General features: G+C 38.7%; 6 protein-coding genes and 1 pseudogene across 15 annotated transcripts; 4 read left to right on the top strand and 3 right to left on the bottom strand.

The window, feature by feature from the left end:
* Positions 1–11,190: 11,190 nt before the first annotated feature.
* LOC112171544 lies at positions 11,191–16,043 on the top strand (annotated as a pseudogene).
* LOC112172648 (E3 ubiquitin protein ligase DRIP2) lies at positions 13,321–34,519 on the top strand. Of its 3 annotated transcripts, none has more exons than XM_040509711.1 (8): positions 13,321–13,334; positions 30,410–30,617; positions 31,284–31,383; positions 32,412–32,745; positions 32,879–33,315; positions 33,420–33,470; positions 33,753–33,825; positions 33,997–34,519. In XM_040509711.1, the coding sequence occupies exons 2-8, from the start codon at positions 30,503–30,505 to the stop codon at positions 34,168–34,170; spliced, it is 1,284 nt and encodes a 427-aa protein (XP_040365645.1). In that variant the 5' UTR covers positions 13,321–13,334; positions 30,410–30,502; the 3' UTR covers positions 34,171–34,519. The 3 variants fall into 3 exon arrangements, with proteins under 3 accessions (XP_040365645.1, XP_024165842.1, XP_024165840.1); XM_024310074.2 differs by lacking the exon at positions 13,321–13,334 and adding an exon at positions 30,055–30,309 and having other exon boundaries at positions 30,410–30,489; XM_024310072.2 differs by lacking the exon at positions 13,321–13,334 and adding an exon at positions 30,055–30,309.
* Positions 20,728–23,265, bottom strand: LOC112172651. Of its 4 annotated transcripts, none has more exons than XM_024310080.2 (2): positions 22,033–23,265; positions 20,728–20,745 (listed from the first exon to the last, which is right to left on the bottom strand). In XM_024310080.2, exon 1 carries the CDS (start codon positions 23,173–23,175, stop codon positions 22,048–22,050), a length of 1,128 nt encoding a protein of 375 aa, XP_024165848.1. In that variant the 5' UTR covers positions 23,176–23,265; the 3' UTR covers positions 20,728–20,745; positions 22,033–22,047. The 4 variants fall into 4 exon arrangements, with proteins under 4 accessions (XP_024165848.1, XP_024165845.1, XP_024165847.1 ...); XM_024310077.2 differs by lacking the exon at positions 20,728–20,745 and adding an exon at positions 21,002–21,877; XM_024310079.2 differs by lacking the exon at positions 20,728–20,745 and adding an exon at positions 21,002–21,456.
* Positions 25,936–29,089, top strand: LOC112172650 (magnesium transporter MRS2-I). Its single transcript, XM_024310076.2, has 11 exons — positions 25,936–26,505; positions 26,588–26,617; positions 26,746–26,896; positions 27,118–27,239; positions 27,447–27,521; positions 27,861–28,088; positions 28,171–28,215; positions 28,298–28,342; positions 28,461–28,490; positions 28,591–28,710; positions 28,845–29,089. Exons 1-11 carry the CDS (start codon positions 26,248–26,250, stop codon positions 28,929–28,931), a joined length of 1,191 nt encoding a protein of 396 aa, XP_024165844.1. The 5' UTR covers positions 25,936–26,247; the 3' UTR covers positions 28,932–29,089.
* Positions 34,520–34,950: 431 nt separating the features above from the next.
* Positions 34,951–36,719, bottom strand: LOC112172652 (PRA1 family protein F2). 3 transcript variants are annotated; one of them, XR_005802394.1, is made up of 2 exons: positions 35,769–36,719; positions 34,951–35,332 (listed from the first exon to the last, which is right to left on the bottom strand). XR_005802394.1 is itself a non-coding variant. In XM_040509713.1 (1 exon), the coding sequence occupies exon 1, from the start codon at positions 36,456–36,458 to the stop codon at positions 35,847–35,849; it is 612 nt and encodes a 203-aa protein (XP_040365647.1). In that variant the 5' UTR covers positions 36,459–36,716; the 3' UTR covers positions 35,512–35,846. The 3 variants fall into 3 exon arrangements, 1 of the variants encoding a protein (XP_040365647.1); XR_005802393.1 differs by having other exon boundaries at positions 34,951–35,341; positions 35,769–36,718; XM_040509713.1 differs by lacking the exon at positions 34,951–35,332 and having other exon boundaries at positions 35,512–36,716.
* A 5,757-nt stretch (positions 36,720–42,476) lies between these two features.
* Positions 42,477–45,070, bottom strand: LOC112172494 (GABA transporter 1). 3 transcript variants are annotated; one of them, XM_024309860.2, is made up of 7 exons: positions 44,830–45,070; positions 44,617–44,739; positions 44,282–44,376; positions 43,915–44,101; positions 43,679–43,809; positions 43,352–43,567; positions 42,477–43,216 (listed from the first exon to the last, which is right to left on the bottom strand). In XM_024309860.2, the coding sequence occupies exons 1-7, from the start codon at positions 45,053–45,055 to the stop codon at positions 42,815–42,817; spliced, it is 1,380 nt and encodes a 459-aa protein (XP_024165628.2). In that variant the 5' UTR covers positions 45,056–45,070; the 3' UTR covers positions 42,477–42,814. The 3 variants fall into 3 exon arrangements, with proteins under 3 accessions (XP_024165628.2, XP_024165629.2, XP_024165627.2); XM_024309859.2 differs by having other exon boundaries at positions 42,481–43,216; positions 44,818–45,070; XM_024309861.2 differs by lacking the exon at positions 44,617–44,739 and having other exon boundaries at positions 44,818–45,070.
* An 11,821-nt stretch (positions 45,071–56,891) lies between these two features.
* LOC112173276 (signal recognition particle 9 kDa protein) lies at positions 56,892–59,069 on the top strand. Its single transcript, XM_024310880.2, has 4 exons — positions 56,892–57,052; positions 57,322–57,390; positions 58,280–58,373; positions 58,787–59,069. Exons 1-4 carry the CDS (start codon positions 56,981–56,983, stop codon positions 58,861–58,863), a joined length of 312 nt encoding a protein of 103 aa, XP_024166648.1. The 5' UTR covers positions 56,892–56,980; the 3' UTR covers positions 58,864–59,069.
* The last annotated feature ends 2,118 nt before the right edge of the window (positions 59,070–61,187 follow it).

The following is a 61,187-nucleotide window of genomic DNA, read 5'->3' as shown; positions in this document are numbered from 1 at the left end:
AAGAAAATAGAAAATCTTACATCAAATCCATAATGCAAAATCACAAATGTTATATCAGATCTACCACATAAACTTGATAAACCGAACCTTTCCTATTTCTCTTCAACCCAACCCGTTGTAACTGATTTCAATCCGATTCGTGGACTCAGATATCAATACCGTCTACTGGTCATGGAAGCTAGTGTGGCCAATGCATCAGCAAACTGATTCTTCGTCCTCGACAGATAATTGAAGGTAATCCGTCTTGAAGACCATGTCTGATTTTAAGAGATTGCTGCTCTCTTCAACACTTGAGAGATGGAGAAATAATAGGGCAGAGAGAGGGAGGGAGAGAGTTTACGGTTAACACCGCAAAGGAAAGAAAAAGAAAGATAATCTTTAAATGGGGCGATAGAACTTTCTAACATTGGTGACATTTCAACAGTATATTGACCCCACGGTGAGCAGGATTTTCTTTTCGGTACACACATTTGGGAGGATTAGTGAGATAAAACTTGGTTGCTGTCACCATTAACCAAAACGTGGGGGTAAAATGGTATCCAAAGCCCACTTTTGTGGTAGTGACAACAGTGATTACATGAAGTCATTGACAAGTCCATAGCATACAACAGAGGAAAATTTGGTTACGTTTTTGTAGACTAAAACATCACAATAGCAGCAGCTAATTCTTATGCACATTACTTCCTGCAGAGGAAGCAGTGGTGGTTGATGCGCTCTCTTTAGTCTTTACTATAGTGAGCTTCAGCAGATTCTACCAAGTATACAAACTACAACAAACAACTTCAGGTTAAGTATCACACAATCACAACAACTTTTGACAGAAGCAAAATAGCTAATCATGAACTGAACAGAAGAGCATTAACCTTTTCAAGAACATCAGATGTATGCCTGGTACATTTCAAGCTCTTCCTCAGTTAACTTGTACAACCCGTATTGTTGCATACCAAAACCCCTGAACCATTTGAGGTGTCAAGGATCGACCACCCTTGAACCCAAGCTAAATCTATTCTCAAACGCAACAATTGATCATGAGATTGCCAATACATCTTTTGCAAGCTTAGACTATCGGGTAACTTGTTGCATTAACTTTCAACCATTATGCAACATCATGAAATCCCTTAATCAAGGGACTGACATATATGTTGAGATATTTTTGATAGCTTCTACTTTGTATTTGAACAAAATATAATTGAAACCACAACTTTGTTGATTTGATTAATTTGCAGTAGCAAATGATGTTGGAAAATTTGGTCGATGGATGCTATTTTGGTCACCGGATTTCATCTCCTACAAAATCACATAAATACAATATATTAATAACAAATAACAATTATCATTTCATTGTGATAATAGACTAAAATACCAAGAATCATAACACTTATATATTGGATTTGTAGGCTTCAGGAGGACAGATCATTCAAAAAGAATTTGTGGTTGAGGCATGTAAACAATGCCCTTAAGAGTAGATTTCGCCCCTCGGAGACAATGTCTCGGTGTAGCAGCTTTGTGGCGCCCTACCCTCCAGGGTACAACAACAGTTAATCCTTATAAGCGTACACTCGCAAACTTGGATCCTAGAAATGCTTGATTTTTTTCCTTTGGCATTATGGAAGAGTAGGAACAAGGAACACTCTAGAATATGTATGAACTCACTAGAGAAATGGTTACGGAGAGGACTATAGAAGATAATGAATTTCATTGTGTGTGTAAGACCAAGAAGTGATAGGTATATATAGTAGATGAAAAGGCTTAGAGATATTTTGTAAATTTAATAAGATAATTATTGGAATATTGTAACTCCCGTAACCTTAATATGCCCTAATATTATGAACATAATGAAGTAGTAACGTTTAAGCATAAATGTATAGTAAATAGTTTTTCAAAGCATTGTGAGTTACACAAAGTATTTTGAAATACACAATCAAAAATTCCAACAATCCCCCACATATTTCAAAATACGGAAGCTGCTAACTGAACAAGGAAATTATTGAGTGCCAAAGGAAAATGAGAATTCAATGCTTCTGAACTGGTGTCTTTTGGACTATGAACCAGCCATAGGATAAATAATTGTGATCCACAAAAATTTGGTGAAAATTAAATTTTCTATGAACCAAAGTTTTTTAATATGAATCAGAGAACTACCATCCACATTCAACTCTCGAAATCAAGCATTTTCCGCGGGTGGGTACGAATAGGCCATGCACCCCTACCTGGATATTCATGAGTGCTCTAGAAGACTTGCCCAAGTTTCATAGGAAGCGGCCCCACTTCCACACTCATATAGGTAAGTCCATCAAGTGTGTACTGGAATTAAACACACCACCCATGTTTAAGGGCTATAGTACTTATTAAGAACAAAGTTCATCCTTATACGTTCCAGTTAAAGTACTATCTATGCATCATAGGGATGGACTCAAAGTTTAATTTGATAGTGTGTCACTGATCAGCAAGTGACTTGTTATTACCCATATGAACCTACTTCCTGGGATCGCCATTCACATAGGTTGGGTTACCATCACTCTTGACCTTTGTTATAGGCATAATCTCATCCCCCTCGATGTATTAACCACCAGCTTCGGCCTTTAGCCTAGTGGTTTTGTCAGAGTATTGGCCAAAATTAACTCTGACCTACACCGCTTGTTGAATAATCTCAACAATAAGTAATCTTCATTGGATTTTTAGTTATCCAATCTCACTTAGATATAAGAGCCCATTTTTTCTTGTCTTTCCTCGGCCCCCCCATTTTACCGATTTCGTGACTTCGGATATCTTAGTCACACCGACATTTGGAGCCATCAAATGTCTCTTTATTCTTGATCAAAATTAAATTTGATCATAGAGGTACATCGAATGTCCATTTTCTCAAAGCAAACCGAACGCAGCAATTAATGTGATAGTTTTTTCAGGCATCAGCATAAGGGACAATATCGAGGCGTTAGTGAATAAAATTTTTTGAGGCAACATTGACCGAAGGCAACGAAAATTCGAAAGGTAGCATATGCTCTATCTGAGCAAATATGGCTAGGGAACCATGTTTAGAGACTTGTTGTCTCTGCATTATATCTGGAAGCACCGATAATATAGAATCAGACAACTATTTTCTTGGTAACCAAATTCTCAAGGCAACGTACCATGTTCATTACTATTAAAGTATCGAGGCAACCGTTATATCTAATCCATAGGATAGGATCCGATTCATCATTCAAGATGTAAATGAGGCAACCTTTATTACTTGTGACCAAACTTTAAGGCAACATTATTATTATTATTATTTTCTTTTCGAGGACATCAACCGTAGGGACATTAATCTTCTGAGGCATCAAATTGCCATAGGCAACCGTCAAAGTAAAATTGGCAAAATAATTTCTGAAGAAACAATAATCCAAAGGCAACAACAAAGGAACAACTTTTCGAGTTATAACGGTAAAAATATTTTAATGCATAGAGAATAATTATGGTTTAAATCATATAACAAAGAGAATTAAAAACTCTTGCTAAACCATAAGGTTAATAGCAATGATGCAAAATAAATAGTACGAAAATGGTAAAACGATATTAATACAGCTATTAATATAGAAAAGTAGAAATGCAAAACTGTTTGTTTTAAGTTACAAACACAATGCATTGAACAATGAAGTGAATGCAAATTAAACTAAAATTAATAGTATCACACACTTAAATCATCATTACACCATGCATTACTAACTCAAAAATATACATTCTAGGATCAACATTCAAATGCAAACTGAAAACCCATTAACAATTAAACTATATATACTTTACCATTATAACATATATTAAAAGATGTTAAATTATAACAAGATCAAGTATGTAACTATAACCATACAAAATAAGTAGTATTAAAAGAGAAAATCATCTTGAGCAAAGCAATAATTGTACAACTGTAAAACTGTTTTGTATTTCAACGGACAACTAAGACCTCAAGAAAAGGAATGAATGCAATAGATTAATAACAATCTGGGCATATTGAGATCTTAATTGAAAGGCTAAGTAGACACTTTATAATCATAAGCCAAAATAAAATAAAATTGAAACTTAATGCATGATTAAAATGCAACGAACATTTTGTAATCTGCAAGAAGCTAACTGCCATACTAATAATTCTAAACCAAGGATAACAAACTCATTCATAGATATATCTAAAGATAAATAATATTAACTCCATTATAAATCAACTCACAGTATATTCTTTTCAAATTTCAGAGCGAAAAGGCAATCTGTTGAATGAGAAAGAGTTATACTCACAACAACTAAATGAATACCAGACTTATCTTTATGTCCAAGCTTTCCACAAGGAAACATCCACCAACGATATCTACTCTTAAGATTGTTGGAAAATTTGGTCGATGGATGCTATTTTGGTCACCGGATTTCATCTCCTACAAAATCACATAAATACAATATATTAATAACAAATAACAATTATCATTTCATTGTGATAATAGACTAAAATACCAAGAATCATAACACTTATCTATTGGATTTGTAGGCTTCAGGAGGACAGATCATTCAAAAAGAGTTTGTGGTTGAGGCATGTAAACACTGCCCTTAAGAGTAGATTTCGCCCCTCGGAGATAATGTCTCGGTGTAGCAGGTTTGTGGCGCCCTACCCTCCAAGGTACAACAACCGTTAATCCTTGTAAGCGTACACTCGCAAACTTGGATCATAGAAATGCTTGATTTTTTCCCTTTGGCATTATGGAAGAGTAAGAACAAGGAACACTCTAGAATATGTATGAACTCACTAGAGAAATGGCTACGGAGACTATAGAAGATAATGAATTTCATTGTGTGTGTAAGACTAAGAAGTGATAGGTATATATAGTAGATGAAAAAGCTTAGAGATATTATGCAAATTTAATAAGATAATTATTGGAATATCGTAACTCTCGTAACCTTAATATGCCCTAATATTATGAACATAATGAAGTAGTACCGTTTAAGCATAAATGTATAGTAAATATTTTTTCAAAGCATTGGGAGTTACACAAAGTATTTTGAAATACACAATCAAAATTTCCAACAAATGAAGCATGAACAGATCAACTTAACTCAGCAAACTTGTGTACTTGAGTTTCTGAACTTGTTCACACTTTTTCATCAACCATCTCTTCCCTTATATAGAGTACAAGATTAACCTACAAAATATCTAGAATGAAAGCATATTAAACTATTTTAAAGTACTTTAGATACAAAATATCTAACTTAATCTTAGTGGAGCAAACTATTGGAGAGGAAAGATCCCACATTGGAAGAGTGACAAATAAAATATAACTTATAAGTGGGTGGATCACACCCAATTGTACCGAGGCCTTTTGTGATTAAAACCCAACACCTATCGGGTGGTTAAGTTGGGACAATATCGATACAATGGTGGGCTACGTGCCACGCTTGTCGCTGTTTAACATGGTATCAGAGCGGGTCTCTCTCCAATTGTGTCTCCAATCGTCATGGGCTCGAATTTGGGTTCCTTATATTGCCATCGGAAATTCCGATTGGATTGTTACCAAGTGTCCGGTGTGGGCCTTGGATTGTTATATTGGCCAAGTCTCATTGGAGACTTGTGTCCCAATTTCCAATGTGGGAATTGGATTGTTAATTAATTTCACGTGCAGACCTAGAGCTAGGTTGCACGTGAGGGGGCGTGTTGGAGAGGAAAGATCCCACATTGGAAGAGTGACAAATAAAATATAACTTATAAGTGGGTGGATCACACCCAATTGTACCGAGGCCTTTTGTGATTAAAACCCAACACCTATCGGGTGGTTAAGTTGGGACAATATCGGTACAATGGTGGGCTACGTGCCACGCTTGTCGCTGTTTAACACAAACAGTAATGGTTGTAAAATATCTAACACCCCGCACCCCAGAATCTTAATTTATTATTTAGTTACCGTTACTAAGGGCATTATTATTTCACAAGTTACGTTTTACAGTTAATGGACAAAGAGTTGACTTTTTCTTTGGTCCCTTAATTTAGAAATTTTCCTTGTGAATGTCGTAGCACACAAAAAATCGAGTTCGTGGACACGTAGTTTGTTTAAATCAGAAATCAGACGGAAAAGTTATGATCGAGTTCCTTGTGATCATGTTCCTAACCTTTGTACAGTTTGATTTGGCCAATGGAGGAAGAATTTGAAGGTGAACAGTAGGGTGAATAGTGACATCGGGTTCTCTTACTTTTGGGTTAAAATTCCGGCCAAATTCCTTGGTTTTAGTTGTTGTTACAGGTATATTTGAGGTAGGGCTTGTTGTGGATGTTGTATATGTGTAGATAGCTTGACCCGTTGTGGTGGTTGGTGTGGTGGCACGTGAAATCATGTGCCGCCACTGTTGGTGGCGCCAATAACCCCTGTAAAAGCATGTTTTTAACTTGTAAATTGTGTCCTAGTGATTTAGAACCTTTAGCCATCCTTGGTGTGCGGAATATTTGATTTTCGATCTTTATTGAAGGTTGTTGTGTTGAAATTTTATGATTATGTATACTAGTATCGAGAATTGGTTAAGGTTGGTTATGGTAATCGTTGTTGTGATTTTGTGTTAAGTTGTATTTGTTGGGAAGTCGGAGAAGTGAAAGTGGATCAAAGAAAATTAAGAGAGAATTTGGAGAATTGGAAAGGGAATTTATTTATAATTTAATGGTTATAATTATGGTTGAGAAATCAAAATTAAATTAATTGAGATGTTGAAAGAGTACTTGTGAAAGGTAAAGAGAATTCAATGACGTTGAAATCATTAAGAATTCCAAATTGAAGAGTTGAATTTTTTAGAGAAATTGTTGGATGAGTATTAATTTTCGAAAAATGAATTGTTGATTTTAAAATTATTCCCTTTTTATAGTTATTTATATGCTGCCAATTATACAGGACGTATTGAGTCCTCGAGCGAGGAGGACACTGGCAGGCAGCAGGATTAGCAGCGAGGCTCACCTGTGCGTGGACCTTTGTTTTATTTAAATGATGCATGCAGCATGACATTTAAATTGTGACTTGAAAATATTAATCTTTCAATGTGATTTCTCGTTGAAAGAAAAGAGTTTTAAAAGGATTGAGTTAACAAGGAGGCTATTATTGCCGCATGTGTACATTACCTAGTTGGCAGTCCCCTCTAGATAATAGTCTAGTCGGCAGTCCCCTCCAAACAATATTTTGGTAGACAGTCCCCTCTGGTGCGTCATCTGGTCGGCAGTCCCCTCTAATCACCGCCTCCTAAATTCCTTTTGATAGTCCCCTCCGATGCGTCATCTGGGCGACAGTCTTCTTCAGATGACATGAGATGACTAGTCAGCACCACTCTCTGGTCATCAAACGTTTTTGAAGGAAACTGATCAAGGAGTGGCCGGTAAAACCATATTAGCTAACACATCACAACCACTTCATGGAAGCCAACTGTACTCCACACACTGGTCAAGACCAAGACCAGCACACGCTACGTTGACTTGCATATGGGTTAACAATAATATCTTGCAGAGTGTTGGTGATTTTAATACTGTCCATAATCTGTGGTTAACAAGGCTAAGTCTGACTACAGAAATTTAGATTTGAAAGAAATCTCAAGGATGTCGCAAATTTTTATGATTGTTGACAACCTTATTAACAAGAGTCACTCGCCAACACTAGTTGTAAAAAAAAAATTCTTCTGTTGATATCAAAAAAAAAAATTAAAAAAAAACTATCGCCAAAATGTTCTTGTTTTTGTGATGTCTAACTCTTCTACTCATAATTTCAGCAAATTTGTTCTTTATTCAGATCTGGATATCAGTTGGAGTGTTTCTGCTCCCCTTTGTAGTAGAGGCTGTTTTGCTCTTCTTCCTGTACTCACTAGTTTATCAATAAAATGCTTGTCAATTCCAGTTAAAAAAAAAGAAAAAAAACTAATAGTTTCTCTTAGCAGCTGATTCTATTGCCTTGTAATTTTTTTCAATTATAAATAAAGGGATGACCAATTTCATCAATACTCTCTCTAAACTAATTATGCATCAATTAAAAATAAAGCATTTAAAATATCTGCTAGTATTGAATGCGCCTACACACGTGCTTGAGTATATCCAATATTTCCCATCATCCGTCCGGCGGCACATCCATTGGATGTTGTCGTCGGACGAGCTGCAGCCTGTTCACCGCATTATTTGTCTTTTGTGGGATTCGGGTTCTGTTTTCTAGGTTCACAAATCGACTCATGGTGTGGAGGGTTTCACTGGTGGCTCGGAGAGATTGCTTTGGGGTGGGCGATGGAGGTTGGTGGGTTTAGATTGCTCCTCCATGGCTGCCGGATGGGAGTCTGGTTGCTGATTTGATTTGTCTTGGAGATGGAAAGGCATTGGTGGTTCCGGTTGGAGAAGGCAGCTGTTCTAGCCATCTTTCAAAAAAAAATAAAGGGATGACCTCATTTGAAATTTTGAAAAGTTGTAAATTGGCTTAAATTGCGGAAGATGAAGTGTTGGAGATGGAAACGATAACATTTACAGCAATTAAATCCTTAAATGTTATCATAGATTTGCACATTTGGAATTCGTTTCCAGGTCCAACACTATTCAACACCCTGCCTTATCTTCATTCTTTTGGTCTTCTAAGTCTATTTTTCTCTCTTCATTTTCTATTTTTAATTTTTCTTCTCTCTTCATCTTGGTTCGTTTATGTCTATCATTCTAATTATTAAATCTCCTCAGTTTATACTTTTTAAGGGTTTTTTAGGGTATACTAACATTGGTTTCAAATTTGCAATATTGTAGCCATTTTATGTGGATTTTGTTAGAGGTCCATAGACGCACTATACAAGTCTCAACAATCTGCATCTTGGGAGTTTGGATTATGAAAGTAGAGCAACAGTAGATGCAATGCTTCATCTCTTTGAAAGGAAAGATGCTCATTTGGCAATCTACTGGCATGACACAGTGGTGAATGATTCAAGCCGCTATTTTCTGAAAGTGTTAGGAATCAAATGTGATCCGACATATGAACAGCTGATTGTGTTCACTGAATTTTCTATATCTACTTTAGAGGACTGGGCACAAATCAACAACTTATCTGTTCACAATAGAGCAGTTGTTCTAACTGACTCTTGTTCGTCCAAGCTTGGGTATGAATATAAGTTGTGCCTTTATTTCATGTGTTATGAATATATGTTGTGCCTTTATCCTTATCTTATATATATATATATATATATATATATATATATATTTGGATCAGTGATGTTTATGAGAGCATAGTATATGCACGATTCAAGCTTTACCGACAACATGGCAATATCTCTGCCAAGATTAAGTGTTGGAGATGAAGTGTTGTAAATTGGCTTAAAATAAAGGGAAGATGAAGTGTTGGAGATGGAAACGATAACATTTACAACAATTAAAAAATCATAAAAAAAAATCATTAAGTTGTTGATTCAAGCTTTTCAAAAAAAAATCATTAAGTTGTTGATTCAAGCTTTTCAAAAAAAAAAATCATACAAACTCCTTAAATGTTATCATAGATTTGCGCATTTGGAAATCGTTTCCATGTCCAACACTATTCAACGCCCTGCCTTATCTTCATTCTTTTGGTCTTCTAAGTCTATTTTTCTCTCGTCATCTTCTATTTTTATTTTTCTTCTCTCTTCATCTTGGTTAGTTTCTGTCTTTCATTCTAATTATTAAATCTGCTCAGTTTATACTTTTTAAGGGTTTTTTAAGGGTATACTAACATTGGTTGCAAATTTGCAATATTGTAGCCATTTTATGTGGATTTTGTTAGAGGTCCATGGGCGCACTATACTGGTCTCAACAATCTGCATCTTGGGAGTTTGGATTATGAATGTAGAGCAACAATAGATGCAATGCTTCATTTCTTTGAAAGGAAAGATGTTGATTTGGCAATCTACTAGCATGACACAGTGGTGAATGATTCAAGCCACTATTTTCTGAAAGTGTTAGGAATCAGATGTGATCCCACATATGAACAGCTGATTGTGTTCACTGAATTTACTACATCTACTTTAGAGGACTGGGCATAAATCAACAACTTATCTGTTCAGAATAGAGCAGCTATTCTAACTGACTCTTGTTCATCCAAGCTTGGGTATGAATATATGTTGTGCCTTTATCCTTATATATATATATATATATATATATATATATATATTTGGATCAGTGATGTTTATGAGAGCATAGTATATGCACGATTCAAGCTTTACCGACAACATGGCAATATCTTTGCCAAGAATGTTTTTCTAATTGGAGAGAAAGCAAAGTTTGGTTTCCTTGCAAGAAATCCAGCCTAAGATGACATACATTTGTTCATTGAATGTTTGTTTAATATGAGGTTAATTTCTTTGGTATATATGTGTTAAGTTGCTTTGTGTCTTCGATCTTGTATTCAGTATTTTGGCATACTTATATCCTTTTGGAAGAGATTTTCTTCAATGACAGTTTTTTAGTTTTTATGAGCATTTTATCATTTTGTTGCTATTTTTGAGTATTTGTTGGTTTTTGAAGGATGATGAGGTCGGGATGATAATAATGAAGAGGAGGGTGGACTCAGTGAATCCAGAAAAGAGTTGAAGAAGCTACTTGATCACCTCACTGAGTCAGATACACATGATGGCAACAAAACTGAGGATGTAGGTTATTTTCTTATTCTTGGGGGTGTCAAATTTTAGTTTATTCCTGATTTATGTGAATATAATTGTAAAATTTTGATTGGCTTCTATTTTGTATTTGAACAAAATATAATTGAAACCACAACTTGTTGATTTAATTAATTTGCAGTAGCAAATGAAGCATGAACAGATCAACTTAACCCAGCAAACTTGTGTACTTGAGTTTTTGAACTTGTTCACACTTTTACATCAACCATCTCTTCCCTTATATATAGGGTACAAGATTAACCTACAAAATATCTAAAATAAAAGCATATTAAACTAGATTAAAAGTACTTTAGATACAAAATATCTTTCACCGTAGCATGTTTTGCGACAACGAACAGACTCAACCTTCGCGAATAGACTTAGTTATTCAGCGAACTGTTATTCGCGAACATTACTTCTCAGCGAACTCGTTTCTTACTATTCCCCACTGTGACGTCATTCTCGCGAACGCAATTTTAGCAATCATTCGCAATGAACTTACTTCGCGAACTTAATTTTCTCTGTGGTGACCTCATCTCGCGAACGCACTTTAGCGAACGTTCGCGAATGAAGCAGGAAAGCATTAATTCTATCAGGATGGAGAACAACATCAGGAATGGGCTTGGTCATTCAATTTGGTTGAAAGGAGTGAGTGAAAAATTGATGCAAAGGGTATTAACATTTGAGAAGTCAAGGGAACTCAGGACAAGCAAGTCAAGACATGAAATAAGGCTTTATCACAGGATACGGCGTATGTTGCCACAAGTATTCTAGAATTCAAATTTTGATTAGGTCAGCCGTGTTCGAGTGATGGAAGCAGGTGATCCATTTTTTGTTGTATGGAACTACAGCCCAGCAGCCTATAACATAAATGATGCTTATTCATATGCTTTGTTTGGGAGGAATTTTAAAATACACAAACCTTATGGAATAGATGATGATAGTGCTGAAGAGGGCATAAGCAATATCAATCCTGACTATGACATTGCCCTTTATGAAGTGATGACTGGTTTAGGAGTTTTCTTGCAAGAGCCGCCATTTTGAGTGATCTTGAAACAACTAGACGGTTGTACTTTGTTAATCTACTTTGTACTTGCTTACTTCCATGAATTATGTATTTCTTCAATCAGCACTAAGTATACTAATGCTGCTTATTTTTGGTGTTTGCAAAATCTGGGTTAGGTTCCAATTACTTTGATCTTTTTTTTGGTCTTGGGTGTTTTTTTTTTTTTAATCCTGTTTTGCAGTGCTGAATCTTTCTTTACGTATTTTTATAAGTTTACTGCACCAACTTATAACGGATTCAATTCTTTCAAGTAAAAGTAGTGGTTCAGAATCTTACTGCATTCAAAAGTTTTTCCATGATCAGTTGCTTCGTATGGGTTCACTAGCTTTATTAAGCACATGAGTTTGATGGTCGACCTCTGAAGTGTTTGAAAATGCTTAAGGAAACTATTGAGACCAGTCCTGTTCCCCTGGTCAGCTGCTGACCAAGGATTGTGTGGTCAATCGGACGGTTGACAGCTAAGTGATGAGATTTGTGGTGAGAGCTGTCAACCGTCCGATTGAAATCGGACGGTGAGTGACCACACAATCCCTGATCAGCAGTTGACCAGGGGAACATTTTCGCTATTGAGACTAGTTGGTAAAGAATGTTATCTTTGGAATTGTGGGATCAGTAAATGAAGAATTTGCTTTACCAAGTTGTGGGCTGTTAGGGATAAACAGGAAAAGAAGAAAGGGAATTGATTCTAACATAGCCCCCACTTGGAGTATCTGGGTGGTTTTGATTTTTATTTTTTGGAATGGCTGCTTATGGTTTATCACCTTATCTTATAGCTGCCAATAGTTTGTTTAATTTTTTTAAATTTTTTAATGGAATTATGCGAGGATATTTTCTAGATTGCCCACCAAATAAGAGATTGTTGGTAGCGGGATCGAACTTGTGTGGGTTTACACCTCAAGTCTGCCCTTGCCAACTGAACCAACTCTCATTAGTTATATATTATTATTATTGTTTTATTTTTTTTGGTCTAAGAAATATATTATTAATTGGTAATAATTAGCTTAAAACATATATCCAGTTGGTACTCTAAATATGAAATTTTGTGACGTTTTGCTGTTCTTGATATGACTGCAGTTCTTGATGATCTCAATAAATTTGATTTGGCTTAAGATTTAAATCCTTATCAGATACAGAGCTAGAAACTAACAAATCCCTGGTTGTTTGCTTTGGGAAAATGCTGATTGACTTTGCCAACTTTTGCTGGAGTTTTACTTACTGAAGCCGTCTGCTTTCAAAAAAGCTCCCAGTGGTGCTCCTGCTAATGTGGGTCTTGGCATCTCAAGACTTCGTGGTTCAGCAGGTTCTATAGGCAAGGTTCATTTCAGTATATTTCAGCCCTCTTCAGTATGAGACTTCTACTCTTTGTCCTTTGGTTTTGATTTTCTTTCTGGAGTCTATAATCGAGAAGGATATTTTCTTGCATGTATGATGCATCTGAGAATTACGACAAATTGAACTTTTCAGTGTTAGATGGTCCAAAAATGCATCTTTCTCCCACCTTTTCTTGTGTGCCCGATTTCACAATAACCAGAAAGGTGAGTCAAACAATGTTTCCTTACACTTCTCAGTTACTGGAACCGCTGTAAGATCCTATCGCTTTGGACTGTGACACCCTTTTCTTTATTTGCAGAATTTGTGTGTGTGTGTGTGTGTGTTTTCCAACTGATGCTTTCTCCAATCTAATATGGAACCTAGAGGCTTTTAGTGGCTCCGGCCTTTGCATGATCTTAAAACTAAGTGATTTCTCTATATGAAACTCATATTTTGATGTTAGTGGCTCCTTGTCTCGAGATAAAAAGTACCTGCAATACAGGTAGGTAACGATGAATTTGGCAAGATGTTGCCTCTTATTTTAAAAGAAAACAATGTCAACACCTCTGCTTTGCGATTTGACCACAAAGCAAGAACTTCATTGGCATTTGTTACATTCAGGGCTGATGGTGAGCGCAAATTCTTATTTTTCCGTAATCCAAGTGCTGATCTGATTTTACATGAGTCTGAACTTGAGATAAGTCTTCTTCAACAAGTGTGCTATCTTTTTCATCTTTATTTGAGTAACCTTCCATCAAGATAAAAAACCTACTCATTTGACTGAAACTGATCCAGAGAATATTGTTTGCAGGCAAAAACTTTCAATTATGGTTCAGTTCGTTTGATTGATGAATCATGCAGGTTAACTCATTTAGCTGCGATGAACACGGCCAAGAAGTCCGGTTGCATCCTTTCTTATGATCCGAATTTGCGACTGCCATTGTGGCCATCAGCAGAGGCTGCAAGCAAAGAAATAGTGATCGAGCATATGGGATCTAGCAGATATTATCAAGGTAAGACGTCTGAAAATACAAAATTCATGTGCGGAAGTTATCACTCAATAGCTCTTGGATAGGTGCAGAAATACTATCTTTATATTTGTCTTTAGTTTTCATCAATTTTTTATTTTTTATTTTTTATTTTTTTTTATTACAAACTTGCAGATAAGTGAGGATGAAATAACTGTCCTGGCTGGTGGTGATGATCCTTATGATGATAATATGGTGTTAACAAAGCTTTTTCATCCTAATCTTAAACTTCTGATAGTAACTGAAGGATCAGAGGGTTGCAGATATTACAACTCAAGTACGTCTGTCATGTTTCTTTTCTATTCTATTTTCAGTATCTGATGTCTCTCTTGGAAAAAGAACTCACTAATTTTGGAACGGTGCATACTAGATTGCCTGTCTTCCACCTACTTTACATCTAGTTAGTTTTTTACAATCATGTTGACATAAACCAAAATTCTCTCAGAATTTCAGGGGTCGTTTTGCTGGTATTAAAGTTAAACCGGTTAATACAACTGGTGCTGGCGATGCATTTGTGAGTGGGATGCTCAAGAGCATAGCTTCTTACTTGAGTCTTTTTCAGGTACCTACTTCTCATGCATATGTGCTGAAGAGTAAATTATGCCTTATATGGCATTTCATAGAAACTAATTGCCTCTGCATCAAGTATGTTGCTATGAGTCTAGCAAAGTGTTGTTTTCTTTTTTCCCCTTTTTTTTATCTGGCTAATTGCATTTTGGGGAGAAAAAATTTTGGTCGGAACTTGCAACTGATATAGAGAGCACATGTTTCAATATATATGGAATATATTCATTTTATGCAGTATATACAGAAAGTGAAAAATATGAAGTCAAAAACTGATGAAATAGAAAAGCAATTATGCTGAAAGCTGACAGTTATGAGAATGAGAGGGAATCCAAGTTGTCTCACTTGGTCAAGACTCGTAAGGAGCTGTTTCAGGGTGTCCATGGTCATTTGACTGATCTCTGTAGGCCAACACAAAAGAATATGTCCTATCTGTTACTACTGCCATGGGCAAATTTATGGATGCAGTTGTACTGGTGTATGAACAAACAGGATAGGAATGTGTCAAGGTGGTCTATGGTCTTACAATATTTTTGCTCTCGTTTGGTCTACCTAAGGTACAAATACATTGCTTTCCTACTTTTATAATTAAGATTTTTGTGCTAAAAGTTACTTAGATTCTTCACAACACAGTGAAATCAGAGTTAAGAACTATAGGAAAAGTAGAAAGTAGATGTTTGTTTGTTTTTATTTTCCTTTCTTTCTTTTTCCTTCTCATGATACTGTGGTTTTTATTGGTTCCTTGGTACAACTTTATGAATCATTTTGACAAAATTGTAATTCTATATTACATGTGAAGACGTTCTATTGCTGGTCCTTGCATTTCTATGGTATTTGAAAGAACATGGGCTTCCTCATCAGACATTCTCCAATCTGTTCATGTATTACTGTAATGCATGTAATGGACAGATTGTGTAACTTGGGTGGTACTGGAAAGGTGATTTTTGATGTTTTCCAGTATCGTTCTCTTAAATGAATTCTTGTCAGCAAAACTTCCATAGTTCTGTGTTGCTGTTATTCTTACGGTACTAGTGACATTAAACAACATCTAGATACGTTATTGTCTTTATAACTGATTTTGCTGGTGTATAAATCTTGCAGGTGTTTGTCTGCGTGTATATTCCGGAGCTTTGGATTTGTATCCATGGGATTAGGTCATACATATCCTTGACATATGTTCACATATTATCATTTGCAGTGGAAATCAGTATAATGCTACGTAGTTATATTTTTGTTAATGTAAACAAATAAATCATGTCATGTTTCTAGAGTGTATGCAGCGTTGAGACTATCTTTACTCTGAGATGGACCAGCGATTCTGGTGCATGATTGTGTGGGTAATGTAAATCTGGTTATTCTAAACTTGTTAAACCAAGGATAAAAGTTCTAGCCTAGAAGTAATTATTGAGCTATTGAACAGAATATTTTTCTTGAACAATTAAGTGGTTGTTGTAAATTTGTTCTCCTAACTTCCATTTTGGATCTCATAATGCATTTTTCATTTATTTTATTTTACATTCTTTTGCTTCTTTTAATTCCGCATAAATGGTTGATTGCCTTTCCTTTTTCAACTCAGAATTCCTTTTTTGTCTTGAAAAAAACTTAAACTTCCTCTCTTTTTTCCCCATCCATTGGCGAGGTCTTTTTTCATGGGACTCCTCCTTACTCCTCTCGCCCTCTCCAATAAAGAATTTGAGTTCTCAGCTCTCATTGGTCATTAAAATCCGGAAATGGTGCTATTTGTGAACTTAACATCAAACATTTTTGAAAGCTATTCTCCAAGGCGCTATTCATGCCTTGGGGAAGGCTATTCCTTTTGCAGTTCGGAATATCAGTGAACTTGATGAGGTTACACGCCGATCTGTCAACAGATGATGTCTTTATCACGCTTGGTGTTATTATTAATTTTTTTTTTTTTTTTTTTTGTGTTTTGGTAAAAAGATTTTCTGCATCAAATTAGTTGTAATCTTGAAACCTGGCAGTGTTACTGGCACCAGTGGTGGAATGGAAGCAAGGTCACTACAATGGGATGATTAAAAAGTTAAAGGTTGGTTTTGACTGTTCTTTTTTGGTAGATTTTCATTTGAAATTTGTTGGGTCATTTTGGTTGCGGCTTCAACCGTCTGTTGTTGAGGATTGAAGAATAATAACACCAAAAGAGTCTGAGAAATGAGACCACCGGCAAAATTCATCATGCCGAGATTGAGAATGTCATTTCTGTCAATTTATTTTTCTCTTGCATTGTACAAACTACAAAAACAAAGAAATCCATTATGCAGAGATTGAGAACGTCATTTCTGTTTTTCGTTACACTCGCATTCTACAAATTTACAATATACTAAAGCTCAGTTGCCCGGTTTGCTGTTCATCACTGTTCATTACTGTGCACAAAGTGGAGTGACGGTTTTGCCCTTCTGTTTTCCCTTCATTTTTACTCTTTTGTTGACTTTTCTCTCTGCTCTCCCCTTGAACTCTTCGGAAAACTCTCGAGGTTGCTCCATTTTCGCTCACCTCTCCAGGTTCCTCTCGCTCTCTCTCCCTCCAACTATATCCATACAGCCCCTTAACCAATCTCACACACAAATTAACTTTGATCTCGAACTGATTGTAGAGCTTTCACTCATACTGAGCTTGAAGATCTCAGGTCCCTGCTCGCGTCGTTAGCTGCTCAGTCACACAGCGACGCCCAATTCATCTCTCCCTCAGTTTTCAGGTCAATTGCTTCACTCCCTTCCTTTTTCCAGTTCACATAAATTTCTTATCTTTTTTATTTTCAGCAGAAGCAAACTTTCCAATTCTTGGGCTTTTCTGAAAAATCTGATCACTCTGAACTTTTGTTCTGGGTATGTTTAATTTGATCGGCTTCTTTGATTTCTAAGCTGAATTGACAGAGAGTGGGGGGTTGATTGGTTCGATTAGGTTTTGGGTGTCCACTATTTGATTCGAAAGTTTGGTTCTTCTGAGGCATTTGATTGCAGATAGAGGTTTGCTATGAACATTTAAATGCCATATCCTCCTCCTTCTTCTTCTTTGCTATGAACATTTAAATGCCATATCATTCTTCGTATGAGTCATGTTTGTTAATAATTAATATGGAAGACCAGGAGCTGGGAATTAGTTATGTTACAAAAAACTTAGAGATAAAAGAACTTCTGGTCTTGCATCAATTTGTGTAAAAACTTGGTTGTATGACATTAATCGAATGGCTTCATCAATAAAGGCAATAGACTAAAGTAATGTCTTATTGCCCATAAGAGCTCTAGATTCATTTGCTAAGGCTCATATACCAGAATATTCAAAGTCGGAATCAGGCGTACAACTTTACTTATCCAAAGAACTATAAACAAAAACCCAAAGAAGTTTCTGACTGACAGTCGTAAATTGGACGGCTTAAAGGACTTGGCATTTGGACTGCGTCATACTGTTTTATTACTTCAAACAACAATAAAAAAAATACTAAACACCCATTTTTCAGTGTCATTATTCAAATCAAATAACACCAAAGTTACACTCTGCTCCTCTGTATCAACCTATCTTCCCACAAGATTTATATGACAATCCATAGCAGAAGTTCTAGCAGCTAGATTACTCTTCCCCGTTGTGTTTATATTGGTTATTTAGCAATTAGCACTTTTTGTTTTGAACATGAAATTGATGGTTTACTCTGAAGTTAGTTTAGATTAGAAGTAAACCATATTGTTCACAGTGGGAAGAGTATTGATAAAAGATTAAATATAGGCATTTGATTGTTGTATTTTTAACATTGTATTTCTAAATTAATGTGAATTGATATGAGATGATCTACTATTATTGTTAATGTTAACTGTTAATTGAGTTTCTAAATTTTTTGTTAATGAGATGAGATAGTCTGTTATTGGTAATTGTTGAAATGAGATGAGATGATATACTGCTTTCTTGAAAGTGGTCTACTTAGGATCTACCGTTCTGCTTGAAATGAGATGAGATGATCTACTTTTCTGCATGTAGTGGTCTCAGAATAAATTTAATGCATTATTGACAGAAATCTAGCAGTTTTTTCTGCGTTATATGAGTTTTTTTTTTTTTCCTTTTTTTTTTTTTTTGGTCAATGCGGTTTCCCCCATCTTTCCCTTGAAGTAGAAGATCAAGGTTTTTATGACTTAAGAATTCCTTGCAGTTTACTTCAGCATAGGGTTGCAGGAAGGGGTGCAACTTTTACTAGCTTGACTCTTTTTGTGTGATAAGGCTGAAATTGATACTAACTTTTGGCCTAGATAAGATTAATGTCCTTTTCTTTGATAACCATATTTGTCCAGAGTGCATCAGCCTTTGTCCTGAGTTATGGAATGCAGATTTCTTTGACTCAATTATGACACTAGGCAAATAGATTCACAAATTATTTACTCAAGTTTCCTTTCACCCAATTATGCTTTTCCATACCCATTGCATCTTATTGAATTTACTATAAATGTGGTTGTACGACTTCTTCAAAGGTGGTTGATTACATTTTTGAATCTGTATTCTTTTGCTGTTTATAGTGATTACTTTACTTCAGAGAAGCTATTGGATTTGATTATGTTGGTTTTTGGATTAAATGGCTCTTGTATGATCATCCAGCCCTTGCAGTCTCTCTAACTTTAGCTATCCCTAAATTTAATGCCTCTTGATTATATTTTTAAAGCATACTCATATCACCTGATGCATTAGTATATGCATAAACTGGATATAGTCAATTACAAAAGAATATATGCATTTAGTATTCTTGCAGCTTATGCATTATTATATACAAAAGGTACCACTATTTTCTGCGTATGATTAGCTGCCTTTTTTTTGTTTTTTCTTTTTTTCTTTTTCATTGTTGTTGTCGCAAGTAGCTGAAGTTCTAACTTAACAAAAACTTATTAAGGGGGGGATTTGGGGAGGAAGTTCTCAGATGTTTCTATTCTTTGTGTGAATATTTGTTTGTTTTTCTTTTCTATCATACATGTTTTGAAAAAACGGCTGCATGATGTTTTTCAATGGATGGCTTCTTGGGTGTAGTTTGATTAAGTGTGCCTTCTTTAAAAACAACAGAAGAATGTGTTGAGTAAAAGAGTTCTGATTTTTGTATATTTGGTTTATTTTGTTTAGAATTGTTGTTGCTGTTTCTTTTTTCTTTATGTCTTTGTTATTGAAAATTTGATTTGCTGTTCTTTGTGTAGTTGGAGCTCAAAAGTTGCATATATTCAAGAAGCCGTGAAGACCAGGTTTTTAAAACTCCTAGAGGCAGAGGTTTGGAAGTTTAAGGATTGTGTTCCAAGGTTGGTATTCTGTGTGTATATTGGAGAGAAGATTGATTGAGGGCTTTGGTCTATAAATGGAAGTATAAAGTTTAATATTTAATGTATGTATATATTAATTGACATATCTCAGTTTCTATACGTTCTCTGTCAAAAAAGAAGTTCAAATTTTCTCCTCAAGAGTTTCAAACTAGGCTCAATTTATTTTTTTCGGTTATCATTGGTAGATCTGGAATTTTTCTTAAAAATTGGTACGGAAAGGTGCAGACTTGAAGATTATAGTCTCGGAAATTTGTTTACTTGGCTCTTGGGGCAGTTGCTACAACATTTCTATTCATTTACTGTAGCATTCCCTGCTCCCTGCAATACTTGATATTGTGATAGAATGCTTTGATCGAATGTTACGGTAAATTGCAATAATGCAAACTCAAACAATTTTAGAGAGATGAAACTTTATCTTTTATTTTTTCACTTTGATCAAGAGTGAAGTCCTTTTCATTAGTATATGTCATTATTATAAATTATTAGTAACAACAAATCCCGCAGCAAAGCGCGGGTACAATCGCTAGTTTAGGTTAATTTGACTGGTTTGGAATGCATGGTTTATTATCCTCTGGCGCTTTAAGTATGGTGGAATTAGACATTTGCCGAGTGTTTCCATACCCAATTTGAAATTCTGAAATGGGTGGGATTGTGGCATAACTTGAAGTGATTCCCTAAACATTTTGTTTATCTGGAGTTCTGGTATTTCTTGATCGTTCGTGCCTTGCATAAGGATCCATTCTAGCGGATTAGAAGGTTTTGCGGCGCCAAAGCATAGAAGACAAACTTGCAAATTTGACGCGGGAGAGGTCAAATATAAAATAATAGATGATCTTTCTGAGATGACCACCACCTTGCAGTTCCAAGCAGTTCTAAAAATTTCAGTTAAGACTTAAAACACAGATTTAGATAAGCAAAACATGGGAATCAACAGGCGGAGAAGAGGCAGTAATGAAGAAGACATTACTGCTTCCCATAGACTATAGTAAATCTGTTGAGAAACATTCCGAGTATGAAGAAAAGCATTTCAAGGCTTCCGAAGATATGGCTGAAGAGAGGCTCAGTGAGTAAAACATTACCATATAATCAAAATAACCAGAACTATAGAAATCAATCCCAAGTCTGTCTTTCAGCATAATCATTCATATTTTTGAGCCTGAATTACAAGATTGAATGATATAATAAAACTGGACAATACTTCCACAACAGAAACCAGAAAGCTAAACAAAATGCAATAGTTCGTTACAAATAAAAACACTCTAATGAGTAACCTAGTATGACAACATCCCTTCTAGCACAAAAGGATGTGGCCTATGAAATCTACCGATACAGGACAAGCTAAATCTATCCAAAGCTCCATGTAGCTCTCATAATATCAAAGAATCCTCCCAACTTTTTCCAACCAAGTACCCACATGACAGCTAACAAAGTACAACCCCACAAGACTATAACCTTATTTCCTTTACAAAATAATGATGCCTTCCACTCAATAGAGCAAGACTCCATGCTAGGATCTCCCACCTCTTAAAAAGGCAACTTCAACAGCACAAAAATATGACCTCTCCTCGCATTGTGCAGATGAAAAACCAAATGAGAAAACATGAGCTCAATAAAAGACCTCAGATAAATGTCAACAGCATCTCTATCCAAACTAAGGTACCATCCATCTTCCAGAAACAAAACAAAAGGTTATCACAAAGATCTAACAGGTAGATGGAAAAGCCCCATAAATTCTGATTACAATGTCGCATAAAACTTTTATCTTATCCCAAGTCTAATTCTGTAAAAAAAATAAAACTCGCCAGAGAAAGCCAAGACGTCACGGGCCAATGCTGGTAAATCTTGTACTCCTTCAGATTACAAACTCTTAACTAATGTAATTCTGCAATCATATTATAGACTCTTACTTTTTCTATTTGAATCAATTCTTGTCTGAATATTACAAATCCAAGCGTTATAAGAACAGCAACCGACTAGCAATATCCCTGAATTTTTTATGCACACGTGAGATAGAAAGCACACACATTAAAATGTAGTAAATCTTGGTGTGATTAACCAACTACATGTATACTTGCCAAATATGTAAAAAAGTCCATATGCTTGGTGGTTAAATATTGAAGTTGAGAAGATTTGGATGTACCTCTTCCCTTTGAACTTAGTCGAGTCGTCTGCTTCTTTTCCTAGTGGTTGGCTGGTCTTGATCAGTAGTGTTCCATACAAAAGCAGTACATAACCATACATCCTCCAAGTCAAGGTATTCAGCGGCCTCATGAACTAAAGACAGAGTTGGGACACCAAACCGATCATCTTGAATGAGCATTCTAAACAGTACGAAACGAACATGGCAATTTATTGGAGCTTCGCTGCCAACAACTGAATAAGCTAACCAAAGAAGGTCGTCATCTCCATCCCTACATAACCCCATATAAATGTCATCCACATGCACCCCCGTCCATCGACCAAATATGTCTTCCAGCTTGTACAGGTCATTAAGTCGAAATTGGGGCATTTCACGTGAATCCATATAAGAGGCAACTATACTCTGAGGAGATCTAAAGCCAATAAAAAAATTCTTATACACAACCGCAGCTCCAAAATTTCCTGGCAATCCATCCCTCCACACACCTCTACGGAAATCAAACATGTGTGATCGTCCACAAGTGCTGATGTGCAACTTATGGCCCCATCTAGCCCACCCCGATAGCAGACCACATTGAGGGGGTTCAGGTAAATTCTCCCAACAATTATCTAAAATAGAATAACGCTGGAAACAAAAGCCCTCATCTCTGGTAGCGGAGATAGGAGGTGCGATATCTAATTTCCCTCCTGATAACGAGGGATCAAGCTTTTGCGTTGTGTCGAGAAGATAAAAGTTACCATCATCATCATCATCAAGTTGGAGCACCGCAACAGTCCCACCGGTGTTGGCAGAGAAGGCTCCAGAGGCCAAGAATCCTGTAGATTCTATTATGCGCCTGGCGCATGGATAGTCTGAGTCCGGTTGAAGAAGGTAAACCATTCTATTGGGGGTACCATCGGAATGAAAACCCCCCACCAAAAATAGGCGGTTGCTGCGGTGGTCGGCATGATGTTGCATTGAATCAGGAACCTCACTAACGACTTGACCGTCTTCACCCAAAAACTCGACCTTCTCGAACTCAATCGGTGCCGGACGACGCCAGTCTGGGAACTTATTTGCAACTTGACGGAACTTGCCAATTTCCAGACGATATAATCTTTCGTTCGACATCAGGTACAAATACGGGACACCCTTCACCTCCATCCTAATCGCAGATTTGTGCTTCACTCCACTGTTTCAGAAAACCCTAAAAAGATTTTATTTTGGGGACAAGAAACCCTACATACAGAGGGAGGGGCGGTTGGGCCGTTCCCTTTATATTTGACGAGTTGAGACTTCAGAGGAGTCGTTGAAAAGACCAAAAAGTCCCCAACGACGCCGTTTCCCTCCTCTCCTGCCTTCAACTTTTCTGTTTTGTAAATTTTAATCAAAACTACTACTTCTTCAAGTCAATTTGGGAGCATATACATGTCAGCTGGCTAAAATTCTTCTATTCCCAATTTTGAAAACATTAATATTAGGGAAAAAGATGCAAACAGTACCTGACCTTTGGCCCATTAGTAACTTTAGTACCTGACAAAAAAAAAAAATATCACTTTAGTACCTGAAGTTCAAACCCCGACCCAACTTTAGTACCTAAAACACTGTTGGCCGTTACGGCGTTAGTCAACTGTCAAACTTTGAGGGTATTTTCGTCCTTTTACTAAATTTCTTCTTCTTCCTCAAGCTCTTCATCTTCTTCTTCTTCCTGGGCCGGGTCACCCTTTTTTTTTCTCTCTCTCTCTCTTCTTCCTTTTTTCTTTTCTCTCTTCTTCTTCCTTCACCTGCTGGTAGATCGAGGGTGGGCAGGCTGCATGTTAGATCGAGGGTGGGCGTTGGTGGGCAGGCTGCAGCCTACAGGCTTGCTACGTGGGGCTGGTTGGCAAGCGCGAGACGCGGGGCTACTGATGCGGGGGCAATAGCGCGGAGGGCGATTGGGTGAGGCTGGGCAGTGACTGGGCATGGCGGGCAACTGGGTGAGGTTAGGCAGCGCTCGGCCTGATGTGCTGGTCTGGCCGGTTGTGGGGCTTCGCGACAGGGGCTGCTGCAAGGAGGGTGGGGCTGGAGAGGAGGAGGCACGGGGCTGCCTGGATTGAAGCAAGCATGAGCGACGGCGGCGGCAGAGCCCCACCGACGACTAGCGCGAGCGTGACCACCACGATCACCCTTGAGAATCCAGACGCGTCATCTTCGTCGGGATCCACATCTTCGCCGTTGGTTTTGCGGCTGAATCGGAAGAAGTCAACTGGAAGGAGGGAATCGTCGACAACGAGTTTATGCAGAAGAAGAGCTCCAAAAAGTGCTGCATATTCCACAAGGATAAGCCCTTTGACGAAGACGATACCGATGACGACGATGATCACCACGACCACGACCACGACCACGATCCCCCCTCATCTTCTCAAAATCAAAATCACAGCAGCGTCTGATCTCATCTCATCAAGCTTTCTATTCAATTGATCATTTTGGATGTGCTTGATTTTGTGATTGTTTTTAGTGCTACGCTTGATGTAATATTGTTGATGTTTTTCTTTTTATGCTCTGTTCTGGGTTCGGATGTTGTTGATGTTTAATATGGATTGAACATTGTAGTTTCACCCGAAATGGGAATACATTTGGTTAGATTAAAAAAAAAAAATATATATATATATATATATATATAATGAATTAAATATGAAAGGACAAAATTACCCTTCAATATATACCACCTGTCTCCAGGTACTAGAGTTGGGTCGGGGTCCGAACTTCAGGTACTAAAGTGATATTTTTTTTTTGTCAGATACTAAAGTTACTAATGGGCCAAATGTCAGGTACTGTTTGCATTTTTTTCCCATTTTGGATGGTGTATCCAAGTGAGAGGTGACAATACTTTTACATTAATTACTTAAATTAGGAGTAATAAAATTTTGAATTACTTAAAGGTAATTAGTGACCTTTTGAACAATTCACTTGTTGTTTCTAATCTAATCTATACAAGTACCAATATTGAGTGGTCGAAAGTTTGGAAAGTGCCACGAACTTCCATCTGATTTGGGATTCACGGTGGGGTTGTACATGATTGTCTGGAAAGTTGACCAACTTAATTGAGTAAAACCTCTGATCGATCAAATTTTATCTCTAATGGCTCCTATAATCGATCTCAGTTTATGAAAAATTGCTCTATTTCCCTTCCTAATAAAACTAATTAAGAATGAATTTATTGTCTGGGGTCCTTAAGGGCACGTTAAGCTTTCTATAAAAAAAATTAGCCTCTTGGATGCAAACTGAAACATTCCCAGACTCATCCTAGGTAGGATCATATGTGGAAATTGAATACCTCCCAGGACAATAAATCTCGATCAGTCCGAATCTGTGGCAAAATTGTCGTGCTTATTGCATTCCTGTACATGCCTACTTTTCTTAAGGTAAATAGTTCATCTCTTCAACTCCATTTCTTTGCAACTTTTAAAAATTGGGACTCTATCAACTCATTGTTTCGCTGCACGGTAGGCAAGGCCTCCTTTAGGCTCTAACTTCACCCTGGGAACAAATAATTCAAACAAGTTGCACTCTATTTTCTTGAATATGAAATTGAGCATCACCAAATCTAATAAGTAGAGTATAACTAAAGGATGCACATGTGTATTGTGTCTAACTGAGCACATTGCGCTTCGCATGCTCGTTTAGATTGAAAATAGTTCTACAGCGCCAACATAAAATGTTAGAACTTTACATAAATCTAAACTTTCTTTGCCAGCGTAAATTGTTAGAACTGATGAAGAGGGTAGAAAATAGCATGAACTGACCATATACTGTAACATTTTCGGAAAGTTAAATATTTGTTGCATTTAACCCGAAAGGAAAACGTAGCTGGCCGGTGAAAAAATTTAAAGATTAAATGGAAGAAGAGGTACCTGGCAAAACCTCCGAAAAGATCGACAACATCCTTTTCAAACATTTGTCCGCCTATAATCTAGTTGCACTCTTTTGACACCACCACTAGCAGCCAGTGCTACCCAGCCATGCAAAATTTTCTATCTTTCTATAATAATTGAACAACTAGAACTGAGATTTTTTCACCATTGTTACCGCTCCTTCCATAACCTGTGTCTCCACCAATTCCAGTTTCCCAAACCCATGAATTCTTCTCCATTAGCTTCTCCAATTCAATAATCAAACACCCGCACGCAACCCAGGTAGTTGCTTAGTTTAGAGAAACTTCACCTGAAGTTGAACTGGCTCTGTTTCCATTCAAAGATGATTGCTTTGGAAATGGCTCGAGATGGGTCCCTAGTTAATTTGGAGACTCAAGCTCAAGCTAACAAGAAGACTGCAGCTTTAAGGAGCTGGATTTCATTGGACCAAGATGGCCAAGGAACCGTTTTGGATTTGGACAAGTATGCTATTATGCGCCGAGTTAACATTCACGCTCGAGATCTTCGGCTTCTTGATCCATTGCTATCCTATCCTTCCACAATTTTGGGCAGAGAGAAAGTCATTGTTCTCAATTTGGAGGTCAGTTTCTAATTCAATCTCACAAGTTTGATCCATTTTCATTGTTTTTTTCACTAAAAGCTGCGTTTCTTTTGGTTTTCAGCACATCAAAGCAATAATCACAGCGGAGGAGGTGAGTGTTTAAACTTTAGTACTGTTTTGATTAGTTTTGTCCTTGGTTGTTCTAGAAGGTTGAATGTGAAAGAGGGTGTTATTCCACTAAAGATAGCACAAGGCTAAAAGTTTAGTCATAACTTGTAGGTATTGCTTAGGGACCCATTTGATGATAATGTGCTGCCTATTGTTGAGGAACTTCAAAGACGTTTGCCTCCGACAAGTGCCAATTTCAATGGCCCAGGAGAAGAAGAAGACTCCGGGTTACAAAAAGATGTTGAAACCAGTGAAGATGATGGTGTGAATCTGACTATATGCTTCTCCTTTGTTGGATTATGTTACTTAGAAAGTAGGAATTAAAAATGACAATATTGCTGAGGACGAAGTTTAAGTTCAATTTTCATGATTCTAGTTTGAGCATTATTCAAGTTTGGTATCTGCGTTTCACGTTTGTAGTCTATGATTGTTCTCTTGATTGTTCTCTTACTAAATATGTATATGGTGCTTCGTGGTCATTAGATTTTCCATTTGAATTCCGGGCATTAGAAGTTGCACTAGAAGCTATTTGTACTTCTCTTGATGCTTGCACAAGAGAACTAGAGAGTGATGCTTATCCTGCTTTAGATGAGCTTACCTCCAAGGTAAAAGCCTTGCTTAGCAAAAATTTTCATGTTTCTGTTTTATCCATTTACCCTGACTCTGTTTATTTACAGAATGAAATGTCTTGATTATATAACCGTGTTCCATAAACCTCATAACTACATCGAACAATATATTGTCATACATTGATGGAGGGAAAAGTTTTGTAGATTCCTCTCTTTTGTTCAAAAAGTTAAAGTTGATTGCAGATCAGCAGTCGTAATTTGGATCGGGTGCGTAAGCTGAAGAGTGCAATGACCAGGTTGACAAATCGGGTTCAAAAGGTAAGTTTGAGTCATTCATCTTATGTCCCAGCTGGGATTGTGTGCTCTTGCTCGAATGGCTTCATGTCAACTTGATTTGATATATGCTTATTGACTCTCCCTATATGAACTAGTGATTAATGTTGTTCGATGTACTTTGACTATAGTTGAAATTGCTCCTTACTGTGGTTAATCTGTATGGAGTTATGCACGGATTTGTTGATGATTTAATTCTCTAATCAATTCCCTTAATGTTATGTTGTTGTAGTCCTTACCAACAGTGTAAAATCACTGGTATAGCATATAAGTTTAAATTTACATATATATACGCTTGATTCCTAAGCGGAGTACTGGATGTAGGTAAGGGATGAACTCGAACAGCTACTTGACGATGACGATGACATGGCCGACCTTTACTTATCAAGAAAGTTGGTTGGGACTTCACCTGTGAGTGACTCTGGGGCTCCAAATTGGTCTCTCGCCTCTCCTACTATAACCATAGGCTCTAAAGTTTCCAGAGCCAGCAGGGCAAGTGTAACAACAGTTCAGGAGGAGAATGACGTGGAGGAGCTTGAGATGTTGCTCGAGGTTATAATTTTCTTAGGTCTTGTACTCTTGTTAGTTAAGCCAAAGATGAGGTCTAAGTTGAATCTTGTTATCTACTTTGCAGGCCTACTTTATGCAAATTGAAGGCACGTTGAATAAATTGACCACGGTATACACTAGAACTGCTGTTTCAGCATGCTAATATCTGATTTATACAAGATAAAAATTGTGATTCCATTTCTTCTTACCAGCTGCGTGAATACATTGATGACACAGAGGATTACATTAACATCCAGGTATTGATTTGGAAACATGATATTAAGATTTCAATACACTAATTCCACACTAGCTTCTTCTGAGCTATGTAGAACCTTTTAAGACTGACATGACTGATCTAATGCGTTTTTGTTGCAGCTTGACAATCATCGGAATCAGCTAATTCAGGTAATGTCTTTTAGGATGGATTTAGAAACTCTGCCTGTATTTTATGATCAGTACATATCCCTTTTGATAATTAACATAATAAGTTCTCTGTCACATGCAGCTAGAGCTGTTTCTGAGTTCTGGAACTGTTTGTGTGTCTATATATTCTTTGGTGGCTGCAATATTTGGCATGAACATCAAATACACATGGAACGAAAATCATGAGCACGTATTCAAATGGGTATGTACAGTGTACAACCACATCATCATCATTATTTATTTACCATTTCGGTGGAAAAATAGCCCAGAATGGGATACAGAGAATCAACATATTTGCTAAACTAACTCTGTGTTTTGCCCTTCAACATAAATTAGGTGGTGATTACAACAGGATTAGTTGGCGCATCGATTTTCTTGTTTATAGTTTCGTATGCTCGGCACAAAGGTCTTGTTGGATCCTGATACTCATACCGTATAATCAGCTGGGGAGGCAAAACGTAGTGGAGCTTGCTGTATCATCATCATCATTTAATATCTTGTATCCAAATATAGGCATGAACATGATTATATGGTTCACTGATTTACTTGTACTTAACACTTAAAAAGACTCATTCTCCAACAAAAAAAAAACCACTTAAACAGACTAAACATAGTTTCATGTGTCATCACTGTCACTGGGTTTCTCTATGAATTAAAATCATGTTACTGGTGGAATTACAGTACATATCTTTCCAATGTTGTGAGTAATCAGTCATTGAATACAAATTAAGATTTGTCTGCTGGTGGGGGCTAAACTAATTGCATTTGCACCTTAAAAACGATTTAGGCATGACCATAATTTTTAAAAACGATTTGGGCATGACCATAATTTTTTATGGGATTGCAAAGAAACCGGCCGGTCTTTCTTGTTGACTTGGTCATTCAAGTACGGATTGATAGATTCATTTTCACCTTCTCAAGTTAGGTGTACTAAGTTATGGAGGATTCTTTTTCTTAATTAAATTGTGGAGTTTTGTTTGTCTGAAAATTCCTAAATAGGTACTTTCTTTTTAATTGTTTAATTTCAAGTGCATTTGATGAAATTTTAGAGAGAGGCCATGTGGCAGGGAACTGCTTAATCCTAATCCTTGATTGGAGAGCTGGACATGTTACCGTGATACAACCGTCTTATCAAATACTCTTACCAATAACATTGAAGATGTTATTTACTACTCCATCTGAGATCAAACTTCGAACTCCATTCCCTACTCTCTTCCCTTAAAGCTTTCCAGTAAGAAAGACAAAAAGAAATCTGAGAGGGTGGCAGAGTAAAAACGAAAGGTCTATGTTGAAAAGAAAAAGTAAAAACAAAAGGTAAAAAAGAGGTGGTCGGAAGCACAAGTTTCTTTTTTCGTTGGGTCTGAACTGGACTGAGTTTGATGTAGCAAGATGTGACCGCATGCTCCACGTTTAAAGCTTTATTTAAACCCCCCCCCATTGTCCACTTCCGCATGACTCGCCGTCGGATTCACGAAACCCGGTGCGCACCCCCGGCGCACGTTAGCCTGACTCCCCTCATTTCCTCGAAAATAAAATTCGTATAAAGAAAAAGAAGGAAGAAACAAAAAAAAACAAAAAAAAAAACAAGGAAGAAAACTCATTTGGTTCATGCTCTTTTATGAGGGTGAGACTTGAGAGCCTCTCTCGATTCAGATCACCAATCCCCCTCGAGACCCTTTTGTTCAATTCCATCGAAACCCACGTCAAATCCCTATAAATCCCACAAACCCATCTCGCAATCTCACCTCCCAACAACGCTCTTTCTCTCTGTCTTCACCGACGACTGAGGAGAGATATGTGTGTATGTAATCCATTGTTTTGATGACTTGATATGCGGTTCTGTTTGTTTACCTGTGCTGTGTTTAATCTCGGCGTTTGTGTTTTGTTGGGGTCTAATGCAGGTGGAAACATACAAGTGGACGTAAGGTTTCATGTGTGCGTCAACATGCAGTGTGTGAATTGATTGATAATTTCAAGAGAGGTGAGTTTTGGAGATGTCGAATCAGGTGGTGAAAGTCAAGAGGGAGACGATTACAGCATGCATGACCTGCCCGCTCTGCGATAAGCTGTTCAGAGAGGCCACCACCATATCTGAATGTCTTCATACGTGTCAGTGGTCTCTTTTAGCTCTTGTCAATGGATGGTTATGTCTCTCTTGGTCTCTTTCTGCTGGTTTGCCTTTTGATTCTTTGGAATTTGGAGTCTTTTGCTGTGATTGCTTTGGTTTCTTGACGTTTTCAGAAATCTGGGTTGATTCTTTCTCATCTGGGTTTTGGCTTGGTTTGACTGGTCTTGCTGGTTTTGGGATGTGGGTATTTTTTTTTTTTGAATTTTCATGCTTTGTGGCTTTGAACTCTGAACATCTCTGTTGGGTGGATTTTGCTTCATTTCTTGTCACATTGTTATACATGGTGGCGTTAAATTTAATTGTCTTAAAAGTGATATAATTTGAAAGTTCTAGAGGCCTCTGCTTGCAGTGGCCTATGTAAGTAGCATTGCTTTTATATAGGTTCATATGATGAATAATAAACACATAGCTGCTGTATTCTTGCCAGTTCTTGTCTGTTGGTGTTTGCAGGTGTATAACGATGTTCATAATTTGTATGACTGCCCAAGTTCCCTGTTACTTTAGCTGGCCTCTTTGGCATGATTAAGGAATTTTGCTTCTTTGATTGCATGGATATTCTCATGCATATTGCAAAACAATTTTGCTGAAAAGTATTATACCCCTTGAATTCTCATGACCAATGGATTTATCACTCAAAACTTCTTCAGTTTGCAGGAAGTGCATATATGACAAGATCACGGAAGAGGAAATAGAGTACTGCCCAATATGCAAGACCGATCTGGGTTGTGTTCCCTTGGAGAAATTAAGGTTGTTATTCTTTCTTTACTGTTGAACTGAGAAAGATATGCAATGTTGATGCATCATTTGGAAAAATTGGTGTTCTTTGATATATTTGATATATTTTCGAGTTGAATATTCCTTTTTAGTCAGCACGACATGCTTTATGCCATTACCATATGACCCCGGCTTGTCGATGAACTGATCAACTTTCTACATTAAGCAAAATAAGTTGTCGTGTGGATTGTAACGTTGATGCACGTTTGGAAAACTAGTTTCCTTGCTTCTCTTTTTTTTTTTTAGATCCTTTTTTGCAAGTTTAATGTCAAATTTTCCGTTTCTGTCAGCATGTCATGTTTAAGACATTAGCATTAGCCTTCGCAAATTATTAAAAAGGCATCATTAGGATATGAGGTTATTGTGGGAGAAGGTTCCATTAGGTGAAATTGGGGTTGATGAATATAGTAAATTCATTGATGATATATGTAGAAGATGGTATTAAATATGTAAAGTTTCCTAATTCTCTATGAGCTTCTGTTCGTGTTACACGTGGCTGCATATGCAATCATACAAATGTGCTTGAATTAGCTGTTGATGGTTTCTGGAGATCTTGTAATTCTCTAACTGTAATTGTTCAGTTTCTTTCTTAGTTGTGTATGCCGTTACTAGTATAACCTTCTCATATCACTGAGAAAGGACTATCATCTGGATATTGGGTTTATTCTGGGAGATGATGACAAAGCTATTCAATATGTTTAGGTGAAATCGGGGTTTATGGAAATAGTAAAACCCGAACAAAAGAAGAATATGGTACTAAAGGTGACATTTTTCCTAATTCTTTATGAGCTTCTGTTCGGTTACACGTGGCTGCATATGCAATCATTTGATGATTTAGTTGTTGATGGTCTCTGGACATCTTGTAATTCTTCAATCCTTGTACACATGTAATTCAACAATAATTTGTAATCAGCAATAAACCAAATTTTAGAGTAATCTTGAGATTTTTGTTCGTATATATATAAATCATGAATTCATGATATATTGACTTTGCATATCAGGCCAGACCACAATATGCAAGATGTAAGGGCCAAGATTTTCCCTTTCAAAAGAAGAAAGGTGAATGCACCTGAAACTATGCCTTCAGCACTGCCGGCTAGAAGAAAGGAGAGATCACTCTCGTCATTGGTGGTCAGTACTCCCAGAGTGTCATCAACCCAGGCGACCATGACTGGAAGGAGAACTAAAGCTGTTGCAAGAAAGGCTTCTACTTTACAAGGATCCAGTTTTGTGGTTGAGAGGTCCGTTAATAAAGAGGACGGATCTGGGGAAGATCATGCAGAGAGCCAAAGCTCCCTGGAGGCCTCAGATAAGTCTGGTCAAAATGCCAGGCCGGTAAGTATGCTTTTCCCCATATGCATTTTCTAGAATGCCGATAAGTTTTTGTTTCCCACAAGCTTAAAAAGAAAGCATACCTTTTGGTTAAATATGCCAATGTTTTTTATCTTTTTTAATTTGATTGGTACAGAGTTCGTTTTCTGCCGAACCCAGCGAACCTGTATCCAATAAAGAATCTGAGAATGGTGCTGAATCATGGGATGGGAAGCTAGACCTTTGGAAACCTCTAAATTGTTTGGTGGAAGTTGCAAATCGGACCAAGTCTCTGAAACCCAATTCACAAGGGTCTGAAAGAGTAGAAGCGGCTGTCATTCCCAATGAAACTCAAGTTCGTAAATTCAAGAATAAAGAAAACAAACAAAAATCAAAAGTTGAGGATGAAAAGAATAGCACTCATCCTCCCTCTCCTGAAACAATAAAACCTAAAAAGTTGCGTAGGGCTCGCCAAAAGAGGGAAGCTGTAGGAGAATCAAGCGTTACACCCCAAGCTGTTTTGGATGCAGCCGGTGGAAAACTTGAAAGAAGAGTTGGACCAATTTGGTTCTCCCTAGTAGCTTCTGAAGAACAGTGAGATTCAACTTTTCTTAACTCTATTTGGGTTGTTTAAAGCATTGCTTGATAAGTTCTTTTTCTTTTGGTCATTTATTTATCTTTATAATTATTGGTTTCAGGGAAGGAGAAGAATCCTTGCCTCAGATTCCTACAAGTTATTTAAGAATAAAGTGAGTTCTCTTTGTCTTTAATGCATTTCTGAGATGCGCAATTCATCAAATATTCTTAAGTGTTTGTTTTTGCAGCGTTATGCATAAATTCTGTCGACACATTAGGTTCATTTTTACTAAATGGAGTACATGGTTAGGGAGTGTCAAAAGCTCATCACAGATAACTTCTCTCTTTTTCTAAGCATGTCAATATGGGAGAATGAATTTTTTTTTTTTTTAATGGGGAAAGAATTTCTTTGATGTTTAAAGTCTTATATACCATATTTGGTTCATTTGTTACAGAGATGGAAGTGTGCCTGTCTCATTTATCCAGAAGTACCTAATGAGGAAGCTAGATCTCAGTAGTGAAACTGAGGTAAGCAAATTTTTATCTTTTCTTTTGTGGAAGGGCCGTGGGAATTTCATCATTAACTGGTCTGGCACTCATTACAGTTGCTAGTTTGTAAATCTTAAAGCCCTTGGGTCTAGTGAATTTGTTAGAAATATTTCCTTCTGGTAACCACCATTCAATTGATAATTCTTGCAGGTTGAGATCAAATGCATGGGACAACCAGTGACCCCAACATTGGAGATGTATAATTTGGTTGACTTGTGGCTACAAACCGCATCACCTACACAAAGAATTCCAGCATCCATTGGTTCCTCTGCAAAGGATTTTGTGATGGTGCTCGGGTATTCTCGAAAGATTTCAAACTCCTAAGCGGCTTCAATCTTTGTTTCCATCAGGATATCGGCCGTTTTTCTTATGAGTATGTGTTGCAATCACCATCTACAGCGTAATGCAGGGCTAGTGGGGACAAATGAATCCCTACAGAACCACTTGCCCATGCTCCCCCTCTTGCATAGTGCGGCATGTTGTTGTTGTTGGAAAATGGTCATTGCCATGATTGTACCTCATCAAAGTTTTTACCTTATAAGACTAGCGAGCCATGGAATGCAGAACTTATATAAACTCGACTATATCAGTCGATTCTGGGCTCGGTTTATGTTTCTGTACCATTAGTTTATTCAATATACTAATAATAATAAGTGGTTACTTGTATTGTTGATGGTCTTCTTTTTTTGTCTTTTTGTTTTGTGCATCAATTATCACCAACAGTTCCATCTCAATTTTCGGATGCAATGTGTGGAAGTTGGGGTATTGGCCGTACTTGCTTATATGGATGATTGGATGCAGTTTCTCTGCTCCTACACCCACCTGAGTAGACTAACCATATACAACAAAATTGCTGTTCCGAAATCCACCGAAAAGGGTTCCCTTCCTCCATTTACTCGATATCAAAAACCTCGAGTGTAAGGAAACAAAGTTATGCTACAGATTGATCAAAACTTCCAATGGCCAAGAGGCACAGGCATTTCAATCCCTCTAGCATAACAAGTCACAACACTGCAGAATACTTGTGTGCAGGAGGAAATGGAGAAAGGGAACCCTTACTGTCTCTGTAAAAAGAGGTACATGAATCAATAATCTTATGCATCGACTGTAAGGAAGAGAACATCCACTGTACTAAGAACAACAAAAATAAAGCAGACTACAGCAGGATAAGAATAACCAGTAATCATATGGTGAATCCTCACTCCTCAGTTGCTTAATGCTACCCTACCAAACAATTCCAGAATAATATGAAACAGAAGCCATCACAATTCAGAAAGAACGTCCATGTGGAAACCAGCTACAGATGAAAAGCATTCCGATTAAAAAGGCAATGGCTTTCCATGGACCATGGCAGCAATAATTATTGCTTTCCCTTTTCCAGTAATCAATTCAAAGACTTCCGTCACATGGATTAAAAAACCCAAAGCATTGCATCTCTACACTAGAAGGAGATGGTGTAGCTTCCTCATCATCCAGCCTTCAAAGTCTGCAACACCTATGTACAGTCATGGTCATTAAACTCACAGAACAAGCTATACTATCAAAACCTTTCACTCATGGGATTTAAATCAACATAGCTCCCTGAAACTTATCTAAGACATGGTAACGCTAGCAAGATTCAGTAATGCACCAATATGACAATGAAAATGAAGGCGAGTAAATATGTAACAACAGAAGCTATACTTTAGAGTCGAAATTCAAATAGACTAACTGCCTTAATCCAAGAACCAAAGAGCGTTACAATAATTTCCTTTCACAACCAAACTTGAATCAACACCATATATTGGCATAAAACCAGGCACTCTGATACACGTTTTAGTAAGAAAAATCTATATAGGCTGGTCAATTCACTACCTTTACAAAAATGTAAGGAAAAAAACAGAACTGGAAACTGGAAACTAAAACCAAAGAATAGAGCTAACCAATGCCAAAATGAACTGCTCCTCCGAATCAAAGATCAATTCTTGGCACAAAAGGGTACCCAAAATGGAGAGAATGAGCTAGAAGCCGGTGTAGCCATCACGGGTGGGGCTGCCCACGACCGAAAACAAGCCGCCGCCTTCTAGGTCATCCCTATACAAATCCTCAGTGCCCCGAAACGCCGCGTGTAACAGCACGAGCGCGATCCCAACGAGAATGGAGACGAGGACGTTCAACCAGACGCTGGTGAAGACGAGAGCGACGACGGTGACGAGGGCGAGGACGGCGAGGACGATGCGGTCGTCGACGATCCAATTGAAGAGGACGAGGGGAGCGTCGCGGAAGAAGTAGAGGAAGAACCAGGCGACGAAGACGAGGAGGAAGACGATGAGGGAGACGGGGTGCCAGAGGAGGCTGAGGAAGAGGATGAAGAGGACGGCCATGGCGTAGTTGACCCGGAAGTGGCTGAGGTTGCTCTTGATTCGGAGCGTGGCCGCGCCAAAAGTGTCCGGGCGCGTGAAGCTGGAGAAAGGCTGGACCAGCTCGAGCCACGGGCGGCGCGTGGCGAAGACGGCCTGGGTGGCGTCTCTGGCGCGTGAGAACGTCGTGGTTGGGGTTGTGTATGCGGCGGCGGCGGCGGCGGGGGGAGGGAGGGTGCCGTAGGGGGCGGCTTTGGAATTGGAGGAAGACATTGGAGGAGGGAAATGAGAGAGATTGGAGGTTGGAGATGAAGCTCAATTAAACCCTAGGAGAGTCTGAGAGAAAAGGCAAGAAATTTGATATGGGGATTTGGAATCAGAATCATAGAGTAGAGAAAGGGAAAGAGAGACGTTTCTGTAACTGCTTTGCTTTGTGGAAGACTGTGTGGGCTGTTTCTGATATTTGTGCTCGGTGAACTAGATGGAAAAGGCAAAACGAGCGCGTTTTGGAGCGCTCTGCTACGACGCCGTTTTGGCCTCAAATTTGTAATCTTGGAGGGTTTGCATACTATTCAATGTTGAAGGGTTTCTAGAGAGGATGAGGATTATGATTTGAATAATTAGGTTATTATGCATGTTTGTAATTGTATTGTACTTATTCCTAGTTTTTTTATTTATGTAAGCGACAATTTAAGAAAATAAAAGTTGTATTTGGAAATTCCCCTTATTAAAGCACACACCTTATATTCAAAATTATAGCACATAATAAACATAATACAAGCCAAATTCAAATCACATTGACATAAAAAACATAGACATTGGCCGAATTAAAAGCACACCAACTTTCCAAAACATAATACAAGCCAAATTCAAAGCACACAAACATAACAAAACATAGATATTAGCCAATTATTCCAAAATTTTTTCATTTATGATCTAGATCTCCATGTTACCTTAAACCTTCCAGAAATGCTCTATCAGATCTTCTTGAAGGTTTGAGTGACTGTTTGCACTTCTAATGGCATCATATCGATCCATGAATCTGTTGAAGTAATAACCATCTCTACCAACAGAATCGAAGTCATCACTAGTCGGTCCTTCCCAAACCTAGGCCAACCTGGGCCTCATATTGTTATCCTCTTCTTCATCGGACTCCAAATCCCCATCGCTGTCATCTGGTCTTTCATCCTTAATTATCATGTTGTGTAATATAATACAAGTCAGCATGATGTATCGAAGGTCTTCTCTTTCCCAGCCACGAGCCGCTCCTCGAACAATACTAAAGCGCGACTATAAAATGCAGAAACATCTTTCGACATCCTTCCTGTACCCCTCTTGAGCCTGGGAAAACTTCATATCCTTGGGTTGTGTAGGCCTTGGAATTGATTTCACGAAAGTCGCCTATTGCGGATAGATAACATCAGCGAGATAGTACCCTAAATTGTGAATCCTGTTATTCGCTTGAAATTGGATCCGAGGGGCTCAACCAGCAGTGAGCTCGTCAAACAACGGGGACTTAGCAAGGAAGTTGAGGTCGTTGCATGATCCAGGCATTCCAAAGAAGGCATGCCATATCCATGTGTCATAAGAAGCGATTGCTTCGAGGATGATAGTGGGCACACGTTTTCGACCGCTGTATTCTCCAGCCCAACCTGTTGGGCAATTCTTCCATTGCCAGTGCATGCAGTCGATGCTTCCAATCATCCCAGGAAAGCCCATTCTCTCAGCTTTGGTGAGAAGTCTTCTGAGGTCGGCCGGATTAGGAGCCCGGAGGTATTCTGTCGAGTACAGATTAACGATTCCTCTTGTAAATCATTTCAGAGCCTTAATGGAGGTAGATTTCGCCATCTGACAATACTCAGCACATTGATCTGCCCCGGCACCATAAGCAAGCATTCTTAAGGAACATGTCAGCTTCTGCTGGGGAAGTAGTCCGACTTTGCCTGCAGCATCTGATTTCTGGACAAAGTACGGGTCATAGCGACAAAGGTTACTGGAGATGCGGTTGAACACATTGTGACTCATCCTGTACCTTGTCCGGAATATCTCTTCACTGAAAACTGGACGCTCCACAAAGTAATCTTCCATCATGTTTTTCCCTCTTGATTCCCTAAATCGCTCCTCATTCGGTGCACGTCCCGGTTGAGAACCCCATCGTCATGATCCGAAGGAAGCTTCAGCTTCAGCGACTGCTGCTACCATAAGAGCATTAGTCCTACACAGCTCTTCAAGATCTTCATCTCGAGATTGTCGATACTTAGCCCACAATATCTTAATTGAAATAATGGAAGGAGAGGAAATGTGTTGGATCTGGAGAATATGAAAACGAATGAGATTTGTGAATATCAGCTTGTGAGGAATGGTGTGCTGCCTCTTGCTCAATTTATTTACAATTTTCACATAAAACGTGATCATACTTCGAGGACACGTGTTCACTCCTGGTTCGACATAATCTGATCCGAAATTTTAGATAAGATTACATCAACAATAACCGTTAGATTGAATAGTATGCAAATTTGTAATCTTGAAGGGTCATCTATTATAAAGCTCATAATTTTAAATGATTTAATTATCTCACCGTTTTGCGTTAAAAATCAGTAAGTACAAATATAAATGTCATAATTTTAATAAGAAAGTATCTCACCGTTTTACAACCAAAATCAATAAGTACAAATATAAATATCGTTGTAATTACATAATTATTTATCAACTAATTATTTTAATTATAACGAAAAAAAATTATTATAATTAAAACGATATTATAATTACTACATTATTTATCAACCCTATATTTTACTATAATATATCAACAAATTAAATGATTTATCAAAAAATATAAACTTCATAATTTTAATAAGAATGTATCTCACCGATTTACAATAAAACTCAATAAGTACAAATATAAATAGAGGGGTAATTACATCATTATTTATCAACTAATTATTGTAATTATAACGAAAAACAATTATTACAATTAAAACGATATTATAATTACTACATTATTTATCATGTAATATTTTATTATAATGTATCAACAAATTAAATGATTTATCAACAAATACATACCTCATCAACCGCATTCGAACCGCTCTTGTACCAATTTTTCACTTGCCTTAATGCACAATGCCACTCAAAGAGTTCAATCTTCAAAATTTTCCACCTTCCCTGCAAAGATTGGACTGATCGGCTCTTGGGCCAATTTGCGTCAAAGTGTCGCTTCACGCGTAACCATAATTCGAGTTTTTTCTGATTTGTGCCCACAGCCGGACATTGGCTTACAACTTTCCAAGACTTGCACAATTGAACATCTTCCTCATCCGTCCATCTCCTTTTATCTTGGGTATCTTCACTTTGATCTCCCTCTTGTCTGGGCATTGGACGTGTGTTTCCCCTTTGTTCGGCCATATTGGATAATGAAAAAATTGAATGGTGAGAGCTATATGAAGAGGAGGAATGTGTAACTATGAATTCTAATTTTTTGGGTGTGAGATGTCAAGAAAATGCTAGGTATTTATAGAAAAAATTTTAGAATTTTTTATAAATTTTTTTCTTACCGTTTCTTACCGTTACAATTAATGTATATACATATTAAAAACTCCACCACCGTTGGATTCTGAACATTACCGTTACAATTCATATATATACATATTAATTCATCCACCGTCGGATTGTGAACATTAATTGAAACCAACGGCCCAGATTAAAGGACCGTTGGTTTCAAATTTTCTGAACAAGCCAACGGCCCGATGCCACCTGTCCCCTGCGCCCACTCACTGTCGCTACTCGACAAAATACCAATTCAGTCTTTGGTCGGCCACATGGCAAGTTTCGATTGGTCCGTGTCCTCCACTCTGGGCCATTACCGCGCTTGGCTCTGCGCGTCACCGACTGACGTCACCCACGTTCTACAGTATATCGAGCTTGCAGCCGGATGACTTTGGGCAAGAGTTTAGTCATGGGCTCGCCCATTTTTTTGACCTGGGTCATGCAAAGCCAAAGCTTGCCCAGTCAAGCAAGGCCCGGTGTAAGCTCCTTTTTCATTGTACCTAGTCAACACATCATCAAAATGATGTGGCTTGCCCGGTTAACTCCACCGCTGGACTTGCTCTAAAAGGCTAAATTTAGCCCTCAAGATAGCCTTTTGCCCCCTTTAAACAAATGAGATCAGAAAACTGTGGCCCACGAACTCCAAATGTGACAAAAGCATGACATCAGCAACTGCTAGTTACTGACGTTAGCTAGCCGTTGCGTTTTTTTTTTAATTTTTTAATTTTTTAATTTTATAGCCGTTGGTTTGCTTTGTGCTATTTTTTTGGGATAATGACCATTTACACAATTTTGGCCTAAAAATTGCCCACTTACTTCACTAAGAGTTTTTTACTCCCATTTACCAAATCTAACATCTATTGACAGTATTGCCCTAATTTTAATTAATAAATTACACTCATCTCTCTCTCTCTCTCCCCCCCTCCCCTCTTTGATCTATTCTCTCTCTCCTCCCTCCTCACTGATTTCTCTCTCTCTTTCTCTCAACTCGTCTCAGACTCTCTCTCTCTCTCTCTCTCTCTCTCTCTCTCTCTCTCTCTCTCTCTCTCTCTCTCTCTCTCTCTCTCTCTCTCTCTCTCTCTCTCTCTCTCTCTTCCTTCCCGGCCAAGTCGACTCAGCGACCACCGTCAACCTCGAAGATGTCGAATGAGGAATGGACAACGATTGACTTATGAGGTGGTCGGGGATAGAGATTTCGGCGTCCCCGCACCAGATCCAGAAGGGCATATTGATCAAGAAGCAACACGCCCCGATCCTCGACGAGGAGGCGCGTTACCACAAGCACGGGGTGGGCCCTGACAAGTGCATCTCAGATTGCGAGCACTGCTGGCACAAGAAGAAAACCTCTGATGCTCCGCCACCACGCCAGGGTCGTCATCAGACCTCCGAAGCTCCACTCACCAGCCGAAGTTCGGATCCAGGCTTTGCTCCGGCTCGGGGCTCTGACGCCGTCATTCAGGCTTCTCTTCTTCTTCTTCCCCTCCCCCCCCCCCCCTTTTCTGGTAAAATGCGTAGGAGGTCTCCAACATTGTCCATGTTGTTGCGGTGGTTTGTTTCTCCAAAAAATTGGCCAATTTCAATATGGGATGTTGCTAGTAGTGATTGTTTTGTTTATTATTGGGGGATAATAATAAGATTATTAGGAGGCAAAAAAGATTATTGAAACGCAATAATAAGATTATTAGGGGGCAATAAAGTTGGACGTCGGGTTCCGGTCACCGGATTCCGTTCACGGTGAAGTGTCATCGGAATTTGGTGGTCGGTCAACGGAATCCGGCGGCCGGTCACCGGAATCCCCCGACAGCCTAACGGAATCTGGCGAAGTCTCTCTCTAAGTGACAAAGGAAGAGAGGGCAAAATTGTCCTAAAATTAAACAAAAAAGAATAAAAAATAACTTAATTGGGTATTAGGGCAATATATATATATATATATATATATAAAATATTGCGTAAGTGGGCAATCTCTTAGAGTGTTTGGGTAAATGGGGTTAATTAACCCCAAAATTGTGTAAATGGTCATTATCCCTATTTATTATTATTATTATTATTATTATTATTATTATTATTATTATTATTATTATCTTAAAAAAAAATACAACCAAAAAAATATTTTTTATCATAAAAATGATTTCAATTACTATAAGTAAATTGCTAATAAAAATAAGAACATATATATATATATATAACAATATATATATATAACATATCCAAAATGTTAAAATATATTTTAGGGCTATAATTTAGTCTTGACGGGTTGGAGATGGTTGATGTCACATCGATGAATAGTGCAGAATTTAAGGCTAAAATTTAGCCCTTCCGGTTGGAGATGGCCTTACTCTGACCTAATAATTTCATAACGTGACCTCTTGCCCGATCTACCAATCGAAGTGTTGCTTGCGAGCGCCTAGCAAGCTCTTGCTAGTGTTGGAAATTTTCTTTTTCCGTATTGGACAAAAACAGGTGTATCTATCTGGTTACAGTTACGGTTACTGTTACAATTCCAATCTTCACTGCTCGCTTGACTAACACAATGCATTATTTGATGATGTCTTTTGACATATGGTTATGATCTTATTACTTTTAGAATTAGATGTGCTTATGCATCTAGCTTGGCTTTAGCGCTTTATATTTGATGCATTTTTTGCATCTACCCATTGTGCTTTCAGTTTCATTTAATATATTGATCGTTGTCTAAAAACGAAAAAACTTGAATATGAAATTCGAGCTCTATCTCATAATCACACAAAACTTAAATGTCTTTATGTTCCTATATAACTCGTATCTACATGTGGAAAATACCAACAAAGTTTATTCGACAATTTACCAATTGATCTAATGACGCCCTTAAGGGAGTTTAATCGAAGCAACTTCGTTAGCTTCAACAGAACATATAATCAATAGTTATTAGGAGAAAGGCGCAGAACCTGAAAGCCATCATAAAACATTGAGCTACATTGCCATACATAACCAATAAATAGTGGCAAAGGCACTGGTACTTGCAATATTTGCATTTCATACCCGAGACTAGCAGAGTACAAGTCATATGACTGCTGCAAGAACTCGCCAGTCTTGCAAAGCAGATCTCACATATCATGAAAGAACTTATAAGTCTTGACATCTTCCACAATAAACTTGACTGCCCCAATGCAACCGAACACTGCAACAGCCGAGAACCACACCACTATAGCAAAGTTAAGAAGTAGCAAAGACAGATACATTTTGGTGTTTTGGTGCCGTCTTCTTCTAGCTTTTAGATATGCCATAGCAGGGAACACAAAGTCCAGTGGTGTGAACCCAATTGCTCCGCATATTGCCACAAAATCCCCAAAGAATGGCATGGCTGCTGCAACTAGTGTAATAAGTAGCATATACATGGAGGTACAAACAAGACGAACTAGCTTGTTTCTTAGTGAGGAACGACTTGTGGCAGTTTCATTAGACAACAGTGTCTCCTCGAAGTAGGCATATGTTGGCCTGCAGTATATCTAAGAAAACCGAGTACACTACAGTAAGTGCGACGTTATGTTGTTCAACTATAAGTCAATCTTCGAACCTAATAAGTCAGCAGATATCTTACAAGAGATTTAAGTATTTATGTTGGTATCTGAGAAGCAGGGTACCTGAAAGCATCCTGATATTTGTATGACAGCAAAAAGATTGGCCATGACAATAGTCCATTGAGGAACAGTGAGTGAAGACAAGATGTAAGGCTCAACTTGTGACCCAAAAGCCCAGTACCCAGTGAAGGCCAATTGCCAGTAACTCAACACTATGATACCATAAGCTGCTGATACACCTTTGTACACATTTTTCTTTGCAGGTTCTCTCACAGTGTTCTGGTAAAGCAAAATTAAATGGCCCATATTCGACAAACAAAATGATCATTAGCCTTACGCCCTTACTTCAACACTGAAAATTGGTAAATGAGAAATGTCTGTATGGATAACCTGTATCTCTGGAAGCATTGCATCTCCAAAGGAAAAGGCAATTGCTCCGAGAGCATTGAAGGCTCTAAAGACTTTGGATGATGAGCTTCCATCTAAACCGTAACTGATTGATTTTCTGTCAATCTTTTTCCCTGTAATGAAATGAAGTCAGATTTCAAAGAAGCAATTAATTTGACAGACTAGTAGTATATATGGTGTCTCTATATATATACAGGACTACAGAAGCATATATATACCATTATAAATTGTGACACCAATGGTTGTAGCAGCAAAGCCAATGGTGCTGAAAGTGCACAAGGCATTTACCCATCTTAAGGAGTGTATATCAGGGAGCTGAGAGAGAAAGAGCTCAAAGACCCCAAAGAAAATAACAAAATGTTGCAGAGTTAAGTCACCATCCTTGTGATAATACTTGTAAACAGCCTGCAAGAGAAATAGCCAAGGGATATATATTCAGTTCCTTTCTCTACCGAAGGAAATGGTCACTTGCTGATACCGAGTTTTCAGTACTGATACCTTCTATTTGTGTAACCTTGTGGTGCCCGAAATAAGCGCACTACAGGAAATAAACTGAAGCTAGACTTGAAGAGTTGGTTGACTAACCTTAAGGCTACTCCCAGCTGCAATTTGAATGGCAATGTTATTGCCTATTGAAGCTACCTGCTGAAAAAATGCAATAGACCAATAACCCCAGAACCCTTTAAGAACGTGAAAACAAAGACGTGTCAATTAACATAGCATGTTTACTGTTGTGTAAACTGTAAAGTGACCAAAACAAAGGCATTTTGATACTGCTGTTGTGAAAAGCATTTTTATTACAAGCACCTATAAGTAAAAATGCTTTCAGAATAACTAAAGGCACTTTCGAGAGTCATGCTGTCATGGTATACGATGCGCACTGATTAGAGTGGCAGATAGATAAGTTGTTGAAAGTGTACCGAAAATGCTTTGGGCAAGGTGGCGATAGGTAACATGTTTCTTCCCATCCCACTTCCACAGAGAAGCGATAAGCAGACTAGAATACCATGTGGCCAGTGTTGCACCTACCAAGCTGCTTACCCCTGAACCCCCCAATCAATTAATTACTAGAGATAACTTCTTTATGAATCAGAAAGGTACAAGTAAAATTATGTAATTACCGAGAGACCAACCAAGAGAAGCGAGAGCAAAAGGCAGAGGAGAATAGGCAGCAGGTGTGGCAATCGTTGTGGCCACATGAAACGCTGCGTGCTTCCATGTCCCTTTGCCATGTTTTGATTCTTCTGCCTCTTCTACTTCTTCTACTTGCTGCCTTTCTTCCTCTGCTGCTTCTGCTGAATCTGGTGGTTGTGTCATTTTGCTTCTAAACCTTAAACTTGCAAATACGTGCAGCTTCATTGGCCTTCGTGCTTTAATGAACTAGCTAGCTAGTCAACAAAGTGAGCTCATGTAGCTGCATTTGACCTCTAGAGCTTAGAATCTTTCGGACGGCATTGCATCTCTTTGAAAAGTCTCATGTAGAACAAAAACAGTGGGTACCCATCGGGTCATCAGTGATCACTTATCTAATTAGAGGTGTAAAGTTGAGCTAATTAGGGTGCCATAAAAATGTCATCATCAACATATATACTTGTGGCACTAACACTAACTTTTCCTACAAAGAAAATTCGTTAAGGCTTTAAAATTGACACTTTTATTAAAGTTGGTCTTATTTTTGTTGAGATGCAGCAGATATATTACTCCAGAAAATATACGCAGAGAAAAAAATAGTTATTTTGCCGCGAAGAAAATGAAGAGCTAGGATCTTTAAGTAATTTAAGTGACACAAGAGGTTTGACTTTATGTCCTTTTATGTGCGGGGCTATCGCTAAAAGTGATTAATTATAAGAGTAATACTGTCTGATTTTGTTTCTGAATATTCACAAAATTATGCAGGCATGGAACAAATGGAGGGCAGGGGAGACTTCAGAGTTGATAAATCCCATGTTGATGACTAATTCAAGCAATGAAATAGTGAGATGCATCCAAATAGTCCAACCATGGGGGAAGTTATTGCATGCTTACTAGCAACCCTGCCACTGATACTCTCCGAGACTCAGCATGACCCTGCAGATTAAAGCATGAGACTGAGCACAAATGCAAGATTCATGATTTGACAATAACATTGGCGAAAACTGAATATGACTTGACCTAAGTAAAAAAACATGAACTAGGTGTGAGGCATTGAGTATGAGCACCCGTTTGAATAGAAAATAACAAAGGTGGCACTCGAGGTATTGAGTATAGTATACCTCTTGTAGCCAATAACTTGTAATGTTTGTGTTCCCTCATGAATTGCGGTATCTCTGGAGGTAGTTAGCTCTCTGTGATGCATCCATTGTTAAAGGCTCATAGCTAGCTCACATATCTTAGCACACAAAACATAGACCTGAATAAACAAAAATGTGCTAGCTACATACTACTGATACAGGTCTAGCCAGAAGTCTTTGCAAATGTACCTTAATATTGCAATCTTCGAAGGATCTGTCAACAACTCTCCTTTCCAAAGTACCATCTATTTTGAAGCTGCTGCACAAGCTCTGTGGAACTTCATAACATTATGTTTGACTTGGAAGACATCAGATGCTGATCTCATGATGCTGAGGGTGGTTTGAAGGGTTGTGTCCATATTAATGCAGACTTCCTCCCTCCCTGGCTATAGGCAAGTAAAGAAGAGTGGAACCACGAATAATGAAACCAAACAGGCTCGAAGAAAATTTTGCTACATGGGACAAATGGCTTGTCCTTGAGGTTCCAGATGAAACCAATTTTTCTGATTCCTTTTAAAGTCCTCAGGGACCAATACATGGATGCACAGCTTTCAAAGACCTTCTTTCTCCCCTGCAGCTCTGCTTAGAATTGGCTGGCATCTTGGAGTTTTTCTTAGTAATCCTACCATCCATATATATATATATATATATATATATATATATATATATATATATATATATATATATATTAATTTCAGTTAGCATTACCATTAAATGGTTAAAGAAACTTCAAGATATTGACGATTTTGAAAGGAACATAAAGGCATAAAGCAATAACAACAATACTCCGAACTTCATTTATCCCAACTGATATCACAATCCACTTCAGTAGTTCAGTTGTTTCTATTTGGGAAATGAGTCTTATTTACAACAAGAAACAATCATAATCAATGGAAACTGTAACTCTTAATGGAAGAGTATACTAAATGTGCATGTCATGATTATACCTCTTTGACAGTGTAAAAGTATATGCATGATATATTAATTGAGCAAAAATCTAATAAAAAACCATGAGTGGGATTAATCTTAGGTATCCAAAGTCCTTTCTGGTAGTGATTTCATCACTGTTGTTTTGCTGATTTTGAGAATATGGTCGTCTTGAAAGTGGCTATGAATGAGTTTCGAGCACACTGAAGACACTTTGTATTTGGGTAAATCTTTGCTTAAATTTTTGGCTCATCTAATACTATTTCATACGTCTCTATAGGTTTCCTGAAGTATTCTGCCATTTAAGACTTTGAGTCAACTTTCACGCAGTACATGATTGTTACAGATCAAATATTTCATTGAACTTCTCTACTGTAAACTTTTTACCGGGAAAGAATATGATTATGGACTGCCTGCTAAGATATATTTTTTATATATGTGTGTGTAACTACGTCTTCTCCTAAGAACATGACCTCCAAACAACATTTTTCGTAAGGAAAAAAAAAAAAGGTACAGCAAACTGCACACCAGAGTGTTTATATGATCTAGGATCTAGTTCATCTGTCCTATTCTTGAAAGATTCCCTCACGGTCATTGCAAGCGTAAAGCAGGCATCTAGGCATATATCTGTTTCCCTGGCTAGCAAAAACCGTGTTAGAACAGAATAAGCACCCATCCCAAAACAATTCATCTTTTTATTTTTATTTTTAGCAACCACTCCATCTTAAAATAAAATACTTGCCCGCTCTGGATGATCAGCCTAGTGAAATAACCTTCCCGAGGATTTTTTACATATACTGAAGCATCCAGTGCACTCAGTCCACTGGTATCCAACTTGTCAAATAGAGTATATGCTTCGCTGAAGCGAATAGAAAACAAAATTCACACACATTCATGGCCTTTGGTATCAACAAAAAGAAAACATCCATAACTATAACTCAACCACCGCAACAAAAAGGAGATATCCTAAGATTATAAAGCCACAGACTCACCAGCCTGGAACACTATAATCGCGGTGCAAACTGAATCCTCTACTTCATAAATAGTTTCACTTGTTAAACCACTGCCCTGGAAGCTAAACTGTGGTTTTATCAAAAAACTTGTTGACCTGTTATTTGATAGTGATAAAATAAACTTATAGACTCTATGAAGGCCATGCGTTGCCTCCAATTTGTTAGCAGAATTTGCTTATATGTTCTTGACTTTTTGGTGCAGCAACCAAGACAACCACCTTCATCATCAGCCTGCAGGCAACACAAGCCAAAGCATGTGTAATCCACTCTGTTGAATTTTTTTTTTTTTTTTTTTTTTTTTTTTTTTTGAGAAAAAGGGGTATGGATTATTTGATAACACCTTTACTGATATTGACAAGGGTATCACTAGTGTTAGACTACTCGTTAGCCTGCCTGACCTTGTTGATAAATGTTAAGAACCAATTGCTTAGGAGTGATTGTACTCTTTAAGCATCATCTGCCTAAATGCCTTCTCAGATTAACTATACTTTCAGTTAAGAATAATATTATGCAGGAAGAAACACGCACAATCTGCAAATTGAAAGCACGCAGAAGCCTGTATATGGTTGAAGAAATCTACAACAGTACGCTAATTAGTCCATTGACTACTATACCTTCTCATTTCCAGCCTTGAGAGCAAGTTTATCGCTCATATGGGTCACAACTGCTTTCTGTATTTACATCATCTTTACTCAGTGTATGTGTATGCCGCCCTAATATTGTCTATGTGTAATGTGTTCCTGCATAATCCGAAAATGTAAGAGAGATATAATTGATAAATTGAATATATGTACGTGTGTGTGTGCGCGCGCGCGCGCGCGTGTCCCATCTAAAGTTCTAAACACCTTCTATATCCTTGCTTTGTCATATCACTCCTTGTTACTTCCCATTCAAGACATCTCTATTATTTTAGGGAGATTATCATGATGATCAACAAGACATGCAATACCTAAATCAAAATAAACTATATATGATCACGAATCTAATAGAAACTGCTACCTAAATTTCTAATCACCGTAATCACATAAGCAATCAGAGACAATATTATGAGCGCACAAGGATATTCAGGGAGATCAAACCCTGAAGCAATCAAAAAGGATGAAGCGTACTTGAACCTTTATAGGTGGATAGGGTTCTGCAACACATGCAGTCAGTGACGACCCGATTATGGACTGATATGGTTTTTGTTTTTTTGATATATAAGAGCAAACCGAATCATATAGTATCCAACCAACTACACAAGATTGCTAATTATGTCTGACATAAACAAGGATACATCGATCTATACAATGACCAGAAACAGTACTTTCTCTTGTTTCACCTAAATCACATTTTTTTTTTTGTAGTAAGCCAATCGGCAAAAGTTCAAACAAGTCCGGCTAGCTCCTACATATCCTCCACAGAAAGGCTGGTCGAACGAACCAAGTGAAAAAAGGAAAGACGCCTAAAATACATAAGTATACAAGAGCTCCGCAAAAACAGGGGAGATTAGGGTTGGGAATACAAGGGTTTTCGGTGCCTGTCCGGCGGCGCCCTCACACTGACGACGGCTTCCAGCCTCCTCGGAGTATGATGGGTGTGGCCGGACAGGATGGTGTTTGGTTGGCGGAAGATGGTGGTTGGGTTTTATGGCTGCAGTATCTGGTTTTCTCTTTCTCTCACATAGATTCAATGGTGGAGCGGGGCTGCGGTGCAAATGCGCGGGGGCTCGACGCCGGTGGGGGATGGTGTTATCGACTTGAGTTCCAAGACTTAGATTCGTCCACAAAGTCATCTGTTGCTCGGTGGTGGGCTGTAACGAGATTGTTGGAGCAGCGTGGGTTGGTGTTCTCGTTGGGCATACAAGCAGTTGGGTTTGAGATAGCCAACCTTGAAAGTTTCCGACTTCATATGGCGGTTTCCAGGAAGTGGAGTTGACTCTGAGGGACAAGAAAACGGTTCGCGGCAGTCTATTTCTTTTCTTTATTAGGTTTTTAACGTTTGGTTTTTGGTTAGGTCTATTAAGTCCTTCCTCATTTGAGCAAGGGTTTGTTTGTCTTGGTTTCATGGTTGTGCCATTATTGTGGTGTCATATCCAGGGACTAGTTGTTTTAATGTTGATGTTTTCTTGTTGTCAATGTAATGGGGAGATGCCCCTACTCATATAGTGGCGGTTTTGGTATATGGAGTTGGAAGGGGATAGTCTCTTCTTGAGGTTGGCAATAAGGATGTATCGGGACTCCTGGGATAGGTTGATTGTTTGTAGCCCGGAAGAAAGGGTGATTGTGGTTAGAGTTGAGTCCCTATCGGCTCATGGTATCTGTAACCGCTGGTTGTAATTTCTTGGATTAATGAATTTTCTTTTTTCTCAAAAAAAATAAATAAATGTTTTAGAGAAACTGAATTTGGGAGGAATTTGCTGTGTATTCTCATTGATAATAGGGGCCTCTATATATAGAGGATTACAATACATAGAATCTCAATCGTACAAGGAAAGTAATCGTACATTGAATAGGAATCTAGATCCTTCTAATTTAACCTTATTACCACTAGGTCAAGTAACCTAGAGTTTGGGCCAAACACAAATAGAGATATCCTTAAACACTCCCCCTTGTGTTGTCCAAACGTGGTGCTTCTCTCGTTGCCTCATTAAAAACCTTGCCGAGTAACAAAAACCCAGTGGGACAAAAATAACCTCGGTCGAAGGGGAAAAAGAGCACAACACACCCTTCACGATTCGAGACGAACATGTAGACATCTCCCCCTGATGTCTGCACCTCCCCCTGATGACTACGATCATGGGAGTTCAGATAATTTCCGCAAGCCAATTCTTGCCACATGTTTCTCGAACGTGGTATTGGGCAATGACTTAGTAAACAAGTCTGCCTCACTGTCCTCAGATAGAACCTAGTTCACTTTGATCTCGAGGAGTGTCTGTTGTTGCTGATTATGCTTGGTGTTATCGCTATTGATGTAGCCTTGCCTCATTTGTTCAATGCAAGCAGCATTATCCTCATAAATGCTCGTTGGCTCATCTGTGGTAGACTTCAAACCACAATTATTCGAACATGCGTAATTATGGATCCAATCCATATGCATTCACGAACCACTTCGTGAAGGGCAATGATCTCTGCATTGTTCGAAGATATAGAGACTACGGTCTGTTCTGTAGACCTCCAAGATATCACGGTCTTTTCCCATGGTGAACACTTAACCAGTTTGGGAATGACCATTGTGTGGGTCAGAGAGATACCCAACATCAGCAAAACCTTCCAAAACACATGTCGTTTTGGGATGGGGATAGAGAACGCAGGCCAGCGTTAGCGGCGTTTCTGGTGTGTGATGGGTCCGAATCCATCATCTCTTTGTAGGGATAGAACAAGCCCATATCATTCATACATCTCAAGTATCGAAAGATATCTTTTACACCAATCCAATGGCGTTGCGTTGGCGCAGAGCTATATCTAGCTAACAAGTTCACAACATATGAGATGTCCGGTCTTGTGCATTGAGATAAGTACAATAATGCGCCTATTGTACTAAGTAAGAAACTTTTGCCTCTAGCACATCTTCGTCATCATCCTTTCGACGAAGATGATCCTTTTCAGGATCAAGACTACGGACGATCATGGGGGTGCTTGAAGGCTTGACCTTGTCAAAATGCCTAAGCATCTATCGACACGATGCTCAAGTTCCAAACCGAGACATAATCGTGTTCTCCCAAAATCCTTCATCTCAAACTCAGATTTCAAGTGTTCAGCGGTTTCCCTTAACTCTTTAAGGGCTTCTAATGAAGATCATGTCCAACATGAACCGCGATAGAATCCGAAACTTGTCATAGAAACGCGTGGGCATATCCTTTCCCAATCAAGTAGTCACTTTAGTGAGCGTTTCAACCTCTTTGTAAACGCGCTCCATGGTCTAGAGCCACTTGACTTGGGTAAATAAAGTTCACCATGAACCTTCATGTATATTCTGTATCTAGATCCCTATAGAGATACGTAGTGACCACATTTGTAAGCTGCATGTTCAGTTATTCGGAAACTACCAAACTGACAAGGTAGTGGAGTGCAGTGACATCCACTACGAGAGAATATGTCTCATCGTAGTCAATTCCAGGGCGTTTTGTGAGAAGCCTTGCGCCATAAGGTGAGATTACCATCTCTTTTTCTCACTACGCTTTCTAACGAAGACCCATTAGTCAACAGGTTTTATGTTAGGAGGTGTTGGCATCTCTAGCTCGAAAACCTTCCTCTTCGTTAGAGAATCCATCTTAACCTGGATCGCATCTTTCCATTTAGGCCAAATTTCTCTACGTTGGCATTCATTCATCAACGGAGCGTGGTTCGATATCATCTGACTCAACAAACTCATGCGCAACAAAATACGCAACTACATCACCAATTATGATGGAGTTTCTATCCCACATCTCATGTACACTAGTGTAAGTTTCATAGAGCTCTATATTCTCAGGAATAGGTTCTAACGTTGAGGCATCCCCCAAATTTAACCATAACCCGGAAGATACTCATGAAACGGATTTTGAGTCTTGATGATCAAAGGATTGGAATGTGCCAAAGTATCCTTCGAACCCACGTGCCTCCCACGCATCCTAGCTGGGGCCATGGCCTGTAACGCCAGAGTGCCACTCTCTTTGGCGTTGGCGCCTTGCCTACCTCCGTGTAGGGTGGCGCTACGTCCTCTCGTAGGGACGTCCTTCCTTGCAGGCATGTTTGCAGCATATTTGTGTGATCTTGTCACTTTAATAGGGATCAAGATGAGACATAGTGGGGACAGACTACGACAATTCCTGTCGTTCCTGTTGAACATTCGTGTTCTTATCTCCCCCTAACGACGGGAAGACTGTCTCATCAAAGTGACATCCGCAAATCTAGCGGTAAGGAGATCGCCTAGCAAGGGCATTTAAGTGGCGGACGATTGTTGGGAGTCTCAAATCCAACGTAGTTGCCCATTCGTCTGTAAAGACCCATCATAGAGCGCTGTGGCGGCGCAATTGGCACAAAAATGGCTCACTCAAATGTGCGTAAGTACAAAAGACGTGTACCCAGTCACTAGCTGTAACGCAGAGGTACATTGAGTGGCATTAGGTCGTAGACGAATTAGCATAGCTGCATGTGATATTGCATCACCCCAAGCGGATGTAAGAAGATTGGTGCGCATTACCAATGTTCAGACTACCATCGTAGTCATTTCCGTGAGACCATTTGGGTGTGTTCATGGGAATGTGATGCCCAACATCAAGCCCATTGCAATATCCATCGAAAGTCTTTCGATGTAAACTCTCTAGCATAGTCAAATCCAATTGACTAAATAGGATGATTCGGGGAGTGAGCCCGTTGTTGTATGATATGTGCTAGGAGTGTAGCATAAGCAGCATTACAAGTGGACAATGGCACAACACGTGACCAGTGTGTTTGCGTGTCAACCAACATCATGAGATATTTAAACGTCCGCAAGTTGGTTGAATCAATCCACAAAATCCCTACGGATTCTTTGTAAGAACAGAATGAGTAATGTCATATCCTTTGCATAGGACGGTCTCAGTCCTAATTTCCCTAAGGAACAGGCTTAGTAAAAGATGTCCGTGTGAAGTCTTTTTGTAGACGGATCATCATATCATGACCAGGATGACCTATCCTGTCGTCACAAAGCCAATATGTGTCTAAGTCCAAGAGATCTTCTCTCATAACTTTATTGGATTTAATAGCTCGAATAGTGACATAAAATCCACTAGAGCGACACATAAACTTCTCTAAGATGCGTCTTTATTCGCAATCATTAGAGGTAATGCAAAGGAACTCATTTCCGTTCTCTACATGCATTTTCGCATGGAATTCGTTGGCTATTCATAGGGTACTATTTTCCCCAAGAGCGTAGAGAGTTTCTGTGACAACTGTAATCAAGGTGCCATTTGGCAAGTGGAACTTGGGCTATTCCATGTCCTTGAATTAATACTGATGGCCCAGCCATCGTAGTCACAAAGTCATATGCTCAGAATCAAAATTGAGTCATAATGAAAAGAACTCGAAATTTTATTCATAAGCCAACGGAATACATCATTGTTTCTATGATCAAAGAAAATCTAATCCAATAAAAAGTAATATGGCAATCGCCTACAACTCTTGGAAAATAAAAAGACTTAATCAAAATCGCCAGTTTCTGGGTCTTGATCCTTGTAGTCTTCCACCCTTAGATCTAGATCGCCATCTTGATCTTCTTGTGCCATGTAATTCGCTTCCCTTGCTTCACGATACGTCTTGTATGCGTTTGCAACATTCTGGGGTGCGGTACATGATTTGGCCCAATGTTCAGTTGATCCACATCGAAAACAAACATCATCATGGTCAGGCTCCCTTGATCGAGGCGCCATTGGGGCGCAATTTGAACGACCTATCCTTTTGGTGGCGTTACTACCATGGTTGGAGGCTCCGCCTCTCTCTCTCTTCACACGTTGACCTCTACGGTTCCGTGCACGCCTCTCTTGGCGATTTCCTTCCTCTTTAGGGCGAATATATGGACCTGAACGTCCAGAATTGTCCCTATCCTTAGGGTTTCGCTCCTTACGTCCTCCATTAGGGGCGCGACTATAGTTAGACTCCGGAATAGGCTTAGTTCCCACGGGTCTAGCATTATAGTTCTTCACAAGGATATTGTCGTGCTTTTCAGCTACGTTCATGGCGCCAATGAGCTCATGAAACCTTGTGATACGTCTTGCATTTACATCAATCCGATAATTCTTTGAAATCATCAGTGCAGAGACGGGGAAGGTAGAGAGAGTCTTCTCGATCAACATTGTATCAGTTATAGCTTGGCCACAAAACTCCATCAGAGACTTGATACGAAGAGCTTCCGAGTTATAATCAAGCACAGACTTGAAATCACAAAAGCAGAGGCTATGCCATCGCACTTCTAAATCAGGAAGCAGGGAGTCACGAACGTTGCCAAATCGCTGCTCTAGTTCTACCCATAGCTTTCTTGGGTCTTCCTCATTGAGGTATTCATTTTGGAGCGCGTCATTCATGTGCCTTGTCATGAGAATTATGGCCTTAGCTTGTTTTGCTTCAAAAGCAGTAGCTTGCTCAATGGAGAGCACGTTCTGACCAGGCTCTTGGATGGCTCCCAGAAGTCCATCAGCCTTAAGATGTTGGCGCACATCTCGGACCCACCTATGGTATCCTGCGCCAGTTGTTTCTAGTGGAACGAAGTTCAACTTGTTCAGGTTACTCATCCTGAAAAACAACACAAGATTAGGGTTAGTTTCGGAGCGAAAGGGCTACCACGAAAAACTATTAAATTTCTGAGCGTAGTCGCTTCCAAGAAATTAGAGATTTTCTGAGCGTAGTCGCTTCTAAGAAAATCCGATTCCAAGAGGGGTTTTTGGATTAGATCGAAACAACGATGTATGTGGTCGATCGTTTTCTTCTCAACAAACTCTAAGTTTGGAGGACTCTACAAGCTCCAAGCTTGGAGTGAGCACGAACCCCCACAGTTCGGCTATTGGTCTCCCCTATGAAGAAGAAAGGGGGGTAGAAGAAGGGATGTTGGAAGTCCCCGAGAAAAAGAAGAAGAAATTGAAAAAAAAAAAAAAAAAAAAACTTCAAAACGGGAACTTTTATAAAAATTACCTTAAAAGATGGTCGGAAAAGTCGCCGTCGGAAAATTACTGTAGCGACCGGGAAAGCACTGTAGCTGCCGGAGTTACTGTAGCTGGCCGGAAAAGTGACCGAAAGTTGGCCGGAAAAGTCACCGGAAGTTGGCCGGAAAAGTCACCGGAAGTTGGCCGGAAAAGTCGCCGGAAGTCGGCCGGAAAAGTTGCCGGCGGTGGTTGACCGGAGGGTTGACCGGCGTTGACTGTTGTTGACCGGCCTGCTGACATGGCACAGATGGCTGACGTGGCTGCTGACTGGATGCCTGCGTGGTTTGCTGACGTGGCAAGTTTCTTGGCTTGGCGGCTTGCGGCTCAGCGGCTTGCGGCTTGGCGGCTATGCGGCTTGGCTTGCACGTGGGCTTCGCTGGGCCTGCTGGCGGACTTGGGCTGCAGGTGGGCTTGGGCTGATCGCAGCTGGGCCTAGGGTTGACCGAACGTGGGTTCGGTTGACTGAAGCACAGATAAGGGATGTAGGCGGCGGTTCAGCGGCTCCGGTGGTTCAGGCTGCCGGTTCACGTGGTTCTAGGCCGGTTCCGATCATGAATTTTTGTCTCCGGTGAATTGAGGTGCTGCTGCAGCTGCTGGTGAATTTTGGCGGCAGTTGACAGGGAGGAAGGTATCGAATCGGGCAGAAGGACTTTCGATACTTCCGGTAGCCGGTTCGGTGGTTTACCGGCCGGTTCTGGGGGTGGGGCCTCCGGTTCTGGACTCCTGGAGTTGAGATCTTGAAGGTGGGCTGCGGAGGTTTCTGGGATTTGAAGGCTACGAATATAGGGTTTCAGGGTTAGGGCTCGTGCTGATAACGTGTTTTAGAGAAACTGAATTTGGGAGGAATTTGCTGTGTATTCTCATTGATAATAGGGGCCTCTATATATAGAGGATTACAATACATAGAATCTCAATCGTACAAGGAAAGTAATCGTACATTGAATAGGAATCTAGATCCTTCTAATTTAACCCTATTACCACTAGGTCAAGTAACCTAGAGTTTGGACCAAACACAAATAGAGATATCCTTAAACAATAAATAAATAAAAACGAACCAAGTTGTTGTCCAAACATATTCTTGTTTGGACTACCCAAACCTAAAACTAGGCTAACTGCAACACTCCCGCTTGTGACATCCAAACATGACTCACGTCACGTTTAGGCTATATCTTTTTCCAAAACTAAAACAACTAGCGGGTACCCATGACCCATAAGCGTCCTTAAGAAACGGGTCTTGATTAAGGGAGGCCCAGATAAGAAAACCGAGGTGGGACAAATTAGGTGCCCCTTTCCCTTATGCTGGAAGGTCTCTAATATAATATAAACACAACCGACGTGGACACGTATATATTTGTTGGCGTTGAAAAGCAATAAACCCCATATATCCCATCTCCCCCTGAATAGATCTCTCCACGATCTTCAATCAAAAACCCTAACAATGGTGTACGTTACGTCCTGGGACGAATTCGTCGAGCGATCCGTGCAGTTGTTCCGCAACGATCCTGATTCGGTAGTCCGATTTTCTCCTCTTGTTTCCTTTCTGATTTGGTTGCTTAGGAAATTGAAGAGGAGGATTGAAATTGCCTAGTGTTCTTGATTGTGTGTGTGTGTCTTTGATTCAATGTCTGGGCTTTAAAATCAAGACCGAGACCGAGCAAATAGTTAGTTGAATTGGGCATATTAGTGAACTAGATGCTGTTAGATAGTTAGTTTGCCTTTGGTCTTTAAATTTAACCGTTGTTTTGCTAATGATTGTGTTGATCTGTTTGTTGCTTGCAGACTCGATATGTGATGAAGTACCGGCATTGCGATGGAAAGCTGGTTCTCAAAGTCACCGATAATAAAGAGGTACAACTGGTTACGTGTGGCTGCATTGCCTGAGACTCTTGATTTAGCTTTGTGAATGGATTTTTTTTTTTTTTTTTTTTTTTAGAGAATTTAGACTATATTATTGAGATTGAACTTGCAGAGTTTGAAGCTGCCTTTGATATTAGGTTAGGACTTTAGGTTAATGTTTTCTGTTTGGATAGCTATTTTCTGTTTTGAGGCTTATGGTTGATGCAATTAGTCCAACACTAGTCCTTGTTTGGGTACTTAAGTTAGCTTTGTAACGCGTTGAATTATAGGAAATTAAGTAAAAGAATATCAGTTACAGAAAAATATATGGTTAGCATTATACTTTTAGACTAACATTGTATGAGTTTTCATATGTTCCTCTCAATATGTGCGCTTGTACTTAACTTGCTGCATGCGTTAACTCTTCAATAATCCTTCACGTGTCAACTTTGGGAAAGTTAGTATTTGAGTCAGAATCGCTTACAAGGGTTCCCATTGAGGAATTGATGGTAAGTTGGTGCTTTGAAAAGAATTCTGCAACCAGAAACCAACTATACTGAAATTTGATATCAGTGCCATTGTGTTCGTGCACTTTTGGAACTCCACAATGTTTTGCTTAGATGTAGAATGCAGGCTATTTAAATCCCCGTATCTCCTGCACTTGCCTTGGAAACCTGGATTGCATATCATTTACATTATTGTCAATAAAAAAATATTTGCATGACATTGCATATCATTTACATTATTGTCAGTACTCTGCATACTGATATTGGGATTTAATGCATATCAGTGGTTATGATGACTTAAGTGCTTAGGATATTATCTATGAATTCAAATTTCTAGATACAAGAAAACCATTGCACATGATTTACTCATTCGATCGATTCTTTTGGTTTTGCAGTGTCTGAAATTTAAGACAGATCAGGCGCAGGATGCTAAGAAGATGGAGAAACTGAACAACATATTCTTCACCTTGATGGCCAGGGGTCCTGAAGGTATATCAAATTATCTTTTTTGATGATTAACATGTATGTGAATTATTTTGCCTTCCTGTTCACTTGGTCTTAGAACTATAGTACCTGAAAAGGTTGGATTGCCTGCTATGTGCTTCAATTGAACAAGTGTCATGTTTTCTTTGTGGAATAAGATCTCTGATCTAGGGTGGCACCTGTTTTCAAATGGCCCTTAAAGCCTTGAAAGGTTGCTCACCTTACTGAAAGGAACAAGTAGCGTTGAAGCTTAGAAACTGGCTTCAAATACAAGACCATGATTGAAGCAGCATTGCTTTGAAATTGCTATTTTTTGTCCTATGGATATCTTTGGAATCTTCCAGTTTTGACCTTGATGTTGTTTGCATCAGTTGTACTAACAATCATGCATTTTCTTTTGTCTTGTTTCCTTTTTGCAGTTGATCCATCGGAAGTTACTGGGAAAGATCAGATGGATGCACAGCCAACCAAAAAAGGCAGGGGCAGGAAACAATAGTTTTGTTGGCCATTAGATAATTAGGTCTTTTGGACTCATCTTAAGATTAACCCAAGAATTACTTGAAGATTTGTGTAACTATAATTCAGAAAGTTGTGGAATTTTCCAGATGGTTTGTCAATTCTACATTTTGGTTTTATTCCATTTTATATAATAGAATTATTGTCACCCTTCACTGGGTACAGAATTCGTTTTGGCTTGGCAAACATGTTCTATAGAAATTTGGTTTTGATTCCAGTTTAGATATTAGAATTTACCGGGTACTGGGTTCGACTTCTGGCCTTTAGCTAACGTCCCCAAAAAAAAATTTCCACTTATTACCCTTGCAAAGAAAATTGTGAAGTCGCAAGATCACGACTGCTTTGAACTACGCGATGCCTTCAAGTCCCATAGCGTCATATCAATCTTTCAGACCACGGGATACCATGTCCTTTGTATGCTATGACAACCCTTGGAGAAAAATTGTACACAGCACAGAGACACAAATGAAATAATTCGAGTTGAGGTTCATAGGTTTGTGTTGCCACGAAAAGGACTCCACATTTTTATCGTTTTAAACTTTTAGTGTTGTCTTGGTAAGTGTGAATATCATCCGTTTGTGTTGCGCTCTACCAAAAACATGCCTAAGCTTAATCATCATCTTGGGTGTAAAACTGTTTTCACAATCGGTCTTGGTAATATGAAAAATATGGGTCGTCTTTAGTCTTAACATTATCCACAAATCAACTTAATACAATGTTATCGTATATATTTCAGGTCGTATACACACACATACGAGATTAATACAATACTGTTTAAGTATGAGATATTTTGAGAGAGATTGATGAGAGAAATGTGTGTTCTATTATTGATAATAGGAGCCATTTATATAAGGATTTACAGAGTACATACAAGGTAATAGAATCTGAATACAATTAGGAAATTTAGAACTTTCTCCTATTAGAACTCTATAACTAAACCCTAATTTGAAGAGGCACACATGATGTCGACTTCCTTCAACACTCCCCCTTGTGCCACTCTAACTTGGTGATGACGCTTTGATCGTTGCCTCACTAAAACCTTGCCAGGTAACAAAAACCCTGCGGGACAAAAATAACCCTATTCGAATGACAAAAGGAGCACAACACGTCCTTCACTCTTCGAGATCGAATATGTAGACATCATACCTCCCCCTGATGTTAATATCTCCCCCTGATTGCTGCAATCATGGGAGTTCGGATAACTTTCTTAATCCAATGCTCTTCACATGTTTCTCGAAGGTGGATTTTGGTAATGACTTAGTGAATAAGTCTGCTACATTATCCTCTGATCAGATTTGACTCATTTCAATATTTAAAAGTGCTTGTTGTTGCTGATTGTAAAAGAACTTAGGCGATATATGCTTGGTGTTGTCGCCCTTAATGAAACCTAATTTCATTTGCACAATACAAGCTGCATTATCTTCATAAATGCATGTAGGTTCATATGTGGTAGACTTCAAACCACAAGTTCCTCGAATGTGTGTAACTATAGACCTTAGCCATATGCATTCTCGCATGGCTTCATGTAGAACGATAATCTCTGCATGATTTGAGGAAGTAGCAACAAAGGTCTGCTTTGTAGACCTCCAAGATATCGCAGTGCTTCCCATGGTAAAGACATAACCCGTTTGAGAGAGGCCTTTGTGAGGGTCAGAGAGATATCATGCATCAACAAAACTCATCAAGACATCGTTGTCATTTTGATGGAGGGGAGGGGGAGAACGTTGGCCACCATGGATGGCAGCGTCGGCGTCTACATCACGGAAGGTGGCATTTTGCCTTGTGGGGTCCGATCCCATACTTCCGTCATTTATTTTCTCTCTGTAGGGACAAAACAAGCCCATGTCAATCGTACCTCTCAAGTATCGAAAGATTGTCTTTATACCAATCGAACTATGTCGAGCTAACAAATTCACTGCAAATGAGATGTCCGGTCTTGTGCATTGAGCTAAGTACAATAATGCACCTATTGCACTTAGATAGGGTACTTCAGCCTCTAATAAGTCTTCGTCCTCATCCCTTGGACGAAATGGATCTTTTTTGGGCTCAAGACTACGGTCGATCATAGGAGTACTCACAGGCTTTGCTTTATCTTCATTAAAGCGCCTTAGTAATTTTTGAGTATATGCTGACTGATGGATCATAATCCCATCACTACGGTGCTCGAGTTTTAGTCCGAGACAAAACCGTGTTTTCCCAAGATCTTTCATCTCAAATTCCGATTTCAAGTATTTAGCAGTTTCCTTTAACTCATCTAGAGTTCCAATTAGGTTAATGTCATCAACATAGACTGCTACAATTGTA

This window comes from Rosa chinensis, chromosome 6 (genome assembly GCF_002994745.2).
Source record: "Rosa chinensis cultivar Old Blush chromosome 6, RchiOBHm-V2, whole genome shotgun sequence".
Classification (NCBI taxonomy): domain Eukaryota; kingdom Viridiplantae; phylum Streptophyta; class Magnoliopsida; order Rosales; family Rosaceae; genus Rosa; species Rosa chinensis.
Note: the sequence above shows the minus strand (reverse complement) of the source record. Positions and strands in the feature narration are given on the sequence as shown.

Bases quoted from the DNA above. Each gene is read 5' to 3' on its own strand.
- LOC112173276 (XM_024310880.2), top strand. From the start codon at position 56,981: ATGGTGTACGTTACGTCCTGGGACGAATTCGTCGAGCGATCCGTGCAG. The intron at 57,053-57,321 runs GTAGTCCGATTT...TGTTGCTTGCAG, and splicing joins TCCGCAACGATCCTGATTCG to ACTCGATATGTGATGAAGTA. The intron at 58,374-58,786 runs GTATATCAAATT...TCCTTTTTGCAG, and splicing joins GATGGCCAGGGGTCCTGAAG to TTGATCCATCGGAAGTTACT.
- LOC112172652 (XM_040509713.1), bottom strand. From the start codon at position 36,458: ATGTCTTCCTCCAATTCCAAAGCCGCCCCCTACGGCACCCTCCCTCCC.
- LOC112172651 (XM_024310080.2), bottom strand. From the start codon at position 23,175: ATGGAGGTGAAGGGTGTCCCGTATTTGTACCTGATGTCGAACGAAAGA.
- LOC112172648 (XM_040509711.1), top strand. From the start codon at position 30,503: ATGTCGAATCAGGTGGTGAAAGTCAAGAGGGAGACGATTACAGCATGC. The intron at 33,471-33,752 runs GTGAGTTCTCTT...CATTTGTTACAG, and splicing joins ACAAGTTATTTAAGAATAAA to AGATGGAAGTGTGCCTGTCT. The intron at 33,826-33,996 runs GTAAGCAAATTT...TAATTCTTGCAG, and splicing joins ATCTCAGTAGTGAAACTGAG to GTTGAGATCAAATGCATGGG.
- LOC112172650 (XM_024310076.2), top strand. From the start codon at position 26,248: ATGATTGCTTTGGAAATGGCTCGAGATGGGTCCCTAGTTAATTTGGAG. The intron at 26,618-26,745 runs GTGAGTGTTTAA...CATAACTTGTAG, and splicing joins CAATAATCACAGCGGAGGAG to GTATTGCTTAGGGACCCATT. The intron at 28,343-28,460 runs GTATTGATTTGG...TTTTTGTTGCAG, and splicing joins AGGATTACATTAACATCCAG to CTTGACAATCATCGGAATCA.
- LOC112172494 (XM_024309859.2), bottom strand. From the start codon at position 45,055: ATGAAGCTGCACGTATTTGCAAGTTTAAGGTTTAGAAGCAAAATGACA. The intron at 43,810-43,914 runs GTATATATATGC...ATTTCATTACAG, and splicing joins TGGTGTCACAATTTATAATG to GGAAAAAGATTGACAGAAAA. The intron at 43,217-43,351 runs GTACCCTGCTTC...CGGTTTTCTTAG, and splicing joins AAATATCAGGATGCTTTCAG to ATATACTGCAGGCCAACATA.